Source organism: Abrus precatorius, unplaced genomic scaffold, assembly GCF_003935025.1.
Source record: "Abrus precatorius isolate BTA unplaced genomic scaffold, Abrus_2018 Scaffold2, whole genome shotgun sequence".
Classification (NCBI taxonomy): Eukaryota; Viridiplantae; Streptophyta; class Magnoliopsida; order Fabales; family Fabaceae; genus Abrus; species Abrus precatorius.
Window position 1 is genome coordinate 18127670 of NW_020874362.1, and position 72089 is coordinate 18199758.

Here is a 72089-nt window from a genome sequence, read left to right on the forward strand (position 1 = left end):
CTCAAAACTTTATTCTTCTCATTAATTATTGGCATGGGCTCGTGTCTAATAGATATTTTAGAGGATAAATCAAGTGAACAAAATTCAAATATGAAAAAGGATGCTCACAATTGCCACACAAACTATAACATCTGTTCGTTCACCATTAAATCTATATCGATGGAAATATCTGGTTGGGGTCCTCTTGATTTAAGTGTTTGTCATCCTACTTTTGAACAATTTATTAAGTACAACAGTTTTGGAAAAATCAGGGTAAAAACAGTGGCAGTGTGCAGTCTGAATGCTTACATTTTTTTATGATGTCCAACGTTAGCTTGAAATACTCTTTATAAAGTTTCAGCAAACCTCTTCGTTAGAGCTAACTTTTAGGAGTAAGTTAAAAAAAAAAAAAAAAAAGTCTAATACGGTATTAGAGATTTAGAGCCGATTCAATATGAAAGCTGGGCCACCCACAAATGTTTAGTTCTGCAAACTTTAGTACAAGATGTCCAGCCCTAGGCACAAGGAGTGTGAATTAAAATGTCTCATATCAGTTAGGAATAGTCATAATACTCCTTACAAGTCCCAATTTTCTAATAACCATTTAGCGCCACGCGAGATTGTTCATACTCTATAATCTCCATTCCAAGATTTTGTCAATAACTCAAACAGAGTCGCAGACAAATTCACACGAAAACGAGAAACTGATCCGAAACCATAAGTGTAATAAAAAATAATGGTGAATAGATTTTTGAAGTTTAATTAATCAATGGGATGGCATAAAAAATGGAGAGCCGACGGAGAATCCGTAAAGTTTGAAGTTTAAAATTTAATTAAAGGCAACGTTGAGAAGGAAGAAGAGGGAGAGAGAGAGCTCAAAAAATAGATTAGGAACATAACCTGAAGGAGTGTTTGCGGACAAGTGATGGCGGCCCTGTGACCGCAGCACGTGAAGGAGAGCAGCTCTTGCCATTGTTGCGCTTCCAAGTTACACTGTTGCACCAAGTTTAGGGCCACGTTGAGTTGATATATTAGTTGGGTTTCTTAAAATTAACTTATTTTATATTATATTTCACAAAAGCTATCGCCGTTGCTGATTGCTCCCGTGGTACAGCGACATTCATGTTTTGGTCAGGGTGGTCTCGGATTCAATCCTTGGTATGTGTGTTTCTTTTTCCAATAAGTTTTTCACTCTATTTTCAAGAGAAATTTATTTTTTTATATTTCAACTTTTTATTAATTCGTAAGGAAGATAGTCGATAATACAAATCACAAAAATTGAGATTTGATCAATTATGGTAGGTTAATAATAATTGTTAAACTAGTAAATATAGTTGTGAAATGCACGAATTTGTAAAAAATATATTTATATTTTTTTATTTTTTAATATAATTTAAATAATAATTATCTTTAATGTGATAGAAAAATAAAAAATGAAAAATGAAAATTTAAATTATTTTTTAAAATGAATTATATAAAAAATAAATTTAATAATTAAACTTAATTTATATATATTCTAAATATTTTAAATCTTAATTTATAATTGAAGAATGAATTATAAGTCTATTATATGATTGAATACTCTAAAAATAATTAAAAGCATTCAAAATTTAATTCTAATCTTAAAAAATTTGAATAATCATATAATTACAATATAAAATACTAATAGATAAATATAATTTAAAATATTAATATTAAAAAGATTAAAAAATATTTTTATAATATTTTAAAAATTAATTAATGTTTTTATTTAATTGTAGATTTTTTTCATAATTACAAAAGATATATTTAAAATGTGAAAGAAATATTAAAAAATTAAAAAGCTCTATTTCACTATTAAAACAAATAATATGTATATATATATATATAATAAATATAATATTTAAACTTAATTTATATTTAAAATATTATAATTTATTTATTTATTATAGTATAAAACTATTAAATATATAAATCCAATAATTATAATAAAATTTTAATAACAAATTTATATATTACTTTTTCATTATAATAATATTTAATACTATTTAAACTATTTTGATTATTATAATTAATTACTTTTAATCTAAAATTTAAAATTATAATCATCAATATAATATTTAAAAACAAACAACACCATTTTTAAAATTTAATTAATAAATAGCTTTAGTTAAAAAATAAATAAAAAATATAAAAAAATTTAAATTTTCATATCACTGTTTAATTTTGTCATAATCAAAATTTTATATAAATTTTTTGAAATTTTTATACTTAGAAAAGAATCATAAATCTTATATTATCAATATTTTTAATAGTATGTATATAATTTACATCTTAAATTTTCAATGTTAAAATGACAATGAATAAATAAAAATTTAGTTAAAAAATAAAAGTATTATCAATAATTATCATAATACGAAAATTTAATATAATTTATATATCAGAATGAATCTATAAAACATGTAATTTTTTATATGTCCATATTAACATAAAATTTTGTTAATCTAGATGTAAAAATAAAAATATCACATATAATATATACTTGACATAAATTTAATCAGATAAAAATAAAATATAATATATTATATCACTTTAAAATAATTTAATTTTATATTTATTTAATAAATAAAAAAAATACCTTTGTATGATTTATTGCAATATATATATATATATATATATATATATATATATATATATATATTTGTTTAAAACAAATGACTCTTGAAAATTTATAATATTGTAATACACAGATATAAAATAATATAATATAAAGAATTATTAGCAAGTTTTCAAAAGTTATGTAATAATTACTTATTATATAAGTAAAGATAAAAATATATTTAGTAATGTATAACAAGATGAAAAATTAATTTAATAAATATTATCTTTTTATCATAAAAATAATTTATAATATGTAATACAAAACTATAATTTTGTGAGTGTGTAATTTTTTATTTTAAATATATTTTAATTTTTAATATATATATTTAAATGCTAAATATATTAAACTAATTAATAAAATTATTTAAGTTAATACTATTTAAATTTAAATAAGACCTAAAACAATTTATATGATTTTATTTTCAATAAAATAGTAACTTAAGAGGTTCGTTAATTTTTCCTGAGATTATTTTGGTATGATTTTAAGTAATTTTTTTTTTATTTTTAAAATTTATGGTGAGCTTTTTCACTTTTTTATATAATCAAATTTAATGATTGTGTATTAAATGCAATTTATTGCTAATTTGTTATTTTCACTCTTAACATCATATAACTATCAATATAAAATTTTTATATATAATTAATTCTAATAATTTTTTTAAAATACGATTCAAATATAATAATTATGAATCAATTATAATTTAGATTCCTAAAATACGTGAAACATTGTAATTAATTTAAATATTTTTTTATTAAATGCAATTTATAGTTATTTTGTTGTTTTTTTTTTAATATGCACTGTAATGGCGACAAATACTAAGACCATTACCTGATAATCCTACTACTTTTAGATAATTTGATGTATAATGTATACAGATTTCTATTAAGAGTCTTAGACTAAATGAAATTTTTTTTTATCATGAGTGCATAGGATTATTCATCATAATTTATGGATATCACTAGCATTTTTAAGTATTGAATGACGCGCGGTTATGATATGGATCTTGATTCTTCATGTACTTGATAGGCAACAATTTATAAAGATTCATGTCATACTCTTACTACTAATAATTACTCATGAGATTTTGTTTTCTTCATTTACTCATAGTTTAGAAAATTATAATATTACTAAGTACAACTTGAATAATATAGTCATACCATGTATTGACATAACTCTATAAGTAGACTTCAATCTTTTTCACTTACTCATGAGCCAATTATTAATAATATGAAATACAACATGTGATTTATGACTTAGAACTCTCTTAGGGGAAAAATCATAGAGTTCACATTCATTACCTGCATACATTGAAGAACCAATTTCCTGCCTATTTAATTCCATAAAAAAAATCAGAAGATAACTAATAACATAAACTTGGTCATATAAATAATTTCGTAATCATCCAAAGTAACTGCAAATTATCCAAGAATCTTAAAACACAATCCATGACCATCAGAGTACCAAAACAAAGTACATTACACCCAAGCTACCAAAATAAAATATAAAGTATCAAATTCTCCACCCTACAGCAAGTGAAGTCCTCTAGCAGTAGACAACAAAAAAAAAATAGCTATTAGTAGTCATGATTCCTTGGAAGGGTCCTCTTCTATCTCCTTGGTATCCAAAGAATCCTCTTCAAATTAAGTTCAACGTGGAAAATAAGACAGAGAAAGGTCATCCTCAATATCTGTGACAACTAAAAGAAAATTTCCAACACCACAACATATTTCAAGTAAATAACCTTCAAAAAAGAAACGAAACAAACTACGAGCATACATCACATTAATACAACTGTAACTTTTACAATCTAACAAAATGCAAGTCTAATTACATGATGCATGATTAATGCAATTGATAACTCTTGGTTTGGCAAAATCTCATTTTCATGCTTATGTGACTCTAGATCTGGATCCATAACAATCCCATTGTTTGAAAGTTGTTGGGAGTTTCACTAGCCGACCTACATTTTGCAAGTATGGTGGGGACTCGAACCTCCATCGATCAATCTAGCTCGACCAACAAGATAAATCTCAGAAGAAGGTCAGGATAAAGGAGCATCTCGTGGAGACTCCCAGCTAGAGTTCCAGGGCCTAGGACACTCATAGGACTATTAGTAAGTCACCTAACTCCATTAAATCCCCTAGACGTCGAGGTCCTCCCTATCTTTCACCAACAGCAGTTATAAAATAACCTCGTGACTTTCTTCACAGGAGAATGAGAACTTGCACACATTTTCCTTCTGAATAGACATGCACACTTTTGGAGTTTCACTCCCTTAATCACTACACATAAGCGCTGGCCAAATTTAAGATTTCACATAATTTCATCAACTATTCAGAACCATATATATATATATATAGAGAGAGAGAGAGCATTGGCAAGTACTTATATTCATGCCTTAATGCACTTTCTCTAAGTGTTCCAAGCTCACTAGCTTCGTCTCTTTCCTTGAGTTCCAACCATTACTCGACTAGAGTTACACTACTTATTTATTTAAAAATAAAAAGAAAATAAAATTTTCATAAAGGTTTGTTTTTAGTCATTAGATTCAATTATTGAACTCAAGGTCAGAGCTGAAACCATGGCCAAACTCCTTAGAGCACATATACTTATATACCAATTTACTTTCAGTGTATCATCAAGCATGTTCCCACCCTTAAAGAACTCAAGTTCACAAAGGTGCCCACTCAACCTACATATGCCTATATGCATATTCTTAGTTCTTTACACAACATATGCGCCAAACCATATGTTTTCAAAGAGCACAATACACAATATATCTTGTTCAAATACACCAGGAATATTTCTCATATTGGACATTTCAATAAAGCATTCTATTTAATTGATCTTCAAATTTTGACAAGATTTGAGTAAATAGAAACTGAAGGTGCTCACATATCCTATGCAATTGAGGGGGGAAACGATGTCAGATTTGAACTCAAAATACACTGTTGGAAAGATAATTCTGCAAAGAGTACATAGGAATGTTGCATGTCAGGTTTTGGAGATCACATAAATGAGAAAAATAGTCTCCTTTATTGCTGAAACACTAAAAAAGCATAACAAGGAGTGATCTCACCATTTTCACTATAACTTGTGATTTTGATGTCCGTTTTGAGTGAAATCACTTGCGTTTGAAAGATTTTTCATTGCAAAATTCAAATATGCAGAGGTTAGGCCAAACAAAATACATTCAAATGGTCAAACTTGACTCACATAGTGGCTGGACGCATTAAGGTCCATAGTTTTTCATGGAGGAGGTGCAAAAACTTCATCTCCTTGCTTTGATTGGTGAAAACATTGAGAAAGAAAGATGAAAGAGTATTTTTACCTTATTTGGATGTTCAGAGAGCAATCAACACACTCCTTTCAATATGCAAGGGCGAAAATTGATTTTCCTGGGTACAATGGAGGTTGCAATTTCAAGTTTTGTAGAAAGGAAAAGTGGGAAAACCTTACTCAAAGCATGGAAGGGGATTGCTCAAGGTTTTTTGGCTATGGAGAATGGTGGTTTTTGGCCCTAAGCTTGCTGGAAAATGAGACAAAAGATGGGGGAAGGGGGGAAGTGAGAGAAAGACCGTGAGTGAGAGTTAAGGTGTCTCACAGTAAGGGAGACAGAGTGAATGTGTAATGAAATCTCATTGCCACATATGTTAAAATGATGCAGGGGCATCATGGACTTTTTACACTAAAAATCTAAAATAAAAATTAAACTTAATAGGACTTGAACCTAAGTTCCCTAAATCTAAAGTAAGGGACAACAATTCTACCACTATACAACCTTCATTGGTGTGTATGAAATTTGGAAATCAAATATAGTTAAGGGATACGTAAAAAATTCAAAGTATTTGAAATGTTCATCTTTCAAAAATAAATCAACATATATTTAAGGATAAATTATTTTAATGAAATAAAAATAAGTACTTTTATCTCAAAACTTATTTAATCAACATCGTAAAATTTTGTAAAATACATTGAATTACCTTTGAAAAAGATTAAATCGTGTTAACACACATGAACATGGAGAGAGTAAAAATTAGGATGTTACATACACCAACATCCATTTTTATGATATGTGTGACCAGAATTATATGTGACTTTAAGTATTCTAAAGTTTTCAATAAATTTTTATTAAATACAAAATTCATGATTAATTTGTTATTTTATATTTAACATATACAATCCTCCATACTGGTCATTCGTATTACCAATATTATATATGACTTTGAGTATTTTAAAGTTCAATAAGTATAAATTTTGTTATAAATATATATAATAAGTAGGTGTAGTAAATTTTATATAGATTGATTTATAAATTTTAATTAAATTTAATTATAAAAAATATTTTGAGTGCTATAAAGATAATCAATTTGGTTAAAAATCATCATTTTATATAGATTGATAATCAATTTCACTTCTTTAACGAAAGGACAATTCCGTATCTCGTTGATCCTAATACCTAATTAAATCTCCCTAATTTCTTAGGTGAAATTCAATCAAATATTGCATTAAGTTCTAGAAATTATAGGATTAATAGATTATGATCACTTATTCCTAAGGCTTTAATAACCTAGATATATGATTTAGATATAAGAAATAAACTCAATTTTCATTGATGAAGATTCCTCTAACTTCAATTGAATGAATAATTAGTTCACAATTGCATTAAGAACAGAATCACATACTCAATTCAATTAAAACTTCAAGGTCCAGATCCAAAATTACATCACAATATCAAATCTGAATCCATGGATCCCTAACCAAAAAGGTTTAGAACAACATTTCAATGGAAGAAGGAAAAGTTAGAGAATAAGAAGACAAGGAGCAGAAGAACATCTTTCAAGACTCAATCTTTAACGAAAGGATTCATCTAGTAATGAAGCTTGAAAGTTGCTCCCAATCCTTTTCTCTGACTTTCCTTAGAAGTTAAAACAGTTAGAAAGTGAAAAATGACAAAAAATTACAAAAGTCCCCAAATCTAGACTCCTAACTACTATTTATAATTTTTTTCTGCCTTTTTCCACTTTTACACTTTAATCACTGAGAGTTATAACATGAAAAGCCTTTTAGAAGCTTCTATGAATGAAGTAGTAACTCAAATTGTCCAAAGTTAACACTTAAAAGTAGTTTTCAGAATTATGTTATTTTGCGTGAACACTTTCAGTAGTAAGAGTGTTTAAGCTCAGCTATTCTGTGAAATTCTACCTTGCGCGTGGCTACTCTCAGTAGTGAAAGTGTTTACGCACAACTGTGTGTGGCTACTCTCAATAGTGAGAGTGTTTACGCGCAAGGTGTATGACCAAATTAGCCTTGAGTGTAGCTACTCTCAGCAGTAAGAGTGTTTATGCGCAGGCCCTTCATGAATTTTGTTGCTGAAGTATTCACTTTCAGTACTTAGAGTTGCTAAAAACTTGATCTTCATATATTTTCTTCTTCAAAGTGTTAACTTTATGCACCCAAAGTAGCTACGCCCAGCACTTATCACTTGATTCTTGATATTTTAAGCTCAATTTTTCTACTTTTTCACTTCAATATCAACTTCAAAGTCTCAACTCAAACTTCTGTACAAAAATTAATTTTTTTTAAGCTAAATTTCTCTAGAATTAGAATAAAATCCAAAATTTCAAACTAACTACACAATTATGAATATCAATGTAATTTTTATGGTATTTTCAAGTTTATTTAGTACTTTAGTACTTATTTATTAAAAAAAACTCTACTAAAAATATAGTAAAATGTGAATTTATCATAATCCATTAATTTCACTTTTATAAGTGAAAAACTAAATAATATTTGGAGAAAAAAATGGGCCTCTTAAATATTCTTGACTTTAATAATGATTTTTTCTTAATAAAGTTTGAAAAAAATAGAGGATTACAAACATGCACTGCTTAAAGGGACATGGTTGATCTTGAACCATTACGTTTTGGTTCAAAGGTAGACACCTTTGTTTAGGCCAAAAGACCATAACCTTAAAAAAAATAGTAGCTTGGCATCCATGACTTTCCTTTAGAGCTTTATAATGAAAAGTTCCTCTGGCAAGTGGGTGCTTGCTTGGGATCAATTTTTACTCACACTTCCCTAGTCTCTGGATATAAGTTTGCAAGAATTTGTGTTGAACTAGATTTAAGATAGAAGTTAGTTCCCTCATTTAAAGTTTTGGGTTAAGAGTTTAGGGTGGAATACGAGGGCTTGCATCTCATATGCTTCAGTTGTGGGAGGTATGGATATAGGATAGACACATGCACAGAGGTTCCTAAGATGAACTTAAATAAGTCTGTTTCTGTAGATTATCATAATAACCCTAGTATGGACTCAGAGTGCAAGTCTGTTCTTCCTTCAATATCCAAGGAGAGGGGACTCAGAAAGTGCAGGAGGATAAGTTAACTAGAGAGCAGGGAAAATTTTGCCCTTGGATGTTAGTTAAAAAGCCTATCAAGAAAAAGTAAGGGCAACCTAGGAATATAGGAAAGGATTCTCTAGTTTTAGGTTTGATGTCTTAGGAATGTCTGACAAAGATATGGATCAAGTGATGCAATCTAATTACCAAGCTAAAACCAAGAATCATGACACAGTTATTTCAGAAAGTCCACTTTTGTTAATATTTTTAAAAGGAAAAAGTGTATATTCAGTAAGGTTGAAGATATCTATTGTAAATTGGCCACTGAACATAACCCTTTCCTTTCTAAACTAATGTTATCCTTGTCGAAAGAGTATACGCAAATCCTTGACCAGGAAGAGTCCTTTCAGTTCCACAATTATAGGACCGATTGGGCCTATTTAGGTGACAAAAAAATAGGGTTTTTTTTTCTTCCATAGAGCTGTTATTATTCATAGAAATAGGAATTTGATTTAAGCCTTAAAAGATGATGAGGGAAATTAGGAATATAATTCTTCTAGAATTAAACTTATTGCTATAAATTATTTTAAATAAATCTATTATGATCCAACCCCTTTTAGTTTTGTTCTGCATGTTATAACTCTTTTCTTCCTCTTTGGGACTCTGATAGGCTTAGGATAGATTTGTATATAACTATAGAAGAGGTTAAAGCTTTGTTGTTTAGTATTTGAAACTTTAAATCTCCTTGCTATGATGGGTATCATGCCCTCTTTTTCAAATATCAAGGAACTTCCTAGGCCCTTTCATTCATAAGTTTGTCTTAGATATCTTTAATAATCATTCCAAAATTGTTGAGGTTAATGAAACTAAGATTACTCTAATCCCTAAATCTGATAACCTTGAGTTCATTAAAAATTTTAGGCCCATTTTCCTTTACAATATGAGCTATAAAATAGTCACTAAATTGATTGCTATTAGACTTAGAAAATCTTTGCCTCACTTAGTCTCTTCTAACCAAACTGGTTTTATCCCTAGAAGACAGGGAATTGATAATTCCCTAATTATCCAAGAGTTAGTGCACTTTTTGCATAAACTAAAAGGCAAAAATAGATACGTGGTTATTAAATTAGACTTGGAGAAAGCCTATGATAAATTAAGATGGAGTTTTTTCATAGATACCCTTCAGAAAGTGGGTCTGAATTCTAATCTTATGAATCTGATCCATCATTGTGTCACTTCTTCATCTATGTTTGTAAACTAAAATACCACTGTGGCTGAGTCCTTTAATCCTTTCAGAGCTATCTACCAAGGTAACCTTCTATCTCTTTATATCTTTGTCCTCTATATTGAGAGGTCTGCTCATCTCATTAATGACAAAATTTGTAGCAAAAAATGAGCTCCCTTTACCTTTAGTAATAATGGTCTAGTAATTTCTCACATCTTTTTTGCTAATGACATTATTCTTATAGCTAAAGCAAATTTACAACAAGTCACTGTTATTAAATATGTTGTTAATAATTTTTGTTTTGCTTCTGGTATGAAAATTAATTATAGCAAGTCTTCTTTATTCTTCTCTAATAACATTGATTCTACTTTAGTTTTTAGTATTAGTGATACTTTATGTATTACTCCTTCCAATCAATTAGGTAGGTACCTTGGTATTTCCATTAGTCACCATAAACCTAAGAAAACATTTTGCTTTCCTTATTGATAAGATTAAGAAGAAACTATCCCGCTGGAAAATGAATTCTCTTTCCCTAGCTGGTAAGTAAGGTGACTTTAGTCTAGTCTAGCTTAATGAGTATTCCTTTTTATGTTATGCAAATTATGATTATCCTTATCTCTGTGTGTAATGAAATTGATTATATACATTGGAGCTCTTTAGGGGTAGGAAGTGTCATTTAATTATATGGCAAAAAGATTGCAAGCCTAAATAAGAGGATGGCCTGAGGTTCAAAAAATATGTAAATGCTTAACAAGGCTTATTCTATGGAACTTTGCTGGAGGATGATCTCTTGTCCCTCTTCTCTTTGGGCCCAAGTTATTAGCGCAAAATATAAGTTTATGCCTAGTCAAATTCCTTGTGATAGGAATACGAGAGTGTCTCGTGTTTGGGATGGTGTAGTTTCTATTTGGCCCTTATTTTCTCACGGGCTATGTTGAACTATTAGAGATGACTGATCCATTAAATTTTGGATAGATAAATGGAATCCTCCTTATAATAAGATATATGATTATTCCTTTTTCCCTATTCCTAAGACTGATTTGGCCACCCATGTAGCTTTGTTTGCTTCTAATGATGCTTGGGATTGGGATAAGATGTCACACGTCCTATTGCAGCAAATGCTTGTCAAAAAGCATTTGTAACGAATCGTATATGAGATTTTTGTTTATTATTAGAAAATTAGGTTTTTATTGAATAACGGGTAGTTTAAAATTTTGAGATTTGTTTCAAATTGTTAGTAATTTAATTTATAAAATTGAAGTTAATATTTTTTTTCTTACTTTATTTGTCCTCTTGTTATTTTGTGGCTCAATCGCTAAATCTGTCAAATTTTCCCTTCATGTATGGTTACTAGGTGTTATGGAAGGACCTGCTCCCATTTCCGCTCTTATACATGTTACTACTATGGTAGTGGTGAGAATTTTTCTTGTAGCTTGACTTCTTCCTCTTTTCATAGTTTTACCTTACATAATGAATGGAATAACTTTTATAGGTATAATAACAGTAGTCTTAGGAGCTACTTTACCTATTACTCAAAAGAATATTAAGATTTGGCCTATTCTACAATGTCTTAATTGGATTATATGATATTAGCTCTAGGTATAAGATCTTATCGAGTTGCTTTATTTCATTTGATCACTCGTGCAAAAGCATTGTTATTTTTAGAATTTGGATCTAGCATTGCTTCCTGATCCTATCTGCAAGTCCATTGCCCAAATAAACCCTTTACCTTAACTAAGGGTTCTAATTTTATTTTTTTGAACTTGACAAATAATGACACTTTCTCAATTAAATCTATGTATTAGCTAGTTTACAAAGCTACCCATGGGAGTGATGGTACCTAAGAGGTTTTAGGTTAGTTTGGCAATGGGATGAACCCCTAAAATTCCGTTCCTCCTTTGAAAAATTGGACAAGGAAAGTTAATGACTAATGAGGAGTGGTATAATAGAGGCATGGCTGCATCCCCTTTATGTCCTAGATACGGGGATGCTCTTGAGTCTATTACGCATGTCTTTAAGGATTGTTTCTATGCTAGGGAAGTCTGGGAGCATTTTATTTTTCCTAATCAGTAGGTCCTTTTTTTTAGCAAAGGTATTACTGATTGGCTAACCTTAAATTTATCTAAATACAATTTCAGCAAGTTTTCTAATTGATAGAAACTTTTTAGAGTTATTGTCCGGCACTTATGGAAAGGCATGAATTTTTAATTTAAAAAAATTATTTAAATTAGCTTAACTAATTATAGACTTTTTTTTGTTGTGTAAAACTAAGTAATATATCATATATTAGATTACAAAGACAAACAAAGACATCACACATAAAATATACTTAAAAGCAATAATCAAATCTTAAATATATTCATAAATCTGTATTAAAATAGTTAAAAAATATTTAATATTTTTAGGACGGTATAATATTTTAATGTATTTATATTGAAATTATATTTATATATTTTTAAAATAATTAAGAATTTAATAAATAATATATATATTTTTACTTATTTCTAATTTAATCTATATGTTTCCTTTTATTTAGTATTTTAATTTTTTATTAAATTTTATTTAAATTAATATTTTTTATTTTAATATTTTTTTAAAAAGCATTATTATATCATTAAATTACTTTATTGATTCTTAATTAAAATATAAATGATTAACAAATCATATTAATTATTTTAAAAATTAAAAACAAATGCATAAGAAAAATTAATAAATTTATTATTTTAATTTTATAAACTACAGAACATAAATTTATTATAATTAATTATTTATTTAATAAAATTAATTAATTTATAATGTTAATTTGTAGTAATTCTATTATGTTATCATGTAATATAGAATAATTTAATTATTTTAAAAATTTAATTTTATATTTTATATTTTGTTAATCGACAAGTAAACTTATAAATTAAGAATGTATTTTGTATTATTATTAGTTTTTATTTATAATATTTTGTATGGTAATTTTATTTATATAATAAAAAAATTTAATATATTTTTTAAGTATTAACATATAATTTTATATATATCTATATTAAAATTATCTTTTTAAAATAAAATAATTTTTATTTTTATTTTCAACTTATTTACTATATTTTTTAATTTTATTTAAATTATTATTATTAATATTATTATTATTAGTTTGATGAGTTATATGATAAAAGTTTTACTAACAGTTTTAAATTATAATTACAAATGAATAATATATCATATAAATTCAGTTTAATAAACATATAAAAATGCATAAGTAAAAAATTATAGGATATTTTATTTAAAATTTATAATTTATATTAAAAAATTTTGTTCTATTTAATAAATTATTGTTATAATTGTTTATTTTTAAATTTTATAATAACAAATGATTTTATGAGATTATAAAATAACATAAATTTTATTTTTAGATTTTAATAATAAAAATTTGATGCTATTTAAGATTAATTTTTAAAATTTATCATAAATAATTTTTTATAATTTATCAAACATTATAAGTTAATTTAATTAACTTTAAAAAAAATACTAAATTTTATAAATTTTTTCTTCATAATACTGTTCCAATATGTATGATAATTTTTTAAAATAAATTTATGTATATAACAATAAAAATAATGTATTTTATTTTGCATATCTATATAAATTTTTTACATATTTATAATGAAATTATTATTATTATTCTAAATAAAATCATGACAATAATAAAAAATATATTTTCTTTATTTATATATTTAATTAACATATTTTTTTTACTCTAGCATTTTAAATTTATTTATTTCTATAAATCAATAAATAACTGAAATTAAAAATATTTAAAAAATATATTAATTATTATTAATTTATTATGTATCATAATAAATTTATTAATTTATTCTCATAATCATAAAAAAATAATATAATTTTTAGATAGTAATAAAATATTTGTTAATGTCATCATTAAATTTTTTTAATTAATTTATAGAATTTTTAAAAAAATTTCATGTAATAATGTTAATATTTTAGTATGCTGATATTTATTTATTTATTTTTTAAATTTATTATAATTATTTCTATATGCTATTTATTTGTTATAATTTATTTAAAATAATTATGAATATGTATCATAAAAAAATAAAAATTTAATTATTTATTTATTAGTATTTTTTAAAATGCAACATATTATTAGTTTTATTATTATCTTAATTAATTGTTTTTAAAGTTTTAAAATATTATCTTAATTCTATTATTATTAAATTAATAAATAGTCATTTAAAGTTATTTCATATTTTAAAATTAACTTACTTTTTTATTTCAATTATAACATGTTAACTAAGTAATATAAAATAGCCCTTACCAGATGACAAAATGAAAAATACCCTCAATTAAAAGTTCAGAAAATATTACTTGTATGATGCCAATTTCGTTAACACCGACTATCTTATTATTGCTGGTATTTACAATGAGGACCCTTATGCTAATCCTGCCAGCAAACGACGTCGTATAGGTAGGTTCTGCTGCTGCCATAGCGTTAGAGTCGAACCACTATTCGTACGCTAACTTAAACCAAGCAGCTCCTTGCAACTCCAATTTCTCTTCTTACGGTCTGAACCATCTCCGTCTTGTTTTCATCGTTAGTACTCACTGTTGTCTTTAAATGGTACTAATCTCTCTCTCTCTCTCTCTCTCTCTCTCTCTATATATATATATATATATATATATGTAATGTATGTATCTATGTATGTATGTCTGCTTTACCATTCTCGATTCCCACACATGGGGCATGTAGCTCGCAGTGTTTGTAGAATTTGCACCAATAAGAAGGAAAGTAAACAGAAAGAAAGAAAAGCTTCACTCTGGTTATTTTTTTTTTCCTTTGTCAGTTATTAATTGTTAAAAGATGGAACGGAACCCATGTCGTTGTTTGCAATTCTGTGTTGTTCCTTAATTTTATAAACCTCACCAGTGACTGAGGTAAGGAAGCACGTCTTCAATTTCTGCTTGGGATTTTTTTTTTGGGGTTCATATAAAGTATTGGGGGTTGTTGGATTTTATCAAGTGGAAAAATAAATGTGGCTTTCCTTGAAGGACCAGCATCAATGAATCATGTCGAAATGAAACAGCGACCCATGTTTTGATTTGTAAAATTAAATGATTCTGCTGTTGTGAATTTTGGTTTCGTTGCTGTTTCCGTGGTAGAAATTTGTTATGTGGAACTTAAATGGTGCTTACCAGTTCTTTCGTTGTTTCAACTCGCTCTCTCAGCATGCTAGTAGGCATTGTCTTATACATATTGCTCGTTTACAATACCATCTATTACTTGCTATAAAATATAATGTAATATGTTTGTATTGTTTCTATTGTTATGTCAGATGGGTACATTTGGTACATTGATTTCAGAGATGAGGAGTGTTACAACTGGAGATTCTAACGGTGGTTCAGTTGAAATGGAGGGTTTCAAGCAACGTGTTGGTGAGATAATTTCAAAGGTTGATAAGGCAAGTGTTTTTAGTGAAAATTATCATGCAATTCACTAATTTTGTGCTTGGTAAAATTATAATCTTTTCAACAGATTATTTGATTTGTATTGAAGGTTATATTTTATCATTCCCCGTTGAGCTTTTTTACATTTTTTACTCCTAAATTGGAATCCAATCCTGTACTAGTTGCCTGTTTGTGACAAGTGTACATGATTTTGATGGCTTATACTCCCTCTAATCCTTTTTATATGGCACCTTTAACTAAATTACACAAATCAATAAAGAAGTTGAAGTTGGTTGATTGTCTTGATCTTTTAAAAAATATTATAACATGACAATTTTACCCTGATTTAATACCATTGAACCTAATACCACTATCAATATTTTCTTATTTTAATTTGGGTTCCTGCCAACTTTATTTAATAAGGGAGAATGGAAAAACATAATAAATGCTTCATAGAAACTCTAAATTGCCTTATAAAAAAGAGACCATCAAAAGCTTTTAGAATGTGTTTTATAAAAAGGACTAGTGGGAGTATACAACAACAATAGCCAAGCCTTATCCCACTAGAGGGAGTATATGGGTTGCAATGAGATTAGACTTGAGTTTTGTTTTTAATATTTGCCTCTCCTTCAGTTCATGAAAATAATATTATTTGTGTGGCTTGAATTTTAATTGAGGGTGCTTTATCCAACATGCACATTTATCACACATTAGTTAAGCCTTTGAGAAGGAGGCATTGTAGCTATGGTAAGACAATAAGGCATGCTGCTTCCTTTGTAAAGATCTATCAAGTAAAATGTTAGGGCCCAAACCAATGAAAGTGGGACTTGGAGGGTCTATGTAAGAATGGGGAAAAGAGAAAAAAAACAGTTAGGGTGCAGTTAGCCAAGTTACTTGGGCAGATAGTGGGGCATGTAGATAAATAGTCAGGAATGGACATGAAGGGAGGTGCGTGGAGATTTTCATTGTTGTAATAGGGGAGATACTCTTGGAGGTGGCTTTGCACCTTGAATTCTTGAGATCAATAACAGAAATTTATTCCTTTCATCATGATATTTCCTTTTCTCTCTCAATCTTTTTTGGGATTCATAACAAGTGGTCCTACCTGTCTGTTCCAAATCAACAAAGAGATGGAACAACAAATTGAGTCCTTGAAGATTTTGATCGAACTCTGGCTGGAATCTTTTGATCAATGCCTTCACAAATATTTGGTTTGACTACGGTGACACTTTCTCCCCTGTTCTCAAAATGACATTTGTCTAGCTACTCATATTTATGGCTGTTATTTGTCATTGGCTCCTTTTTTAGCTTGATATCAAGAATGCCTTCCTTCATGGTGATCTTGAAGAAGTCTATATGGAGTAACCTCTTGGATTTGTTTTCAGAGGGAGTCTTGAGGACTTGTTTGTCGTCTTCAGAAATCCTTTTATGCTCTCAAACAATCTTCAAGGGCATGGTTTGGTAGATTTAGCATTGGGAGTTCAATAGTTTGGCATAACTCAAAGTGTAGTAGATCACTCCATTTTTTATCGTCATTCAACCTCAGGTTGTATTTACTTAATTGTGTATGTAGATGATATTGTCGTTATAGGAAGTGAGCACCATGGCTTTGAACTGGTAAAGCAACACCTTGTTTGTACTTTCAAACAGAAGATCTGGGCAAACTTTGATACTTTTTGATGGGGACCACACCTCTTGATACTCCTATGGATCCTAATACCAAACTTCTACTAAGCAGAGGGAGCCACTTTCAGATCAAGAAAGGTATAGAAGACTTGTTGGAAAATTTTATCCGATAGTTACTCACCCAAAATTCTCTTTTGCAGTTAGTGTGGTGAGTTAGTTCCTTAACTCTTCTTGTGATGGATGTTGGGATGCAGTAATCTGTATTCTGAAATATGTTAAAGGAATTCTAGGAATAGGTCTTACATGAAGACAAAGGACACACTTAGGTTATGAGATATTCAGATGCAAATTGGGCAGGATCACCTAGTGATAGGAGGTTTACATATGGCTATTGCATCCTTATTGATAGAAATCTAGTTTCTTGGAAAAGCAAGAAGTAAGGTGTAGTTACAAGGTCTAGTGTAGAAGGAGAATATCGAGCCATGACTTTAGTCACTTGTGAACTTATATGGCTTAAACAACTACTTAAAGAATTAAGATTTGGAGAAGTTAGACAACTGACACTTATTTGTGATGATCAGAAAGCTTTACATATTGTCTCAAATCCAATTTTTCATGAGAGGACTAAACAACATGTCGAGAGAGATAGACTCTTACTTCACTAGAGTGAAGATTTTATCTAGAGACATCATTGCTAGTTTTGGAAATTCTCATGATCAATTGGCAAATGTCTATCAAGTCTTTAACTGGTCTTCAAATTAGTTATATATCCAACCAACTTGGTGCATATGATTTATATGCCCCTGCTTGAGAGAGAGCATTGGAATTATGTAATTATAATAATACTGTAAAGACTTAAATATGTGATTGGTCCTTGTAAATATAGCACATTTTGCGATAAGTTTTTAAAATTTTTTTTGTTACGATATACTCCTTAAAAAGTTAACAAGTTAGGATTTAGTCCCAGTTGCCAACTCAACACTCCCACGTGACATGCAACGTCATTTAATTTTACAATATTTTATTATTTAAAATTAATATTTACAAATATGTCTCTGAACATATTTTTAATATTTTTGTGACTGAAACCACCAATGTAAACATCCTGTACATGTATATTTATGTTTATACTAATTATAAGTTGAAAATATATGCTTTATACCAAGTAACGAAGCAGGGGGAAGGGGGTGGGGGTGGGGTAGCGGAGAAAGGGAAGGGGGAAGGAACTTTTCTGCAAATATTAATAATATGTTTATGTACTTATTTGCAAATATTTTTATATAATAAAATATTATAAAATTTAATGATGTAGCATGCCAAGAGTGAGTGGTTAGCTGACTCTGTCAACTAGCTCAACATTTAATAGAAAAGAGTTGACGGCAGAGACTAAATCTTAACTTCTTAACTTTTTAAGGATTAAAACTTAACAAAATTTTTTTATAAGAACTTATCATAAAATGTGTTATATTTATAGGAACCAATTACATATTTAAACCTACTGTAAATAAGAAAATTAGTATTTTTGTAATTACAGTAATTCCGTAATTGTATGTTCTATGTCAATAATTCTTACTCTAAATACATGTTCGGCTGTGTAATGAATACATGTATTCATCCTATGTTTCTCATTCTCTTTTTCGCAATAACAACAATTGGAGTTTAATCCTCTAACTTCATTTGCTACTCCTATTGCCTCTTTGTTTTCGTCTCTTGAACAAGAACTTCCCATTGCTTTGCACAAAGGTGTCAAGTCCCCTCGTAATCCTAATCCTATTTATGTTTGTCAATTGAATTATAATCACATATCTCTTACTCTACTTTTGGTTCTTCATTAGATTCTGTCTATACATCAAAATACAGATGAGGCTCTGTCTAATCCAAGATGGTGATAAGCAATGGTGGATGAAATGGCTACCTTACACTCCAATGGCACTTGGGATTTAGTTCCACCCTCTAGGTAAGAGTACTGTTGGTTTTCTGTGGATATATGTTGTCAAGCTTGGACTTGATGGAAAGGTAGGCTGCTTAAAAGCAAGATTAGTGGTTGTTGAAGTCCCACATCCACTATAGTTATGGTTAAACAAGAGCTTATAAAGGCAAAAACAATCTTCAACTTACGAGCTAATTTTTGGGGTTGAGTTAGGCTTAAAGGCCAAATTTAATAGTGGCCAATAGCTACACTTCGATATTTGGTCTTGGCTATGGTGATACTTTCTTTCCTATAGCCAATATTGCTTCTGCTCGTCTCTTTTTAGCTCTTGCTGCCATTCATCAATGGCCTCTTCATCAATTAGACATTAAGAATGCTTTTTTCACGGAGAAGTACTCTAGTCTATGTGGATCAGCCTCCAGGTTTCTCACCACACATGAAGCGTCACCTTTGGTGTGTCACCTATCATTCTCCCTTTATGGCCTAAAGTAATCCCCACGTGCTTAGTTTGGATGTTTTAGCACTGTCTTACTGCAATATGAAATGACTCACTAGAGCCCAATCTCAAGCTTCTTCCAGGTTAGGGGGAGGCTTTGAAAGACACAGAAAGATACTGACGCCTAGTTGGTAAACTTAGCTACCTCATAATCACTAGACTTCACATCACCTTTAAATACTCCTTGTGATAGTCATTGGAAAACAGTTATTCGCATTCTCAGATACATCAGATAGAAGATACAAGGGAAACAATACAATTGTTGGCTACTTTGATGCTGATTGGGCTAGGTCACCATCAGATAGAAGATCTATGTTTGGATATTGTATTTTTATTGGAGGAAACTTAATCTCAAGGAGGAGCAAGAAACAATACACTATTACCAGATTCAGTGCAGATGCTGAATATCGTGCTATGGGCGTGACTACATGTGAATATTTAGTTGAAACAATTACTCCTATAACTTAAAATATGAGAGATTGATAAGATGAAGTTGATTTGTGATGATCAGGCTGCATTACATATAGCATGTAATCCATTTTTTCATGGATGAATTATGTACAGAGATTAATTGTCATTTTGTTAGAGAAAGGTTTCTCTCATGAGAAATTAAACAAGTTTTGTACGCTCCAATGACCAGTTGACCGATTTGTTCACTAAGTCGTTGAGTGGATACTTCAAGTAGAATATATTTGTAACAAGTTTAGTACATATGACATGTAGCTTTAATTTGAGGGGGACTGTTGATATGTATATACGGTAATTATGAGCATAGTATCGGGATTGTGTATCTGTAAATATGGTAAGTAGGAATATAATATCAGGATTCCATTTATAGATCCTTGTACACTTGTATAAATTTAGGCTTTTGGGTCAAATGCAAAACACACAAAAATATTCAAAACACGTCTTCTCTTTTCTATAATACAATTAATTGATATTGGTTGCAGTAAATTGCTCAAAACTAACATGCAGGCAGGCTTTATATTGGTCACAGTCCTTTCTGCTATTTAAGTCTCTTTTATCCAAATAATGCTTGCTTAAAGTTATGTCTGAAATGATAAAATATAGATTTCTGGTATGCCCTATAACAAAATGTTTAACATAGATTTTAATATTTGAAGAGTAATAAGTTGCTCTTGTGCTCTTAGCTATTGGTAGGCTCTTAGGATGGTTTTAATTTGCATGTCAATCATGCTGCCTTTTATGTGTTTGATTGCTCTTTTCTAATTTTACACTTCAAGAAGTTTTCTGTGTTATGTTTTTGTTTTTTTCCTACAGCTTGAGCAGAAAGTAAATGATATAGAGGATTTTTACTTGAGTGTAAATAAAAAGCAAACAAATATGCCTAAAGTTAATTCAGCTGCAAAGGATAAAGAGAAGGAGAAGCATGTTCCAAGTATTAAAAAGCAACAGCAGGATGCCTCACGTAGAGAAGTGGTTTCTACAAAAAGAATGCAAGATCTCATGCGCCAGTTTGGCACAATATTACGCCAGGCAACTGTTTTATATATACTGTAGATGTTTGTGTCGGTGTTCTGTGGTTTTTGAACATGTTATCTTTGTGCACATGCCTTAAGAGATGTTAATTGTCTATTTGTTTAGTTATTGTTTTCATTTCTTCACGATATTTTTGCTGTCATTTTGTACCTTGTTATTTCCACTTATGATCATATAATTTTGAATTTCTATCGCATCAACTGAATCAATTCATGATTACTATACTAAGTGAGTTACAACATAAAATTATAATTTTTACATGTTTTTTTTATGTTTAAACTATTGATCTTTTTCCTCTCTTAAATAAAAGTATGGTGTTCTTTGTGTTTTGTTTACCTATAGTGTTCTTTCAATGGGCTTTTATTGTAGACAACAATTTACTTTGATGTGTAGGTCATGCAAAATTAGTCCCTCAGATTGTAGCGGTTGTGTATGTTAGTCCCTTACTTTTTAAAATTTCTCTGTTAGTCCCTGACGTAGCAGTTTGTCATGCATTTAAGTCCCTAACATTCAAGGTAGTTAAATTGGGATTCAAATTGTGAATCTTAAGTCCTATTTTTTGATTCGTGAATTGAATCGTATCTTGAATTGTAAATAACATAAATATAAGTGCACTGTAACATAAAGAAACATCAAAACATCTATATATTAATATTTTGAAGTTAAATAGTATATAGCTAATAATGTGACATACATTTGTCAGCAAACTAGGATTCAAATCATAAGAGTCACATTACCAAAGAAAAGTGATTGCTCACAGTCACATTACCAAAAAAAAGTGATTGCTCAAATTCAACATATAGTCTTTCAAAAAGATAAATAAAAAATAACAGCAAGTCACTATAGCAAAAGTTCAAATGGATAATGTATGAGCATTCGTAATCTTCAAGATCTTTGTCACTTAGTTCATCCTCTTCATCTTTCAAAATAAAAAATTCTTCCTCTTCCACCCCATGTCTAATAATGCCTTGAATTTTATCTTCATCTTCTATTATATATATATATATATATATATATATATATATATATATGTATGTATTTCAAAATAAAATAAAATTTTAAGGTTTTTTTGCCCCCAATATCAACTTATGTTTTTCAAAGGTGAATTGGGCATTTTGCCTTGAATGGGTTGCTGATTTGTTTCTAGATTTTTACCAATAAAATGGAGAAATACACTTTATTGTGTCTCTATTTTGGATCAGTTGTTAAAACCAGCTTTCATCTTTGAGAGGCTTTTATTTATGAAGATTCTATTCCCAGAACAGTCTACACAAATTATTATTATATTCATCTGGTGATGTCATCTAGTTTGATTACTTGCATTTTCCTTGCTGTTTTTGTGGTATTTTTTTTATGCAATGGTTGTAAATTGAGCAGTTTAGACTTTAGACAATGCCATTGGGTGGAGGTGTTTTGAGGGGCAGACGTGATTAGGTTAGGTTGCGGCATGACTTTTTCTATTTCCAAATTACGAATAGTTCTTTATGAATGAATTGGTGTTTTTCTGCTAGATCACACAACACAAGTGGGCTTGGCCTTTTATGCACCCTGTGGATGTAGAGGGTCTTGGTTTACATGATTATTATGAGGTATGATTCATATATGCATACAAGTTTCACTATCTTACATTTGCATTAGTAAGGTCAATGGTGTATTTTACTACTGATATTCATAGATTTAGAGTTTCTTTACATTCTTTTTTCCTTTGAGGTTTTCTTCTATTTTGTTGTGTAATGTAATTCTTCCTTTTTCTCTTAAATAAATTCTATGCAAAGAAATGGAAGTTATTTTGAAATACACAACGTAATTTTGTGGTTGTGAATTAATAATAGAAACTTAATTAGCTGATTGAATCTTTCATTCAGCAGTGCGTTTCAGAAAACTGACTTTCCATAAAATTCTTGTTTCATGCTTTTGATTGATCTGTAGTATATGGTATTTGCTAGGTCATTGACAAACCCATGGATTTCAGTACCATTAAGAATCAAATGGAAGCAAAGGATGGTACTGGGTATAAGCATGTTCGGGAAATATGTGCTGATGTGAGGTTGGTTTTCAAGAATGCTATGAAATATAATGACGAAAGAAGTGATGTTCATGTGATGGCAAAAACTTTATTGGCCAAGTTTGAGGAAAAATGGTTGCAACTTCTGCCTAAAGTTACCGAAGAGGTAACTTAATTCCAATGAATTGTTTCTAGACCAATTGCTGAGTAGGATAGAAGATTACTAACTCAGATATTTTGTGATCCTATTTCATTACAGAGAAGATTCTTTCTCATGAAATTTTCTTGATACCTCTTATCATTTGTAGGAAACTAGACGAGAAGAGGAGGAAGCTGAAGCACAATTAGCCATCCAAGTTGCTCGAGAAGCAGCTCATGCTAAAATGGCTAGAGACTTAAGTAATGAGGTATTCATAAGAGGTTTACATCTTTATTAAATGACATAATATGGGCCCATGAGAATCTAATCAAACAATTTATAGACCTTTTCTTCAAGCATCTTCAATATGCATTTGATATGAGAAAATAAGAGTCATATGTAATTGTGCTTAAGATGTGTGCTGTATTTTTTCAGCTGTATGAAGTTGATGTGCTTTTAGAAGAGCTACGGGAGATGGTTGTTAAAAGATGCAGGTTAGCTTCGTTACACCATATGTTTCCTGAAAAGCTGGCCCAAAAAATACTTGATATATTTGGGCCTAAATTTTTGTATGCTTTCTCAAATTATGTGCTTACTTGGTAACATAATATTTCCATTTCTTCATTCAATTTTTTATAATTTTTCTTGACTTTTTTTTTCTTGGGTCTGAGCTGTTTTATCCTCTGATGTCAGAAATAACATGAAATTATTAAGAACAAAGGTGTTAGTGTATGTTAGTAAAGCTGTAACTTGCTGTAGTAATTAACTTGGTGTTATGACAATTGTAGTGATTAGGATTAGTGAACACTATATGCATAAGTCTCTTTCTGTATCAGATTCAATAATATTCAGAAAAATTAATCTCTCTCTCTATCCTCTGTTAATTAACATGGTATCACGAGCTTGACGATCTGAGCAATCCATTCATTTCTGCTGATATTGGTTCTCCACCATTGGCGTGTTCCAATGCTCTTATTACTTTCTGGCACACTATCTTTATGGGTCTTGATGAGAAGAATTTCCTTCTCTAGAAGCAGCAAGTTGAGGTGGTGATTAAAGTTCATCTTCATCAATAATTTGAGATTCTGCTATGATTTCTCAATGATGAAGATTCAAAACATCAGGAAACTTAAGGGAGACCTTTCACTTGAAACAGAAACACTGATTGATTAGGGTAAAAATTGAATGAATAATTATTTTCAGTGGCCATGGCATTTGCAGTATAATTCTCTACAAATTGAATCCCCTTGATATGGTGATTGCGTGAGTAATTACAGCTGCTCCTAATTAACTTAATTACAAATCAAATTAGTCAGATTTCTATATACAAGGAAAGTGCTAACATTGATAATGGAACAAAAAAGATTTCTACACTTCCAACCATGGGAGCGACAGGATTAGTTGCTTTTCTTGTGCCTTCTTTCGTCTTTGCCTGAAGCCATTCTGATAGGTCACTCCATTGATAGCTTGTCTAAATAAACAAATTACTTAGTTAATCTCCATTAGTTGGTTAGTTAGGTGAGTTAGTTGAACAAGGCATGTTGCCTATAATAAGTGTGGAGATTAAAGAGGGAGGGGGATTGGTTAAAGGAAATTGGGGCCTCTATGGCATTGGGAGGTGCCGGCCCTTGAAGTTCTGCAATGTGAGTTTTGTAATTGGGATTCATCCCTTGTTCTTCTTAATAAAATACCTAGTTCCTATCACATTCTCACTTGAGTGGTTGGCATAGTTGTTAATCTCAGATAGCGGCAAATAGCAGCTAACCCCTAAAACACTATAGCGGAATAGTGTATAGCGGGATGATTGATATTTAAAAATTTATAATATACATATATAAGAGGAACAGAGGAGACGCCGGAAAAGATGGCTTTTCCAGTTAACAGGAATAGATGAGATGACGGGAAAGTTGATTTCTCCGGTGAAATAGAATGGGTGAGCCAGTGAAGAGGGGAGAAACCGCTATGTTGAAGCCCCGACTTTTTGTGTAAAGAGGCAGATTGTGGGATGAAATTGATATGTGTTTTATAATGGGTAAATGACCTTTTTTACCCTTAAAAATAATTAAAATGCTGCGTTTTAGCAAAAATCAGAATAGGGTTTTGATGGGCCTGGACAAAAAGGGCCTCCACTGAAGACATATCAGCGGAGGAAGGGCAAAATAGGGAATGCTGGAATGAAAACAGTTAAGCAGGGTCTTAACAAACTGCATACGTGTTAAGAAAAGAGAGAGGAGAGAGATACGGGAATGGATATTAGAGGGGCTGAAAGGAGGAGATGAGGGGGAGGGGGGATTTTTGGGGGTAATCAGGGTGGCTGCTGTCACAGGATAGGATCATCATTTGTGTTGATTGCTTGCTATTGTTTTCTTTTTGCTACTTGTACTTAGGGATCATCCTTGTAATTTGCTTAATTCTAATAACAAGAGAAAGTTCTATCAGGTTTCTTGCTTTCCCAATTTTGCGCAATTGCACACTCAAACTTCTCCCTTGTCTGGCCCGAACCCCGCAAATTGCTGTGACATGACAAACACCCTGCAACGTGCGGCTGCCATTGCTGCCACATTGGCACGATAGTGCCGCTATAGTGTGCTATTAACAACTATGGTTGTTGGGTTGCCCACATTCATGGCAACTATAGGATGAGATGCATGAGTTTTGTCATTCTCATACCCATGCTAAGGCACATGCGATCTGAATTCTGCACTACAAAGAAAGGTATTCAATCCTTTTTGGAATATCTGTTAATGTAAGAATATTCTGTAATTATTATTTCCTATTATACATTGTATCTGGACATCAATTTATTTATATACAGTTAGGAAATAGAATATTCTGCAGTTAATTGTTGTAAATGACTTTGTATTATTTATTTGGGAAAATAGAATGAAAAAGGCACGGAAGCCAAAATTATTTGACATGGTATCATGAGTCACTTGCCCCAAATTGTGATTGCTTCAGCGACATTCTTGTTAGTCTCTCTTGTTTCTGATTCGTGCGTGCAATTTTGCTGGCCCCTGTTTCTGGTTCTGTGATGTAGCTCACTCGTTTCTAGTTTGTTTCCCAGTTTCTAGTTCTTGTTAGTGACTGCTTGCTCTTGGTTCATGACTTTGCTTGCCTCTGTTTGTGGGTTCGCAATTTCTGGTCTCAGTGTTCCGATTGTTGGTTTGAGACATTCTTCCTCTTGCAATTCTTTGTTTCTCAATCTTAAATTCATGGTATGGAAAATTTGTGTTTGCTTCACGACTGCCAAAGACGTGTGGGATTAATTAAAGAAAATTTACAATTAGGACAATGCCACAAAATGCTTTCAGCAAGAGCTTGATATTGCAAGCTATAAACTGGGTAATCTTTCTATTAAGGATTATTACTCTGGTTTTCTTAATCATTGGGCTGAATATTCATCCATCTTGCATGCTAATGTCCATAAGGAGTCATTGGCTGCTATTTAAGCAGTTTATGAGACCAGCTAACTTCGACTCTTACGAGTGCCTTTTAGAAAGCATAGCCTCATTGTTCACTCACTAGCTATGCTATACCATAAATACATAAATATAAAAGAATGACTGAATTCAGTCTAAACAAGTACTGATGTTGCGACACTCAGTCCAGTCCGGATTTTTGGTTTGGTACTGGCTTGGCCATGAGATTCATCTGTAACCAATTTCTCATGAAATTTAACCAGTATTTGAAATTGCCCGGGCTGGTCTACTGAACTGAGATCCGCCTCCTTCTTTGGATGTTTGTGTTGGTGAACTACTTCGAGAAGAGCAGCATCTATTCACCCAAGGGTTAATTCCTGTGACATGGCTGATTCTAACTCTGTTATAGTTGCCTATTCTGCTCAAAGTAAAGGCGAGGGTTGTGATATGTGGCAGGTCCAATGCTTCTCATGCAAACAATTTGGTCATATTGCTCACAACTGTTGCAATTAATTTTGCAACTACTGCAAGACTGGTCACATCATCATTGAGTGTCCTATGAGACCAGACCAATGTTCATTCCAAGCTTTGAATGCCACTACCGGTTCAGCAAGCCATTCTACTACTACTGCAATTTCTAAGAATAATGTTCTGTCTTCGGACGCAATGCAACAAATGGTACTATCAGCTCTCTGTGCCTTGAGCATTATGGGCAAGTCTACTACTGCTCCTTCCTCTTGGTTTGTTGATTTTGGTAACACCCTTTCCATATCTGCTATTATTGATCTTAATTCTATCTTTCGAGATGTATTTGTCTCCAGATTGGCTTCCAATTTGATTTCAATTGGTCAATTGGTCGATAATAACTGTAATGTTAATTTTTCTTGGGCGGTTGTTCTGCACAGGGTCAGGTGTCGGGAAACGTGATTGCAAAGGGCCCTAAAGTGGGTCGATTGTTTCCACTCCAGTTTACTCTTCAGTTTCTTGTCATTTGCTTGTAGTAATGTCCCAACCACATTTAAGACATGGCATAAAAAGTTAGGGCACCCAAATTCTGTCATTTTGTCACATTTAATAAAAAATGGTTTGTTAGGCAATAAAAATATTTCTACATGTCTTGTTCTATGTGAAAACTTGCCAAAAGTAAAACTCTTCCTTTTCCTTCTCTTGCCATTGACAAATGCTTTGATATTATTCATAGTGATGTTTGGAGTTTGTCTCGATTTATCTCATGCTCAATATAAATATTGTGACATTTATTGATGATTATAGTTGTTCTACTTGGATTTACTTTCTTCGCTCCAAATTAGAGGCGTTTATCCTATTTAAAAAATTTTCAGCTTATGTTGAAACCCAATTTCATGCCAAAATTAAAACTTTACAAACTGATTTTGGTGGGAAGTATCTTTCTCATGAATTTCAGGAGTACTTGCAACATGGCATCATTTCTCAATGCTCATGCCCCTATACACCTCAACAAAATGACATTGCGGAACGGAAAAATCATCATTTGCTTGATGTCTCATGGTCCTTACTCCTTGAAGCTTCTGTTCCACCTAAATTCCAGTTTGAAGCCTCATCAACGACTGTCTTTTTGATTAACTGTCTTCCTTCTCAGGTTCTTGGGCTTGAGTCCCCTTTCTTTTGTTTGTTTAATTCTCATCCTGGTTATCATGATCTTCACCCATTTGGTTGTGTTTGTTTTGTTCATTTACCTCCTAATCCTCACAAGCTAGGGGCACAATTTGTCTAGTGTGCTTTTTTGGGTTTTAGTATAGTACTACTAACAAGAGATTCTTGTGTTATGATCATGGTAGTTAAAATTGTGATTTAACCACATAAGATCTTATGATTTTACGATTTTCTCATGCCTCAGTGATCCCAATCACACTCTCTAATTTGTTTTGCTAGGATCATAAGATCTTACTCGTAAGATTGTAGGATCTAACGGTTTTTCCGATCCTTGCTCAAACTCATTTCTTTTGAAAAATCCAACAAATCTGACCCAATTTTCATTGGCCTATTAGATTAAAGACTTCAACTTATTCATTTTGGCACTTTTCTTCTTTTTTTTTTCTCTTATGGACACAAAAGTTCTAAACCCCTTGGTTTTTCTACTTCTGGGTTTGGCCCTATCCACTTCAGTTCTTTTGCTTCTGGGTTGAACTCCTAGTTCATTTTCTTGTGGGTTCAACTACTCCTTGCTTTGGTTCGGTTGCTACTCTTTGGGACCCTGGATTCAAGTTTCTGATATCTGCTAGGTTAAATTTTTTTAATTTGTTTATTTATTTACAAAGTCTTTTAAGTGGGAAAGAAGCTGCTAGGGAGGGTAATGGGAGTTCAGGTGCTGCTAGAGTTGGAAGCAGCTAGTATAATGCTGCCGGTGGGGGTTTCAGAATTTGGAATTGTTGTGACTTAGTAATTTAAGGTTACTTTTTCTTATTTTTATTAATTTTATGCATGTATATGAATTCAAAATCATTTTGCATTCTTAGTAGGATCTTATGATTTGTGTTACGATTATACAATCTATGTGTTTCCCTAACCTTTCCGATCTTAGGTAGGATCTCGATTTTGACTACCGTGATAAGTTATAGTTGAAATTTGGTACCCACAAATTATTGAATGAATATTTCTCATTTATTTTATAGTATACAATGGTTCCCATTTATACAACTATGGTAATTAATTCTATGCTAAAATCATGGGTATCAATCATACCCTGCTAATTACATAAATAAGGAAAGAGAAAAAATAGGGAAGGAAATCAAAATATTTTACAACACTCTTCCTCAAGCGGGTTGAATTCCCAACTTGCCAATAAGATCTTGAAACTGTTTTATGGATAGTCCCTTAGTAAGAACATTTGCCAACTGACTTCTAGATGGAACATATGTCGTCTCTATGAGTCCGCTATCTAATTTCTCTTTAATGAAGTTTTGATCCACCTTTATGTGTTTTGTTCTGTCATGTTGAACTGGATTATGAGCAATGCCTATAGCAGATTTGTTATCACAAAACAGTCTCTTAGGAGCTTTATATTGTATCTTGAGATCATTCAGTATGTTTCTCATCCACAACAACTCACATATCCCTTGGGCCGTGGATCTGTATTTAGCCTCTGCACTTGATCTTGCTTTTTGCTCCTCCATGTCATCAGGTTTTCTCCTAGGAACATACAATACTCTGAAGTGGATCTCCTATCAACAACCGGTCCAGCATAATCTGCATTTGTGTATGCTTCCAATAATAACTCACCTTTTCTCTTAAATAGCAATCCCTTTCCTAGGTTTCCTTTCAAATATTGAAGAATTCTATTTACAGCTTGTAGGTGTCTCTCTCGAGAATCATGCATGAATTGACTGACTACACTGACAACATAGGCTATGCCAGGTTGAGTGTGGGATAAATAAACGAGTTTTCCAACAAGTTTCTGATACTAAGCTTTATCAACTACTAAACTCTCTTCTTTGCTTCCAATTCGGTGGTTTTGCTCAATGGGAGTTTTAACGTTTTTGTACCCTAACTTGCCTGTTTCTTTTAGGAGATCAAGGACATATTTCCTTTGAGATATGAAGATGCCTAGTTTTGAATAAGCAACTTCAATCCCTAGAAAATATTTCAATCTTTTGAGATCTTTTAACTCAAATTGAGCTGCTAATTTTTTCTTTAACACTTGTTTTTCACCATCATCATTACCTGTAATAATCATATCGTCTACATGGACCGAAAGTAGTGTTAGTTTACCCATAGTAGTCAATCCCGGATAGCGGCGCGGAGCGGCCGACCTCAAAAACGCTATAGCGGCATAGCGGATAGCGGGATGGCCGCTATTTTAGGTATTATAAATATACTCATAAACTCATAAATTAAATTACACACATATATATATATATGCTTAGATGTCAATAACAAGTAACAACAAAATATAAAAATAAATTTAACTAACTAAATTTAAGTCTCTAATGCTTAGATGTTTAAAAATACTAAGTGTTCAATTCAAATACAAATATTTTAATAATTATCATCATCTTCATCTCCAAGATTTGCAATGTCCTCTTCATTTTCACTTTCATCACTATTTTTGTAAAGAACCTCCTCCTCCTCCTCCTCCTCCTCATCCTCTTCTTCAGAGTCTTCATCATCACATTCTTCTTCTTCTTCTTCTTCTTGTACAATTTCTTTCCCTTTTCCCTTAGATTTAGATGAAGAAGCAACTGTAGTTGTCTTGGATTTTGATTTAGCTTGTTGCCTAGTGTAGGTTATAGGCTCACTAGCCCCAATTGCATTAGCAACAGCTCCCCAAGTCAAGTTATCATCATCAAACACTAATTCATCTATAGCATCTTCATCATCTCCAGCTATTCCTTCTAGCAACCAATTATTACTATCATCAACATCCTTTAAGATAATAGGATCCACCACGTCAGAACACTCAAAACGTTCATTAAGAGCTTGGTTATATTTAATAAAAACCAAGTCTTGTAACCTTTGATGCTCAAGTCTGCTTCTCTTTTTAGAATGAATCTATTTTACCATAAAAAAAATATATTAGATTTTCACTTTTCATAAAAGAACTTTAAATTGAGGATTCAGATATTTACTTACGTGCTCAAAAGTACTCCAATTTCGTTCACATCCAGATGAACTACAAGTCAAACTCAACACTCTAATAGCAATATTTTGTAAATGTGGTGTACGTACTCCATAATTCTTCCACCATTCAGCTGCAAGTTATGCATCAACTTATTAACCTTTTGTGTTATATCTACATAATTACATTACAATAAAAAAATTAAACAAATCTCTTACCAGGAGCCATTGTAGCCCTGTCTTTTTGCTCCACTTAAACCAAAGAGACCTTCAGCTCTTCTATATGTTGACAATTGAACTGTAGCATTGTCTACATCATCTTCACTTGTACATAGCCTCTCAATACATTTATACAAGCCTTCCACAACTTCAGGATCATTCTCAATTTGTTTATTGCTATAAAAAAATTGAGGATTCAGATAATAACCTGCAGCATGTAATGGATGATGAAGTTGACACTCCCATCTTCTATCAATTATAGCAAAAATCTCCTTATATTTGTCTACATTTCCTTTGAATGCATTTTGAATGCTTTCTTTAGCTCTATCAATTGCCTCATATATATAACCCATTGCAGGCTTTCTTTCATTATCAACAAGTCTCAAAACTTGCACAAGTGGCCCCATAGCCTTAAGACAAAAAACCACATCATTCCAAAAAGAAGGCATAAGTACAGTGTCTGTTGCCCTTTTTCCTTTAGCTTCTTTGGTTGTTTTGGACTTTAACCACTCATCGGAAGTGAACATTTTTCTAAGGTTGTTTTTTTTATTATGCAACCTTTGTAATGTGAGGAATGTTGTGGCAAACCTTGTCACTCCATATCTAACCAATTCAGCTTTATTGGTGAACTTCCTCATAATATTCAAAGTCAATGAATGATTATAAATAAAACCCACAAGAATAACTCCCCTTTGGATTGTTCTCTTGACTCTAGGTATTTTTCCAATGTCTTCTAATATCAAGTCAATACAGTGTGCAGCGCATGGAGTCCAAAACAAATGTGGTCTTTTAGCTTGCAACAACTTACCTAAAATTAAATTGCATAGTCTAAAATTAGAAACTAATAAAATAATTAGTAACTGAAATTAATATAGGGAGTTAAGAATAATTCTTACCGGCTAATAATTACTTCCATTATCAGTAACTACTTGCACAACATTTTTCTCTCCAATCTCTTCAACAAAGCTATCTAAGAGCTCAAACAACTTTTCTCCAGTTTTCATATAATCAGATGCATCAATGCTCTTTACAAACATAGAACCAGTTGGACAATTTACTAAGAAATTTATCAATGTTCTATTTTTTTTATCCGTCCACGCATCTGACATAATTGAACATCCACATTTTTCTCTTTCTTCTTCACGACTTTTCAACATTTCCTTTGTATACTCTAACTCCTTTTTAAGAAGAGGAACTCTACACTCATGATAACTAGGAGGCTTTAGATGTGGACCATAGTTTCCAATAGCTTCAACCATTAATTTGAAACTTTTTGAGCGCACAACGTTGAAAGCAATTCCATTCCTACAAAGGAATCGCTCTATGTATTGAACTGTTCTTGCTCTTGCCTCTTTGACACAAGCATCATTTATACTTGTTTGTCTTTTTGATTTTGCTAATTTGATGCTTGTTTCTGGACTCTTTAACCATAATAAATCCAATGGGCCCTTGACATTTTTTCCTTTTTTGGTGGCATTACAACCACTAACATAAACTGATGCAACACTTGAGGTTGCAGGTCGTTTTCCACTACGAATATTTTGAATTTCTTGCACCTCTTCTTCATCATCATCATCTTCATCATGCTGAAGTAAATATACCTCTTTTTCAATTCTCTTCTTCTCATGAGCTGCTATTAGTGTTTCTTTTATTTCTTTGGGAATCCTTGGACACTTATCAACATCTCCCTTCACTCTCATTTGGTGCCTCTTTGCTCGGGTAATACCGCCTGTAGTCGTTTTTCCACAAAAGTCACAAGTAACAGACTTTTTATTATTTATGTCTTTCAAACTATTCCATTGCCAACCTATATCCAAATTATTTCCTGAAGGCTTCACTAATGCACAGGATGAAATTGAAACAGAGCCGGTTCCTTGTGACAGATTGGGAGGAGTAGCCATTACTTCTTTAAGCTTTGAAATTTCGAACAGAAAATAATAGAAGAATCAAAACAGAGAAGAGAAAAAAAAAATAGAGAAAAATATAGGAAAAAAAAATGTTCAGTACCGGAAAGTTCGCCGGAAGTTCGCCGGAAGTCTGCCGGAGTTGGAGAAGATGACCGAAAAGTTGTGCTGACCTTGAAGAAGATGAGAAGAGATGAAGAAAATGACTCAAAATAATTTGGGTCACCTTAGAAGCTTGCCGGAGACGAAGAAGATGACCGGAAAATCAAGTGGAAGTCTCGCCGGAAAAACAGAGCACAGCGAACAGAGGATGACCAGAAAACCGAGAACAGAGGAGAGAGAAACGAGAACAGAGGAGAGAGAACCGAGAACAAAGGAGAGAGAACCGACGGGAGAAGAGAGGAGAGCAGACTGATGGAGGCTAGGGTTGAAGAAGATGATTCAGAAAAATAAGGGGGGGTCGAAATTCCAAAATTGCCCCCCCTTAAAGGGCCCTAACGGTAAAAGATGAGGGGCAAAAAGGGGAAACGCGCGAGAATGAGATAGTGGCCGCTCCAGCCGCTATTTTCGGTGTTTTCCGCCGCGAATCGCGGCGCCGCTACTGTGAAACGCGACGCGACAGCGTCGCCGTTGCGGGAAAGGGCCGCTCCGCCCTGCTCCGCCGCGATTGCGGCTGCTATTTCCGCTATTGACTACTATGAGTTTACCACCATGTGAATGTTTTATGAAGAGAATATAATCACCTTGGCTTTGCATATATGCCATGAAAATCATAGCTTGAGAGAACCTTCCAAACCAGGTACGAGGAGATTGTTTGAGTCCGTGTAATGCCTTCCTTAATCTGCACACCTTGTCTCCTTTGGAATCATATCCAAGTGGTATTTCCATGTATACTTTTTCTAATTGTCCATGTTAAAAGGCATTTTTTACATCAAATTGATTTAACTCCCATCCGAAGTAGGCTGCCAAAGAAAGGATAACTTTGACTTGTGTTCATCTTTGCCATCAGAGCGTAAGTCTCCTAATAATCAACCCCATACGTCTAAGTATATCTTTTAGCAACAAGTCTTGCCTTGTACCGTTCAATGGAGCCATCAGATCTATATTTCAGAGTATAGACCCATTTGCACCCTACTACCTTTTCGTTTTTGGGCCTTTCAACAATCTGCCAAGTCTCAATTTTTTCCAGAGCATGCATCTCTTCATTCATGGCTTGAATCCAGTTCTCATCTTTTAATGCTTCATGTATTGATGTGGGGATTTGGATCGAGTTAACAGTTGAAAGAAAACTCAAGTGCTGCATGGGAAGGTGTTTAGTAGACACAAATTGGGAAATAGAGTACTTGGCACAAGACCTGTTTTCTTTTCTCAAGGCAATGGGTAAATCATTAGAACTACCTATACTTTCCTTTGGTTTGGACGGTTGGACTTGTTGTAGGGCTAGGTTGGGTTTCCTTCTCTTTGGTAAACCAATATTGGAGCTGATGTTGGTTTCTCAATAGGAGCATATGTTGATGTCTAGTGTAGGTGCCAAATCCTGCACAGGTAAAGCGATAAAAGGACGACCATTTGAAAACTCAAGACACTCAGACTTTGACTCAAGTTCCAACACATTCTCCCCCTAAAGCTGAGGACTAGAGAAGTATAGACACGACGACTAGAAGGATGATAACACTTGTAACCTTTTTTGTCAGGTGGGTAACCAATGAAGACGCACTTAAGAGTTCTAGGATCTAATTTTCCACGATGTTACTGGTGGATATAAACAAAGACAGTGCATCCAAAAACACGACACTCTAGACTACTCATAATAGGAACAAAAGGGAAGAAAGAGGACAACTTGAATAGGATTGACTTCATCAAGAACACGAGTGGGTAACCTGTTGATCAAATATACAGCTGTTAAGACTGCTTCTCCCCAATAAAATTAAGGAATGGGCATCTGAAAAAAAAAGAGCTCTGGCAACTTCTAGCAAATGACTGTTTAAAAATCAGAGAAGGATTGGCTCACATATTCTCTTCCATTATTAGAACGTAATTGTTTTATTGTTTTTCAAACTGAGTTTGAACCATATGGAATTTTTTTTTGAAAAAGGTGTACAACATCAGTTTTATCCTTCATCAAATATATCCATGTTACTCGAGAGCAATCATGAATAAAAGAAACAAACCACTTTGCACTAGAAATATTAGACACATAAACAGGTCCCCACACATCAAAATGAACAAGGTCAAATGGCTCAACACTTTTGTTATTATTACTCGGAAAGGTTGCACGATGATGTTGTGCAAATTGACAAATATCACAATTAAAAGACTCAATAGATTGTTTTAAAAATAAAGAGGGATACATAGACTTGAGAATATTAAATGGCGGATGACCTATACGCTTGTGTTGAAGCCAAATTTGAGATGATGTAGAATTTGAACTTGTTTGAAGGCAAGATTGTGGCACCATTTGTCTCCCATTTTCCTTTATTCCCATGCTCTGTAGATAATATAACCCGCCCTGTTCTTAGCAGTTCCAATCGTCCTTCCCGTGGTAAGATCCTGAAAGACATAATGGTAAGGGAAAAATATTATTTTACACTTCGAATCTCAGGTGAGTTTTTGGATAGAAATTAGATTATTAGATAGTTGAGGAACATGTAACACATTATGAAGAGGTAAATAGGGATTGAGGGAAATGGTACCACTCCCAACAACTGGGGTATGAGACCTATTAGCATAGTAATATGTTGGTTGGTAAATGAGCTAGAGTAGGTGAAGAAACAGGAATGATGGGGTGTCATATGGTCAATAGCACTAGAGTCAACTATCCAGAGATCCTTAGGCATAGTACCATAAACATTAAAAGAAAAGATCCTAGAATTCTTACCAGTCATTGCAAGAGAGCAAGTACTAGATTGCTTACTGAAAGACTCCATGAGGTTTTTCAGGCGCTCCACCTCAGCTTTTAATGCAGGTATCTCCTCTGCAGCAGGCTGAGTTGATTGATTTTTGTTTGCATCCTCCACATCATATACTACTCGATTAACCTGTCTTTATGCATGACCTTTAAATCCACCTAAGCGATTGAGCACCTTCTCCTTCCCATGAAGTTTGAAACATGTATCCTTGGTGTGGCCACTTTTTTTGCAATAAGAGCACCAACAGTCCTCCCTCTTGTTGGCTGTAAAATTTCCAGTTTTAGAAATCTTGCTGGACGTCAAAGCACAGCTTTCAGCGGGTCTCTCGTTCATCATAACCATCCTCCTATTCTCCTCGCCTCGAACAATGAACAATGTCTCAGAAAGTGATGGAAGTTTTTCCTTTCCGAGAATCTGAGCCCGGATTGGATCATATTTATGATTAAGTCTGGATAAAAACTTGAAAATCCGAGACCTTTGAGTAGACTGTGACACGGTGGCAACATCCTTGCTTGTTCTCCAATTTCAAATTTGTGTTGATCTAATTCCACCCACAAACCATTTAGGTGCTAATAGTAATCAGTTACCGAGAGAGAATCTTGTTTAGCACTAAAGATTCTACTTTTCAACTCATAACAAGTGGAGATGTCCTGCTTCATCGAGTATGTTTGACGAAGACTATCCCATATCTCGAGTTGTGGAAAAGAACACAATTTCTGCTGATCTCTGGCACCATAGTACCCCACAACCATGTTATAATGAGAGAGTCTTCATCATCCCATGCCTGTGGGTCCTTTGCACTAGGAGCATCCCCTTCAATATGGTTCAACCTTTTTCGACCCTTTAATGTCCTTCGAATAAATTGTGCCCACATAAGATAGTTCCGACCATTGAGTTGGTTAGCTGAAGGTAATGCTGGAAGATCATTCGAGGTGCCAAATTAGCAGGTTTGGGCAGTTGGGTGACCTCTGAAGTTTCTATTGCAGCCATCACGATGAAGCAAACTGCCAAAAAACACAAAACACAGAACATGAAATTCGTAGGGTGTAGCCTCAACAATGGCAGTTGCGGCAAAAAAAAAGAAGAAAGAAAATCAGCAAGACAGGAAGTGCAATATCTGGTGAGTCAACAATGTTAAATTTTGATTTTGATTATGAACAATGTTTCTGATGGTGAACAATATTTCTGACAATGAACATTATTTCTGATGATAAACAGTGTCAAGATCAGAGAAAAGGCACAGCAAAGGTGTGATGACCGCAATGAAGGTGGCTAAATAATTTTAGGACGGGGAAGCAGAGCCCCCAAAATTAGAAGCTCTGATACCAAGTTAAAATTTGGTACCCACAGATTATTGAATGAATATTTCTCATTTATTTTACAGTGTACAATGGTTCCCATTTATACAATTAGGGTAATTAATTCTATGTTAAAATCATGGGTATCAATAATACCCAATTATGCTAATTACATATGTTGATATGTAAATGTAGTAATTAGACATGATTGTTGATATGTAAATATAGTAATTAGGCATGATTGTTGATATGTAAATATAGTAATTAGGCCAGTAAAATAGCGTAATTACAGCAGGATATCAAGATTACCTTTATTAAAGTAATAATATGTAATTAATATAGATTTCCTTGTACATGTATAAATTCAGACCCTTGGGTCATATGCAATACACATAAAACACATTAAGGTTTTAGACTTGATATGGTATCAGATTTAGGTTTCGATCCAACACCTCTTCCTCGGTTGCTACAGTAACATCGCTACAGTACTTGTGCTACAGTAACGGAGCCCTTTTATGGCCCAAATCTCTGCCGCATTTGACTTTTCCAGCCATCTAAGGCTGCAAGCAGGACGGTCTTTCTGCCGGCGACCACTGTTGACTTTTCTCCGTTGCCACCGGTCGCCGCACGCGTCCTAACGCGCTGCCACCGTCCTGTGCGTCAGTTTCACACGCTGCCATATTTTTGCCTGCACATCTCTTTTTTTTTATGCGACTTCCCTGATACGTTATTATAGCCTTTTTCCGCTCTTCTCCTTCCTCCCACAATGTCCACCTCTGACAGTGCTGCTGGGACCTTCACCACTGTGCCTTTGATACCTTGTGAGAAACTCCTCGGGGCTCCCAATTATTACTCTTGGGCAGCGGCTGTTGAACTTTGGTTCCAAGGACAAGGCCGCTCAGACCATCTCACAACACAGGCTAAAGACATTGCTGCGGACAAACGAGACCATTGGAAACAAGTTGATGCCTCCCTTTGCAGTGTTCTCTGGTTCTCCATTGATACCAAACTGCACTAACAGTACCGTTCATTTAAAACCTACTATGAGGTTTGGGATAAAGCCAAACGAGTTTATCCCAATCAAGTTCACCGTCTCTATACAGTCATTGCCAATCTTATCGCTATTAAGAAACAGGACATGGATATGCAAACTTACTTAGGTAACCTTGACAGCTTAATGGTTGAATTTAATGCTCTTATGCCATTTACTAGTGATGCAGAAAAACATGCCCAATAACGAAGCGAATTCTTTATGGTGCTTGCTCTTCACGGCCTTCCTCCAGAACTTGACTCTGTTCGCAATCAGGTTCTTTCTAGCCCTACAGTATCATCATTTGATTCTATCTCTGAGCAGTTACTACGCATGTCCACTCCTCAATCATTTGCGGCAACCCCACTTCCCACATCTCCTCTTAATTCTACTGCACTCTTGCTGAACTCCTTTCTTCCTGGCGATCGTGGGAGGGGACGTGGTAACACCTATTCTCGTCTGTGTCCTCGCTGTGCCTACTGCAAACGTTTTGACCATTTTGAGGCTTAGTGTTGCACCAAGGCCAGAGCCCAGAATCCTAGTGTGAATCTTGCTCACATGCTATCTCCAGCCCCTGCCATACCCTCTCATATTCCTGTGCCTACATTGGAATACCAGGACTATCTCCGATACAAAGCCGCCATACAATCAGATCTACCTACCAACCCCCAACCTGCTCCACCAGTTGCCTCTATAGCACGAATAGGTACTCCTGTTACCTGCATTTCCCAGTCTCCATCCCTTGGGCCTTGGGTTCTTGACTCTAGCGCCTCTGATCACATGTCTGATAATGTTTTCCTTTTCTCACACCTCACTCATCTCGATTCTCTTCTTCCTGTCACTTTAGCTAATGGTTCTCAAACCAACGTCTCTAGCATTAATAATACTACCCCTATCCCAGGTCTCTTCTTAGAGTTAGTATTATTTGTTCCAAATTGCCCTTTCGATCTCATTTCTGTCAGTAAACTTACTCGGTCGTCCAATTATTCAGTTCTTTTCACTAATAACTCTGTTCTTGTGCAGGATCGGACTACCGGACAGACGATTGGAGTAGGATATGAATCTCGAGGATTGTATTATCTTACTGCACCGGCTCCGATTGCTTGTTCAACTATCGAATCCCCTGCTCTTTTTCATCAACGATTGGGTCATCCGAACCTTCAAAAACTGCAGATCATGGTTCCACACTTACCTAAAGCATCCACCATAGACTGCGAGTCCTGTCAGTTAGGCAAACATATTCGAGCTTCTTTTCCGAGTCGTGTTAATAACAGAACTGTGTCTCCTTTTTATTTAGTCCATTCGGATATTTAGGGTCCGAGTCGTATTACTTCTTCTTTAGGATATCAATATTTTGTCACTTTTATAGACGATTTTTCTCGTTGCACTTGGTTATTTCACCGATGTTTTCTCTGCTTTTCGTTCTTTTGCTTCTGAAATACAAACCAAATTTAATAGTAAAATTAAAATCTTACGAACTGACAATGCTCGCAAATGCTTGTCTACTGCTTTTCAATCTTTCTTGTCTGACTAGGGTATTTTGCATCAGTCCTCCTGTGCCCATATACCACAACAAAATGGTGTTGTTGAACGAAAAAATCGTCACTTAGTTGAAACAGCCTGCACTCTCCTCATCCACTACAAAGTACCACTCCGTTTCTGGAGAGATGCTGTCCTTACTGCTTGTTTTTTAATCAACCGCATGCCATCTTCTGTCCTCAACAATCAGGTACCTCGTTCTATTTTGTTTCCTATACAACCTCTTTACTCTCTTCCTCCTCGGATTTTTGGGTGTACCTGCTTTGTCCATGACCTTTCTTCAGGACGTGACAAACTCACTGCCAAATCACTAAAATGTCTCTTCTTGGGATACTCTCATCTTCAGAAAGGTTATCGATGCTATTCTCCCGACCTTCGCCGTTACCTAGTCTCTGCCTATGTCAGTTTCTTCGAAAGTTGTCTCTTCTTCTCCGCCTCCTCTGACACTACCTCTCCTTTAGACATCGTTTCGTCAGGTACTACTTCTTTTCCTTCACCTATTCCTGCCCTTATACTCTCTCCTCCTCCACTTCTCACCTACCATAGAAGGCCTCACCAAATTCCTGAACAACTGCAATTGGAGCACATTCCTCCCGATTCATCTACTACTCCAACCGCCTCTCTGCCTCCGACTCTTGCACAGGAACTCCCTATTGCTTTGTGCAAAGGTGTTAGGTCTTCTCGTAATCCTAATCCTATTTATGCTTGTCATTTGAATTATAATCGTATATCTCCTTTCTACTCTGGTTTTGTGTCCTCCTTGGATTCTGTGTCTATCCCACAGACTACAGCTGAGGCATTGTCTGATCTTGGCTGGCAAAATGCAATGAGAGATGAGATAGCTACCTTATACTCCACTGGTACATGGGACCTTGTTCCTCTCTCCCAGGCAAGACCACCGTTGGCTGTCGTTGGATTTATGCTGTTAAGGTTGGCCCTGATGGAACTATTGACCACTTAAAGGCCAGATTAGTAGCTAAAGGCTACACCCAGATCTTTGGACTCGACTATGGCGATACCTTTTCACCAGTAGCCAAGATTGCCTCTGTCCGTCTCTTCTTCGCTCTTGCTGCCATACATCAATGGCCCCTACATCAGCTCGACATAAAAAATGCCTTTCTCCACGGTGAATTACAGGAAGAAGTTTATATGGACCAGCCCCCTGGCTTTACTACCCCTGGCCCCTCTCCCTTAATTTGTCGTCTCCGGCGCTCCTTGTATGGTTTAAAACAATCCCCACGTGCTTAGTTTAGCCGCTTTAGTACTGTTTTACAACAGTTTGACATGACTCGATGTGAGGTTGATCATTCTGTTTTCTTTCTCCACTCTTTCGCACATACGTGTATCTATTTGGTGGTATATGTGGATGATATTGTTATCATCGGCATTGATCGTATGGGCATCCAGCGCCTTAAACATCACTTGTCCGTACATTTTCAGACCAAAGATCTCAGTCCTCTCAAATATTTTCTTGGCATTGAAGTTGCCCAATCCAGCCATGGGATTTCTCTCAATCAGCGCAAATACGCCCTTGATATTCTTACTGAAACTGGCATGCTTGACTGATGTCCGACTGATTCCCCTATGGAGCCCAATATCAAGCTCCTTCCGGGTCAGGGGGAGCCTTTGAAAGATCCAGAAAGGTATCGACGCTTGGTTGGTAAACTCAACTATCTCACCATCACAAGACCAGACATGACCTTTGCCGTAAGTGTAGTCAGTCAGTTCTTAAACGCTCCCTATACCAGCCGTTGGGATGCTGTTGTTCGCATTCTCAGGTACATCAAACATGCACCAGGCAAAGGGCTACTTTATCAGAATAAGGGAAATTCTGCTATTGTTGGCTACTCTGATGCTGATTGGGCTGGATCACCATCAGATAGACGGTCTACTTCGGGATACTGTATTTTTATTGAGGGGAACTTAATCTCATGGAAAAGCAAGAAGCAGCACATTATTGCTAGATCCAGCGCAGAAGCAGAATATCGTGCTATGGCTGTGACCACGTGTGAACTTACCTGGCTAAAACAATTACTTCTACAACTTAAAGTAGGAGAGGTCGATAAGATGAAGTTAATTTGTGACAATCAGGCAGCACTACACATAACATCTAATCCGATTTTTCATGAACGAACCAAGCACGTAGAAATTGATTGCCATTTTATTAGAGAAAAGATTCTCGTAGGAGAAATCAAGACAAGCTCTGTTGGCTCTAATGATCAGTTGGCAGACTTGTTTACAAAATCCTTAAGGAGGCCTCAAGTGGAATATATTTGTAACAAGCTTGGTACATATGATTTGTATGCCCCAGCTTGAGGGGAAGTGTTGATATGTAAATGTAGTAATTAGGCATGATTGTTGATATGTAAATATAGTAATTAGGCATGATGTGTAATTATAGTAATTAGGCCAGTAAAATAGCGTAATTACAGCAGGATATCAAAATTACCTTTATTAAGGTAATAATATGTAATTAATATAGATTCTCTTGTATATGTATAAATTCAGACCATTGGGTCATATGCAATACACAGAAAACACATTAAGGTTTCAGACTTGATAACATAAATAAGGAAAGAGAGAAAATAGGGAAGGAAATCAGAATATTTTACAACAGTTATGATAAAATGACTTATTGTTTTTGTATTTGTTGTAGGATGAAACTTCTTGCGTAATTCACGTGTCAAACAAGATAATATCTTCTCTTTCTTTTTAATACATTTGAGATTGAGAGTCCTATCAATTTGCATCATAAAATATATCAAGGGATCTCTAGGAATAATTTGTTTGTGTGAAGAAAAAGGACACACTCGAATTGTAGGATATTTTGATGCAGATTTGTTAAATGTAACAAGCTTGGTGCAAATGATTTGTACGTTTCAGCTTAAAGAGGAGCTTTTAGATTACTATAAATTGGGTAATAGGTAATCTTGTAAGGTAACTATGTAATTAGCATGATTTTAGATAATTGTAGATCATGTATTTATTTTATCATATTATTCTCCAATGTGTATTCAAACATAAATTCATCTTATGCCTTCTCATTTCTCTCGCTTTCAACTTCCTTTAACTATGTTTAACTATATCAATAAAATAGGAGGGCGAGGAAGCAGGCGAAGAACATGATGATGAAGATGACAATAATTAATGAAAAAAGAGAGAATAATTAATAGTTAAATATCGTTAATAGAAAAGAACTTATTTGATTGACGTTTAAAAGTTAGAGTTAAAATGAAAGAACAAAGAGTTAAAATAACTTATTTCTCAAATAACTTAGTCCTTCATATCATCCCTAACCTTTGCATTGCCATTGCCTTATCTGTTACAACTAATTTTTTCCCTTTTGTGAAATAACTTTACATAGTCCCTTCACAGAGCTAATTTGAGAAAGGTGGTTGCAGAAAAATGTCAACTGAAGAAAAGAGAAAACTTGGAGAAGCTCTCACCCGATTGTCTCCTGAATATCTAAGCAAAGCATTACAAATTGTTGCTCAAAACAATCCAGGCTTCCAAGCAACTGCAGAAGAGGTGGATCTTGACATGGACGCTCAGGTCATTATGTATATATTTTGTTTATAAAGTAACTAAAAAGAAAGCGGACAAATACAGAGAAAGAGGATTGTTTGTTTTTGTTTGATTGAATCACAGTTGTTTGTCGCAAGTTGATGTAATAGGCATGTGTGTTAATGAGTATATTTTATTCCTTGAGCAGAGTGAAGCTACCTTGTGGAGGTTAAGATATTTTGTTAAGGAGGCTTTAGTAGTCCAGGGCAAGAAGAATTCAGGAAGCATAGGTAGCAATGAAAACCAGAACAACAAACGAAAAAGAGAATTATATGATGCTATTGCAAAAACAAAGAAGAGCAAGAAGCCTACTTGAAGTTCAGTTGTTGATAATATGCTGTTTTTAGATCGTCAAGAGTGACTGCTCATACTGAAGAAGTAAATTCAAGAAACAAATATATGAACTCGAAGGTTTCTTGGAAAATGGCCAAAGTTGTGTTGCTCACATTAGTCTCTCATGCTAACCACAGCCTTTTCATGTGGCTCCTTTCAGCCAAAGAAATCCTTGAGATGTAACCCAGTTTTGAAGGTTTTTTTTTTTTTTTGGTTCTCCGAGACCCTCTTTGGTGGTGGTTTGCCAGTTATAGAGGGATCCATCTACTCTCATTTTCAGTGGTTAAATAGAATAGTAAGTTTTGTAGTTTCTCAGATTATGCTAATTTGTTTGGTTTTAATATTTTTTGATATTGTTTGGTTTTAATTTTTTATTTGTAACCAATGGCTATGTCCTGGGAATTATGTATGTTATCTTTAAATAATTTTTTTCTATGTTTGGAACCATGGTGAATATGTTGAAAACCTGTTCACCTCCTGTGTCAAACTCAAAATTCAACGCAGATAAACACATTTAGTTTTTGACAGGGTGATGTTAACGCGTCTTTTGCATAGTAGTTTCCGTTTGAAGTTAGGATTCTCTCGACATGTGTATTCGTTAGAATTCTTTCCATGTTTGTTTTAGAATTTGTTACACTAGAATCTGATAGTTAATACATCAAACAATCTTAATATTACTGAGCAGTATGTCACAGATTTTGTACAAGTAATCTACCTTTCGTTTTTATATGCTGCACAGCAGGAAACGTTCGACATAATTTTGCTACATTCGATTCAAGGCTGGCTGTAGGCGAGATAATTTGGTGGGTTTAATTTATCCACTGTAGTTAATAAATATGCTAACTATATCTATCAAGTTTGGGCATATTTTTTTTATAGCTATCTAAAAAATCTTGTCTATATTTTGTTCAGACTTCATAATATATATATATATATATATATATATACAGGGAAAGAATTTTTTTTTATCAGTGTAAGTTTAAAAATTTTTACACTTAATTTAAACCTTTCATTTAACTTACATTTAATGGCCAGTAAAGTAATAAATTATAATCCATTAGATGTAAGTTAAATGAAAAGCTTAAATTGAGTGTAAGAGTTCTTAAACTTACATTGGTGTAAAAAGATCAGGTCCTGTATATAGATGAGGTTAAGGATAAATTACATTACACTTGTGTAAATTATGCTAAATTTTACACTATTTAATTACTTTCATAGGATATTGTGTGTGTGAGAACTTCTCGAGGTGTATCTAAGGATTTCACAATAGGAATAAGATTATATCAAGACTTTGCTTTGAGTCATTATTTGTTTGATCTAGTCTTAGATGTATAGATTATCCATAAATGCATGCTTTTTATGGACGATATAGTGTTATAGTTTGAGAAATGAAAAAAATTATTGTTAAACTTGAGTTATGGAAGGAGAGTTTAAAATCCAAGTGTTTTCACTTAAGTATAAGTAAAACAAAATATATGTACTATAAGTTTAGTATAAAATATATTAAAAATTAAGCGTTAGAGGTTAAAATTGGAGATGTTATTATTGGAGTAATACCTATAATGACAAAAATGATTGAAAACGTTTAAGGTGGTTTGGTAATGAGTAAAGAAGATCTTTGGAAGTAGTAATAAGAAGAGGGGATTATATGACTTATAGTCTAGTAAAAAAAGGTTGAATGAGAGTCAAAATAACCTTAGACAAAGTTATTGAAAGAGATCTATTGATTAATGAGATTTCTAAAAATTTGTTTTTTTGATCGAGTTCAATGACATTATATAATCCATATAGTGGACCTCAGCTAATGGGATAAAACTTGTTTATTGTTGTTGTTGTAATTGTTAGATTAAAAATTTCAATTATAAAAATTGTGCTTGTATGAAATCTCCTAAATTTGGATAAATAAAATTTGTAATGATAATTTTTGATGATTAAAATGTCCCATTTTACTATATTTTTAGTATAGTTTTTGTTGATAAATAAGTAGTAAAGTGTTAAATAAACTTGAAAAAATCATAAAAATTGCATCAATATTCATAATTGTGTAAATAGTTGAGAATTTTAGATTTTATTCTAATTTTGAACAATTTAACTTGAAAAGATTTAATTCCTGTGCAGAAGAAGAAATTCATGAAGAGTAAGTGAGTAGCAACTCTAGGTAGTGAAAGTGAACACTCTAGTAGCAGAAAATATGATAGAACTTTGCGTATGTTCACTCCAAGCATTCAGAGTAGCTATGCCCAAGGCTAATTTTCCTAGGAACCTTGCGTGTTGACACCCTATCCGCTAAGAGTAGCCACACGCAGAAGTGCGTTAACACTCTAACCATTCACAGTGAACACGTGCAAGGCAAAAGCTCAAAAAACACATGCGTGTTAACACTCTAACCACTTAGAGTATCCATGCAAAAGTAACAGAATTTTGAAAATCACTTCTAAGTGTCGACTTTGAACGATTTGAGTTCCTAATTTAGTTATAGAAGCTTCTAGAAGACATTTCATGTTATAATCTTCAAAGATTAATGTGTGGAAGTGGAAAAGGCGGGAAAAATACTATAAATAGAAGTTGAAAGTTTAGATTTGAAACTTTTGTCCATTTTTTGTTATTTTTTACTTTGTAATTGTTTTAACTTCCAAGGGAAGTCAGAGAGAGAGAGAGATTGGGAGCGACTTTCAAACTTCGTTGCTAGAGGAATCAAGGTAAAGATTGGGTCTTGAAATATGTTCTTCTGCTTATTGTCTTCTTCTTCTCTTGTTTCTCCTTCTTCCATTATAATGTTATTATAAACCTTTTTGGTTAGGGATCTATAGATCCAGATTTGATATTGTGGTGTAGTTTTGGATCTGGACCTTAAGATTTTAATTGAAATGAGTATGTGATTTTGTTCTTAATGCAATTGTGAACTAATCCTTCATTCAATTGAACTTAGAGGAGTTTTCATCAATGAAAATTGAGTTTATTTCTCAGATCTGAATCATGTGCTTAGGTTATTGAGATCTTAGGAATAAGTATCATAATTTAGTAATCCTATAATTTTCAGAACTTAATGCAATATTTGATTGAATTTCACTTAAAAAATTAGAAAGATTTAATTAGATATTAGGATCAATGAGGTAAGGAATTGTCCTTTAATTAAAGAAGTGAAATTGATTATCAATTAATTAGAATCGTTAAGAGTCCAGAACATTATTACATTGTAATTGAAAATCTCGTGAAGTGATTCCTAACTATTTTCCATAAAGCCTTTTTAATACAAATTTTGTATTCTGTTTTTACAGTACAATTGTTTGTTTTTATCCTTTACTTTTACATGTTTACAAATCTTCTAAATGAATTGTGTGGCTCAAATAATTGTTGAATTGTGAATTGGTAATTGAAAATAAGATCCTTGTGGACGATACTTTAGACTCGTATCAATTTCCAAATTTTATTACTTGCTACAACTACTTAGTATACTTGCAAGTTAGGAATTTTATGCAAAGAATACTGCTGTAAGTTAAATCCAATTTGCGTGTATCAAGGAACGCATGCTGATAAGTCTGTAATTAGGTCCTCTTTTACAGTCCATATATTCATATTTGATCTTTATTTTATTTGGGTTTTACACTAATTTATATATTAATTGTCCAGTTTGGTATAAAGAGACCGCAAGTGGATTTTAGGTGCATTCTGGATCTAAATTGATAAAAGATTAGAGCTTTGCAGCAGTCAGCACGCCCAGACCCATTCAATAAGCACGGGAGTACTTTGAGCCCATGCACGGTCGTGCTTAAGGCCTTGTACGGCCGTGCTCATTTGTGGGAAGCCCAACTATGAAGAGTTTTTAGGGTTTTCAAATTCTATTAAAGGAAAGACTTGAGGCACCATTGGGGACACCGTTTTTACATCTTAGCTTTGGCTTTAGAATACTTCTCATCTCATCTCTCTTGCACGGGATCCTTGGCACATGCTTGGCGAAACTTGGAGCTTCAAGCGATCGTACTTGAAGACCAGGAACACATCTTATACTCTAGTTTGCTATTTCTTTTGATTATGACTTTGTTTATGATTATTTTAGTTCTTTTCTTTAGTATGAGTAACTAAGTCCATAGCTAGGGCTATGAGAACTATTGTTCATGAATTTATGGAATTTTGATGCTTGAATCTAAATTTGATTTCCATTTTGTGATTAAATTTTATCCTATTGCGCTTCTTTCTTAATCCTAATTAATTATATCATCAGACAACTGTACCTCGGTTAATTACTAGATCTATATGGTAAAACGAGACAAAGAATTATGTGGACCAAACCAATCTTTCTCTTCTAATCGTTATTAAATTAACAAATTCATAGATTCCTTAAGCTTTCATAAATTGATGTCTTGCATGACCATAATTTAGAGAAAAGAATATTAATATTACATGACCATTGGATATTAATAGTATTCGTATGAATGATTGGTAATCACAAGGAAATCGGGTTGAGTTAAACCAAAAAATAACATAAAGGATTGAATGAGAAAACCCATATGCCTTAGGTTCCTCTTTGATAAGTTTAACCAAGACGTGTATTGTATTCTTTGCTCTTAGTTTTTGATGAATCCATATTTTGACTCATATTTTAGTGTAATTCTAACCCATTTGATAAGGAAAACATGTAAGAAACAACAAAAAAACTAGAAAAATAGAATGATTGAAGGTTTTCTTTTATTATGTAGTTAGCTTAACATTTGTGAAATTTATGCTTGTTTTTGTAGGAATAATCTGAGCAAGGTTCATGAAAATGGAATATCAATGGAATGGAAGAGGAAAAATGTCAGTTCTGGACTCCAAAACATAAGAACAATGGAATGCAGGCTGGGCGTGATCACTATTGTCAATGAAAGTGATCACTTCAGAGCTCAAGGAAGAAGTGAAGCCTGGGCGTAACCACTTTTATTAGCGAAAGTGAGCATTCTAGAGAAGGCAAAATTTCAGAGTATTCTGCGTAACCACTTTTATCATTGAAAGTGGATGTTATAGAGAGCCCTCAACTTGACAAGTTGTGTGTGACCACTTTTACTCATAAAAGTGATTACGCACAACATCTTGACCTCCTGTGTTGCTACTCTTAGTAGCGAAAGTGATAGTTCCAGTTTTCAGAAACCACATAAGCGTCTGCGTGGCCACTCTTATTAGCAAGAGTGACAACGCACGGAATCGAGATTTCTATAAATACATGTTGTAAGCTCAGAACTCGAGGTCTTTGGTTCATTTTCCATTTTTTCTGTTAGATTCTCGTTGGGAGAGAGTGAGTGAGAGGAGTGGGGTCGAACCTCGAAGCTTCAAGAAGAGGGATTGGATTGGAGCTCGTGGCTATGGCTTTTCTGAGTTTTTTCTCTTCTTCTGCTTCTTTCTCTTTCCCTGTCACAATGTCTGTGTAATTCTCCATAGTTAGGAGTTTATGGAACTCAAATTGATATATTGATTTGATTCTTGCTTCTGAATTTTGAGTTTTTGGATTAATTGAGTTGTCAATTCTGCACCTTACGTAATCTTTGAATGAGAATTCATTTAATTAATCAAAGAGGAACATTTGCCAATGGGAATTGGATTGGATTCTCTGATCTGAATTAACAACCAGAATTAGGGGTTTCTTAGGGATAAGTACACTTAATTCTGCAATCCTACGATTCTAAGTCTTAATGCAACATGAAATTGAACTTCACCTAAGGGATTAGGGGGGATTAGTGGATTGTTAGGGTCAATGAGTTAAGGGATTAACCTTTGACTAGTTATATGTGAAACTGATTGTCAATTAACTAATTGCTTGAATATTCAGAAGTATAATTGAATTAATATTGACATTCTTGTGAAGTAAATTCCTAACTATTCTTCATTCCCATCTCATTCCATCACATCTTTCTTATTCTGTTGTTACTGCAAGTTTAATTCTTTGTATTGTTCTGGTTCATTGCTTTCCTATGTTACATACTTTCCAAATTCGTATGGCTCAAATGATGATTGTTATGTGAATTGGTAATTGAATTCCTAATTCCCTGTGGAGACGATATCCTGATCTTAAATTTACTTATTACTTGCTGCAATTCTTAGTGCACTTGCTAGTGTTTAGAGAATTTTAACAAGTTTTTGGCGCCGTTGCCGGGGAATTTGAGTTTCAATGTCATTAGTAACAGAAAAATTGCTAGATTGAGTTTTTGTTTTCTTAATTTTTCTCTATAGTTAGTATTATATTCAAGTACTCTGTTCTGATTTTTAAAGATAAGTGTAGGATATAGTAGATAATTTCTGCATGATTCTGCAATTCTGCATAATTCTGTAGTTGTTAGACTTGAATTTTATATGCTTTTGTTGATATTTTTCTACATAATCTTTGTGCGTGTATATCTTACTATTGAATTTTAGTTTAACTTGTTAGTTTTGATTTGTATATGCGAGAGAAAAACAAAAATAAAGCCACTTTGGTATTTGATCTAGACATAGACCAAACTCTAAGGAGGTTAAGAAGTGAAGCAAGATTTAAGCAAATTCAAAGAGAGAAACACGAAAGTTCTACACCTTCACCTCAACCCAGTCAGATTCCAAGACAACTAAAGATAGGAGAACAACCAAGACTGAGAACATTAGGGGGCTATGTAGTTCCTAATTTACAAGGATTCAGTTCTTCTATTTTGAGACCTATAATTCAGGCAAACCACTTTGAGATAAAAACTACACTTCTAAATCTGGTACAACAAGACCAATTTGCTGTACACCATTCAGAAGATCCAAATCTGCACATCTCCAATTTCTTTCAACTTTGTGACACAATCAGAATCAATGGGGTAAGTGAGGATGCAATCAGACTTAGATTATTCCCATTCTCATTGAGGGATAAAGCCAAGTGCTGGCTTCAAGACCAGCTATAAGGGAGTATATCAACATGGACTGATTTGGTGAACAAGTTTCTAATAAAGTAATTCCCCCCTTCAATAGCTGCAAAAATCGGAGGGGAGATTACATCTTTTGTTTAGCAAGATGGAGAGCCTTTGTATGAGGCATGGGAAAGATACAAGGAGTTATTAAGCAAATGTCCTCATCATTGCATGCCTGAATGGATGCAACTTGAAACATTCTATAATGGAATGACTGCTGCAACTAAAACTGTCAGGCTTGTGATTTATTATTGAGTAATCTATAATATTTTATACTTGTTAAATGTCAATTGAAGGACTATTTGGTATTGGAATAGATTTAGATGGAGTTTGAAATTATTTAAAAAAAAAAAGTGAATAGTACCGTATGAACAATTTTAATGAACAGTAAAACCGTCAATGAACAGTAAAACCGCGTACAAACTGCGTATGAACAGTAAAAACTGCGTATGTACAGTGACCGCTGACGTCATTAGTGACATCATGGATGACGTCATGGCTGACGTCATATACACGTACAGTGCGCGTACAGTACGTGTGCACAGTGTTTACGGCGTGAATAGTGTCCTGAACAGTGTTTCCGGCGTGAACAGTAAGGCGGTGAACAGTAAATTTTGAAAATTTTCTATAAAAAGGGGGCTTCACATGAAATTTTCATTTCTTTACTCCTCTACAAGGTTTTCAAAGGTTCCAAGGCCATATACCATCATTTTCACTCATATTAAACCCTCATAAACTTAGATTTTTCACCAGATCTGAGATTGTACCTCTATTCTGAGGAATTTGAAGTAAGTTTCTTTAAGTTTGAAGCTAGATTTATTGTTCATTTCTCTTCTCCTTCTCTTTCTCATAGAAGTTCATGGTGTTCTTAGGAGAAACTCCGTTCTAAAGTCAAATTTTTGGTGAATCTTGTTATAAAACAAGTAATGTTCGGTAGATCTAGTGTGAATCATCGTTTTGAGGTAAGGGGAGCTTACTTTAACCTATGAACTACGTTTTGAACAGTTTAATATGCTATTTCAAGATGTGTTGATATGATTTTGTTAGATCTATTGAATAAAAGCTATTTTTTAAGCTGTAATTGCTGTTAATTGATTTAAAACGCTGAGATTTTGGCTGATCTATTATAAACTTGCCTTAGTTCAGCTATTAAAATAATTTTGGCGGTGTGCATCATGTTGAGATATATGTTTTGCATTATTATAGAGCCGAGTTACATGTTTAGGTGGGTAGACGTGTAACGGTAAGTTCATGCTGAGCTGCTGTGTTGTGCTGTTTGGATCTAGACACAGGAATGGGTCGCTCCCAGACCGGCTCGGTTCCTTCTGAATTACTTAGGCTGTGAAACTAGTTGGAAACCATTTTCATGCTGTGCATTAGATGGGCTAGAAATGCATGAGGCTATTGTTGTGAGAAATATTTTGCTTTATATATATGATTTTATTTTATTTTTTTAGTAAGCTCACCCTTGCATTTCTTTCTATGTCGTTATATGCGTGTGTACTGCGATGATCGTACGGTGGTACGTGAGCAGATGTAGCAGGTGTTGCATCTACTTCACAGGCTATGGGGCCAGTGGAGAAGTGTTAGAAGCTAGAGTCGAGTAATATTGCATCAAAGTCCTTTTTTTTTATATTTTGAGACATCATGTAGAGGGAGCTACATAGTATAATTTTGGGTATTTTGAATATTATGAACTAAATGTAATATTATATTGTTCTATTAGATATTTGTTGTAAGGAAACTTTATTTTATTTTGAATGAGAAGTGAATTTTATACTTATATTCTCTATTATTTATTTATCTTAAATAAGTATGTGATGTAAAAATAATGTTCTCGGTTCCTTATAAAAAAGGGGTAGTGACATTTTAGTGGTATCAGAGCATGGTCTAGATAAACCTACGGGGTGAGGTTGTTAGGCGTCAATTGTGCATATTAGACACGTGAGTTTTAGCTATGAATCATATATCATGATTTCTAATCATCAGGTTGTGAGGGAACGAGCTTGATCACCTCGATTCTCAGACATGACTGATGTTGGAAACTTGATATATGATACTGGGGTGAGCTATAGGTGAGTCGTACTATGTGAATAAGAGGCTGTTAAGCTAAGTTGTAAATGATTGCTGAGATAAGTATGTTTGCTGTGTTGTGTGAAATGCTGATATGATGTTGTGCTCAGTGCTAAATTGATTAAATTGTTATGATATACTAAATATGAATATATCACTATAAGCTGAATCTGTGCATATAGCTATGTGGTGGTATTGCTGAATGTGTTAAACGTTAGTAATCTAAGCTAGTCTATATATTAGGATGGCTAGACCAAGAAGATCTGCTGTAAACCCTCTTCCTACTGCCGTGAACCAAATGGCTTACGCCATGGAGGCTATGGCAGCTACTGTGAGGCAGAGTCTTGATATGATTCAGTAGCAGCAAGCTGCAAACCAAGCTGCTACTGCAGCACAGGCAGTAGCAGCTACTGCCTCAGCTGCACCTTCTCTTGAATACCAAGGGTTGTCAGAGTTCAGGAAGAACGACCCTCCTCAATTCACGGGGGTGGATGGACTAGATGCTGCTGAACTCTAGATTAGGGAGATTAAGAAGATCTTCCTAACCATGGGTTGCGCCAAGGAGAGGAAGGTGTTATATGCTACGTATATGCTAACAGGGGACGCAGAGATGTGGTGGCACGGAGCTCGTGCTATGCTGGAGGCCCGAGGTGAAGTCATCACTTGGGCTGTATTTAGAAGTAGTTTTTTGGGAAAGTTTTTCCCTTCTCATGTTCGTGCTGCCAAAGAGCGGGAGTTTCTAAACTTGGTGCAAGGAAACTCATCAGTCTATGAGTATGCAATACAGTTTGAGTTGCTCTACAGATTTTATTCTCACCCGACCTCGGAGGAGTGGAGATGTCAGAGGTTTTCAGACGGGCTGAGAACTGACATAAAGAGGATTTTGATCCCACTCAGGATCACAGAATTTGCTGACTTGGTGGATCAAGCCACCATTATAGAGAGTCTTAATGCAGAGGATGTTGGTGGAGTTAGGAAGGCTCCATCTATTAGAGCTGCTAGTAGCTATGGTAATGGAAGTAAGGGTGCTAAGAAGGGTCCCTACAGTCGGTCGCTACGCCAACAACAGTCTCAACCATCCCAGTCGAGGGAATTGGTAGCATCAGCCCCGGTGCCAGTAGGGACTGCTACTTCTGCATTTCAGCCTAGGGGAGTAACTTTTTCCGCTCCTAGAGCCTCAGTGCCACAAATTGTCAGATGTTTCAGGTGTGGTGGGCCACACTACCTGAGCCAGTGCCCACAGGCTGATGTCAGAGTCTGCTACTTGTGCCAGCAGCCAGGGCACCTTGCAAGGGACTGTCCTACGCCTAGTGGGGCAGTTTCGTCTTCTGCTAGCGCCTTGCACGCTATGAGGCCTAAAGCGGCTAGAGCTCCGCCGACAACTAGATCGAGAGCGAAAGGAAGTGTATTCACTACTTCTGCATTATAGGCAGCTCAGGCGACGGATCTCGTTCAGGGGACAACGGTAGTGGCAGGTACTTCTCTTTCTGTATTGTTTGATTCTGGAGCCATACACTCTTTTATTGCGGACATTTGTGTGAGAACCTTAGGGTTACCGGTGAGCGATCTAGTATGTGAATTGGTAGTATCGACACCTACTTTAAGTTCGATTAAGACTTCGACGGTTTGTGTTAGGTGCCCTATAGTAATTGAGGGATGAAGTACAAAGTAAATCTTATTTGTATCCTGATGTCAAGGTTAGATGTAATCCTGGGTATGGATTGGCTAACTGCCAATCGTGTGCTAATTGATTGTGGCCGGAGGTGTTTAATCTTTCTTGAGCAGCAAGGCTGTGTGGAATTGATTTCTACTCACCAAGTAAAAACATCCTTAGGTGAGGGAGTATCTTGTTTTGTTTTGTTGGGAGTTATGAATGCAGAAGTGGAGCAAAGCCTTTAGTCAATACTAGTAGTACAAGAATTCCCTGAGATTTTCCCAGAGGATATTCCTGGAATACCTCCACGTAGAGAGGTGGAGTTTGCTATAGATTTGATTCCTAGAGCTGAGCGAGTGTCTATAGCACCATATAGAATGACGCCGAAGGAGTTGATGGAGCTTAAGGAGCAGATCGAGGATCTAATGCGGAAACAGATGATTAGGCCGAGCGTATCGCCTTGGGGAGCACCAGTTCTCTTGGTGAAAAAGAAGGACGGAAGTTCTAGATTATGTGTTGATTATCGCAAATTGAATAAGTTGACAATTAAGAATAAGTACCCGTTGCCGCGGATCGATGATTTGATGGACCAGCTGAGAGGTGCTAAGGTATTCTCTAAGATTGATTTGAAGTCTGGGTATCATCAGATCTGAGTGAAGGATGAAGATATTCCTAAGATTGCTTTTCGCACTAGATATGGCCACTATGAGTATATAGTGATGCCCTTTGGAGTCACAAATGCTCCAGCTGTGTTTATGGACTACATGAATCGGATCTTTAGACCTTTCCTGGATCGATTTGTGGTAGTCTTTGTTGATGATATTTTGATTTATTCTAGTTCGTCAGAGGAACATGCAAGCATTTGATGACTGTACTTAGTGTTTTGAGGGAGAAACAGTTGTATGCTAAATTGTCTAAATGTGAGTTTTGGCTAGAGGAAGTGAAGTTCCTTGGTCACGTTATTTCAGCTAAGGGAATTGCAGTTGATCCTTCCAAAGTTGAAGCGGTGTTGCAGTGGGAAAGGCCTAAGACAGCCACAGAGATTCGTAGTTTTGTGGGCCTAGCAGGTTACTACCGGAGATTTATAGAGGGATTTGCGAAGATAGCTGCACCAATAACACGGTTAACTCGCCGTGATCAACCCTTTGTATGGACTGAGGAATGTGAGCAAAGCTTTAATAAGTTAAAGCAGAGACTAACTTCCTCACCAGTGTTGATTCTTCCTGATACTAGTCGACCATTTGAGGTGTACTGTGATGCTTCCCATCAGGGATTGGGATGTGTGTTGATGCAAGATAAGAGAGTGGTAGCTTATGCATCTCGCCAATTGCAAACTCATGAGCGAAATTACCCGATTCATTACCTTGAATTAGCTGTTGTAGTCTTTGCTTTGAAGGTATGTGATAACCACGTCGCAATGGTATCAAACAAACTAGATTTTCTTAAAAATTTTGCAATAGAAGGAGTAAACCTAGGTCATCTCACAAGGACATAAAATACATTCTGTTTTTGGTTCCATCATGTAATTTCAGATTAGCTTAGGGATGGATTGTTTTGAATTAAATTGTAAACAACAGAAAAGACAAGAACAAAGAATAATTTTAACTAAACGAAATATGAAGTTCAACCAAATCAAGATCTCAATCACTATAACGTAATTCTCATTGTTAGATGAATACAATTCCAACGAATTTCCAATCAACACTAATTCAATACGACATTAATAACCCGAAATCTAAATCTAGATTATGAATTCCATCAAAACAAGAACTGCAATTGCAAATCCAATGCTCTAACGAAATTCAAAAAATTGATTTATTAAATTAGGTGAATTCATTTATTTCAAATATGAAATTCTCATTCTCTGTTTAGAATGCAAATGAAAATTTAATATCATGAAAAACGTAATTATCCTAGTCAGAAAAGAGGAGGAAGAGCGAGAATTCGATAGAACCTAACCTGAAACTCAAATACAATGTAGTTCTTGAAACCTTGAACTGATTGATGAATTAGCCTTGCTTCATGATCATGCTTGCTTCGGCCAAAATCAGAAAATACGAAAAGATGGAAGGTAGAGAGACAAAAATAAAGGAAAGATTTTAAAATAAAGACTTTTTGAATTTTGAAAAATTGAGGGAAAAGAAAAACAAGGATTCGTACATGGAGTCATAACCTCTCTTTAAAGACAAAATAATCGGGCTTAATTAAGGCCCAACTCCCTAATGAGGTTCCTAAACACCTAACTAAGTAAAAGACAAAATAATTAGGCTTAATTAAGGCCCAACTCCCTAATGAGGTTCCTAAACACCTAACTAAGTAAAATCAACAATACAATCAAATTCTGAAAATTTCAGTGCAGGGCCGCAACATTGTGACGCAATGTTGGACCTGAAGATGCTCGAACTGGGATTTTATCCCAACAGAGAAGTTGTATATCTCTGTCTTATCTTTCCAGGGACACCAATTTTGTCCAATTCCGAGTAGTGTAGCTCCAGATATGGTCTTTGCAAGAAACTGTGTCAAAATAAGAAATTATGGCGAGAATTAAGAAAGATTTATATTTAAATCTTAAATTACTTACTAACACAAATCTAAACTAACACATCAAAATAATGCACTAATGCGGCTTAATTAAACCAAAAACATGGAGAGAAAGATGTACTAAAATATAACAATCAGTATGGCGGCACTATCTTTATGAAGCTCAGTTTGATGCGTATAGTGATCACAAGAGTCTGAAGTATTTATTTGATCAGCGAGAGTTAAATATGAGGCAGAGACGTTGGGTGAAATTTCTTAAGGATTATGATTTTCAGCTCCAATACCATCCAGGAAAAGCTAACGTGGTGGCCGATGCATTAAGTAGGAATGTGGTTCAGGCATTCTCCTTAAGAGTTAGTGAAACCCTTTTGGTAGAACAATTCCGAGACCTGAACATACATGTGGACTTATCACCTGAAAAGATTAGTTGTAGCTGAATTGTGGTGACTAATAATTTCTTACAGGAAATTAAAGACAAACAACTGTAGGATCTGATGTTATGTCGGATTGTATTTCTCTTAGGGACAGATAAGACAAAGGGTTTTAGTAAAGGTGCTGATGGTATTCTCAGATACCAAGGTCGAGTTTGTGTCCCTAGAGATACTGAATTAAAGAGAGTAATTCCAGAAGAAGGACATAAGGGTAGTCTCAACATTCATCCTGGTGTTACCAAGATGTATCAAGATTTAAAGCAAATGTTTTGGTGGCCAGGCATGAAGCGAGAGATAGCTAAGTTTGTTAAAGCCTGTTTGACTTGCCAGAAGGCAAAAGCGGAGCACCAGAGCCCTCCAGGAGAGTTGCAGAAGATGGAAATTCCAGAGTGGAAGTGGGACCATGTGACTATGGATTTTGTGTCCCATCTACCTAGAACAGTTAAAAATCATGATGCCGTGTGGGTCATAGTTGATAGGCTAACCAAGAGTGCGCATTTCTTGCCAGTTAACATGACCTTTAGCTTGGAGAAATTAGCAGAATTGTACATCAGAGAGGTTGTCAGTTACATGGAGTACCTTCTAGTATTATCTCTGATAGGGATCCTCGATTCACTTCCTAGTTTTGGCAGAGTTTCCAAGAAGCTATGAGCACACAGTTGAGGTTGAGTTCTGCATATCATCCGTAGACAGATGGTCAATCTGAGCGTACTATTCAAACCTTAGAAGACTTATTGCGGACTTGTATTGTAGAGCAGAGGAGTAATTGGGAGGATATGCTTCCTTTGGTAGAATTCACTTATAATAATAGCTATCATTCGAGTATAGATATGGCACCATTTGAGGCTCTGTATGGTAGAAGGTGTAGAACCCCTATCTGTTGGTTCCAAGATGGAGTACATTTGATGGTTGGATCTGAAATGCTGCAAGAAACTAAGGAGAAAGTTGAACTTATTAGAGAAAGGCTGAGAGCTACCCAGAGTCGACAGAAATCTTATGCTGACCGACGCAGAAAATCCCTAGAATTTGAGGTTGGTGATCACCTATTCTTGAGAGTATCACGCATTACAAGTGTGGGGCGAGCATTAAGAGCTAAGAAGTTAACACCTAAGTTCATAGGACCATATCAGATATTACATCGTAGAGGACCAGTAGCCTATTAATTAGCGCTACCACCTCAGTTGTCTGGACTACATAATGTTTTCCATGTGTCGCAGCTAAGGAAATATGTTCCAGATTTGTCTCATGTAATCAAGCCTGATGTTATGGAGTTACGAGATGATTTGTCTGTGGAGGTCCCAGCTGCTCGTATCGAGGAAAATAAAGTTAAGGAACTTAGAGGCAAATCTATTCGGTTAGTAAAGGTTGTTTGGGATCCAGTAACTGGTGATGCCACATGGGAGTTAGAGGAAAGAATGAGAGAGTTGTACCCTTATCTTTTTTCTGAGGGATGAAATTTTCGAGGACAAAAATTTATTTTCGGGGGGAGAATTGTCAGGCTTGTGATTTATTATTGAGTAATCTATAATATTTTATACTTGTTAAATGTCAATTGAAGGATTATTTGGTATTGGAATAGATTTAGATGGAGTTTGAAATTATTTAACAAAAAAAAGTAAACAGTACTTATGAATAGTGCAAAATAAACAGTAAAACCGCGTACAAACAGTAAAAACCGCATATGGACAGTGATCGCTGACGTCATCAGTGACATCATCCTGATGTCATGGCTGACGTCACATACGCGTACAGTGCACGTACAAACGTATGCACAGTGTTTCTGGCGTGAATAGTGTCCTGAACAGTGTTTCCGGCGTGAACAGTAAGGCGGTGAACAGTAAATTTTGAAAATTTTCTATAAAAAGGGGGCTTCACACGAAATTTTCATTTCTTTACTCCTCTACAAGGTTTTCAAAGGTTCCAAGGCCATATACCATCATTTTCTCTCATATTAAACCCTCCTAAACTTAGATTTTTCGCTAGATCTGAGATTGTACCTCTATTCTGAGGGATTTGAAGTAAGTTTCTTTAAGTTTGAAGTTAGATTTACCGTTCATTTCTCTTCTCCTTCTTTTTCTCATAGAAGTTCATGGTGTTCTTAGGAGAAACTCCATTCTAAAGTCAAATCTTCGGTGAATCTTGTTATAAAACAAGTAATATTTGGTAGATCTAGTGTGAATCATCGTTCTAAGGTAAGGAGAGCTTACTTTAACCTATGAACTACGTTTTGAACAGTTTAATATGCTATTTCAAGATGTTTTGATATGATTTTGTTAGATCTGTTGAATAAAAGCTATTTTCTAAGCTGTAACTGCTATTAATTGATTTAAAACGCTGAGATTTTGGCTGATCTATTATAAACTTGCCTTAGTTGAGCTGTTAAAATAATTTTGGCGGTGTGCATCATGCTGAAATATATGTTTTGCATCATTATAGAGCCGAGTTACATGTTTAGGTGGGTAGACATGTAACGGTAAGTTCATGCTGAGCTGCTGTGCTGTGCTGTCTGGATCCAGACACCGGAATGGGTTGCTCCCAGACCAGCTCGGTTCCTTCTGGATTACTTAGGCTGTGAAACCAGTTGGAAACCATTTTCATGTTGTGCATTAGATGGGCTGGAAATGCTATTGCTGTGAGAAATATTTTTCTCTATATATGATTTTATTTATTTAGTAAGCTCACCCTTGCATTTCTTTCTATGTCGTTGTGTGCGTGTGTACTGCGATGATGGTACGGTGGTACGTGAGTAGATGTAGCTGGTGTTGCACCTACTTTACAGGCTGAAGGGCCAGTGGAGAAGTGTTAGAAGATGGAGTTGAGTAATATTGCATCAAAGTCCTTTTCTTTATATTTTGAGACCTCATGTAGAGGGAGCTATGTAGTATAATTTTGGGTATTTTGAATATTATGAACTAAATGTAATATTATATTGTTCTATTGTATATTTGTTGTAAGGAAACTTGATTTTATTTTGAATGAGAAGTGAATTTTATACTTATATTCTCTATTATTTATTTATCTTAAATAAGTATATGATGTAAAAACAATGTTCTCAGTTCCTTATAAAAAAGGGGTCGTGACAAAAACCATGGTAGATGCAGTAGCTGGTGGTTCATTAAGTTGAAAGACTTTGGAAGAAGCCTAGCAAATCATAGAAATGATGACATCTTCGATGTATCAGAATATGAATGAAAGGCAAGTTTCAAGGAGAGGAGGATATGATGTAAAATCCATAGAAGCCATGTTTGCTCAAAATCAACTTCAGAATCAACAATTTTCTGAACAACTTGCTGCCTTGACTCAACAAATAAGTAACATGCATACTGGTATGGTTCAAAACTCACAGTTGAGTTGTGATTTCTGTGGTGGCAACCGTGTGAATGGAGCTTGTGATCCCACAAATATGGAACAACTTGATCAAGTTAACTATATGGGTAATTAACAAAGGCCATAACAACCATATCCACCTGGTTTCCAGCTAAATAACAATAGAGGACAACAATTTTCTAAGTGGAATCCACAGAATTCTACTGCAAGAGGAAATACAGCTACTGCACCTGTCCAAAGTGCAGCTCCTCAAGTTCAGCAACAATATTTTCAAGAAAGTTTTTCTGCACAATTTCAGAAAAACCAAGGGTATTCAAATTCAAGACCCTTGAGTGAGGAAGTGAATGGAATTGAAGAGACACTACTGCAGTTTATGAAGGTGACATAAACTAATTTCAAAAATTAAGAAAGTTCTATAAAGAAGCTAGAAACACAAATTGGGCAGTTGGTTGAGCAACTTGCAAATAGAAATGAAGGAAGGTTCCCTAGTAGCACAATAATGAATCCAAAGGAGCAATGCCAAGCTATAACCACTAGAAGTGGAGCAGTAGTTTCCAGCCCAAGAAAGAAAGATGAAGCCACCAATTTGAAGGAAGAAAGTGAGCTGAAACAAGAAGATTTTGAAAGTGGGAAATATACTATGTTAAAGAGAGGAGATGATGAAGAAAATTGCAAAAATAAGCAAGAAAAAAGGGTAAAAAGCAGAGATTTGAGCAGGCCTGCAACCCTATTAATGAAGAGCAGTACAAGAGATTACCTTTTCCAAAAATAGTACAAGATCCTAGACAAGAAAAGCAATTTGAAAAATTCATTGATGTGTTCAAGAAGCTCCAAATTAATATACCATTTGCAGAGGCATTAGAACAAATGCCTTCATATGCAAAGTTTATGAAAGAGCTCTTGTCTAAAAAGAGGAAGCTGGACATGGAAAAATTGGTACCACTCATTGAATAGTGCAGTGCCATTTTGCAGAGAAAACTGCCTCAAAAGTTGAAGGATCCAGGGCCATTTAGCATACCTTGCTCTATTGGAAACTGCATAATAGGAAAAACTCTTTGTGACTTGGGAGCAAGCATAAATTTAATGCCTTTAGCCATTATGAAGAAGCTGAGAATTGAAGAGGTAAAGCCAACAGGGATAACACTTCAACTAGCAGACAGATCTTATACAGATCTCGGAGTAGTGGAAGACCTCTTTGTCAAGGTAGACAAGTTTATATTCCTTACAGATTTTGTTATACTTGATATGGAGGTAGATGCGGATGTCCCTCTCATATTAGGAAGGCCATTCTTAGCCACAGGGAAAGCCTTGATTGATGAGCAAAAAGGTGAATTAATGCTAAGAGTACAAGAGGAGAAAGTCATTTTTAATGTATTTGAGGCCATTAAACATCCAAGTGATGATATGAGCTGCATGAACATTGATGTAATAAATGCTGTGATACCACATTCCTTGGAGAAATTTGATGAAAGTGCAGTCTTGGAAAGCACATTAGCTGCAACAAAATGTTGTATTCATGAAGAGCAAGATGAGGAAGTGAAAGACTGCATTCTACAATTAGATTCCCTTCCCTATATGAACAATGAAATAAACCAACTCAAGGAAGAACTACATCAAGAAGAGAAGAAGAAAGAAGAGCCCAAAGTGGAGCTCAAGCAATTACCCTCTCATTTGAGGTATGTGTTTCTTGAAGAAGGCCACAACAAACCCGTAATAATAGACAACAATCTATAGAAAGCCCATGAAGAAAAGCTCTTGAGAGTGTTAAGAGAGCACAAATCTGCACTAGGATGGCATATCTCAGATTTGAAAGGTATAGATCCTTCTTTTTGCATGCATAGAATTTTATTTGAAGAAGACTTAATCCAACTATGAAGGAGGTAGTGAGGCAAGAGGTGATGAAACTATTAGATGTAGGAGTTATTTATCCAATTTCAGATGGTTCATGGGTAAGTCCAGTTCATGTGGTGCCTAAGAAAGGAGGTATAACCATTGTTCCAAATGAAAAAAATGAATTAATACCCACCAGGACAGTAACTGGATGGCGAATATGCATAGATTATAGGAAGTTGAATGATGCATCAAGAAAAGATAATTTTCCTCTTCCATTTGCTGACCAAATGCTGGAGAGATTAGTTGGGTTTGACTACTATTGTTTCCTAGATGGATATTCTGGTTACAACCAGATTGTAGTTGACCCAAGAGACCAAGAAAAGACAACATTCACTTGTCCTTTTGGAGTTTTTGCATATAGAAGGATGCCATTTGGGCTGTGCAATGCTCCAGCCACTTTTCAAAGGTGTATGCTGTCCATTTTTTCTGATATGATTGAAAGAATTATAGAAGTTTTTATGGATGACTTTTCTGTATTTGGTAATTCTTTTGATCAGTGTCTACCTAATTTATCTCTTGTTTTGCAGCGTTGCTAAGACTCAAACCTTGTGCTCAATTGGGAAAAATGTCATTTTATGGTACAAGAAGGGATAGTCTTATGACATAAGATTTCAGCAAGGGGAATGAAATGGATCCTACAAAAGTAGAAGTAATTGAGAAGCTGCCTCCACTTGTAAATGTTAGAGGAGTAAGAAGCGTTTTGGGACATGCTGGATTCTATCGCAGGTTCATTAAAGACTTTTCTCAAATTGCAAAGCCATTAAGTGAGTTGCTGGGTAAGGATGCAGAATTTGTTTTTGATGATAAGTGCGTAGTAGCTTTTAAAATGTTGAGAGAGAAATTGATTTTTGCACCTGTACTTGTTAAGCCAGATTGGGAATTACCTTTTGAGCTGATGTGTGATGCTAGTGATGTAGTTATAGGAGCAGTTTTACGCCAAAGAAAAGACAAAAAACTGTATGTTATTCATTATGCTAGTAGAGTTCTTAACCCTGCACAAATTAATTACACTACTACTGAAAAAGAACTCTTAGCTATAGTTTTTGCATTTGACAAGTTTTGGTCTTATTTGATAGGGTCCAAGGTTATAGTTTACACTGACCATGCTGCTCTTAAGCATCTTTTGTCAAAGCAGGATGCTAAACCCAGATTATTAAGGTGGATTTTACTCCTTCAAGAATTCGAGCTAGAGATCAAAGACAAGAAAGGAAAGGAGAATGGAGTTGCTGACCACTTGTCAAGATTACCACTTGAGGTAATACCATTTGAAGTAGAGGAAATAAAATAAGAGTTTCCAGATGAGAGCTTATTCAAGATTGAATCCCAGCCTTGGTTTGTTGATATGGCCAACTTTAAAGCTACAAATCATGTTCCAAATTGGAAGAGTTGGCAGTAGAGAAAGAAATGCTTCCATGACAGCAAATATTATGTGTGGGAAGATCCATTACTGTTCAAAATTGGAATAGATGGGCTACTAAGAAGGTGTATACCAAAGGAAAAGCAGGAAGATGTTTTGTGGCATTGTCATAGTTCAGAATATGGAGGACACCATGGTAGTTCAAGGACAGTAGCCAAGGTCCTGCAATCTGGTCTTTTCTGGCCCACATTGTTTAAGGATGCTAAGCACTATGTGGAAAGATGTGACAGATGCCAGAGAATGGGGAATATTTCTAGAAAAAATGAGATGCCACTGCAAAACATACTTGAGGTAGAGCTATTTGACATGTGGGGAATAGACTTCATGGGTCTTTTCCCTACTTCATTCTCGAATGAGTACATGCTAGTAGCAGTGGACTATGTGTCCAAATGGGTGGAAGCAATTCCTACCAGATCCAATGATGCAAGGACTGTTATTTCATTCATCAAAAAGAATATTTTCTCAAGATTTGGAATTCCCAGAATTCTAATAAGTGATGGAGGAAGCCATTTCTGCAACAAATATCTAGAATCAGTCCTAGAGAAGTATGGAGTCAAGCATAGAATAGCTACACCCTATGATGAATCCATATTTTTACTGATATTTTAGCATAATTCTAACACATTTGATAAGAAAAATATATGAAGAAAGCAGAAAAACTCAGACAAAGAGAAGGAATTGAAGTTTTGTTTAAATTTGTAGTTATCTTAGCAATTATGGAATTTTTGCTTAGAAATTAAGTTTTTAATCTTGTTTTTGAAGGAATAAATTTAGTAAGGATCATGGAATGAAGGCTTGAAGACAAGGAAGAAGAAAGAAGAAAGTCTGGACTCCAAAAACACAAGACCAAGAAAGTGCAGACTGGGCGTGATCATTATTGTCAGTAAAAGTGATCACTCCAGAGTTCAAAGAAGAAGAAAGCTTGGACGTTATCACTTCTGCTAGGAAAAGTGAGAGATCCTGTGAAGTCTCAGACTCAACATGTTGGGCGTTATCACTTTTATCAGTAAAAGTGAGCGTTCCAGAGAGGCAAATATCAGGAAAAGCTCTGCGTGATCACTATTATCAGCGAAAGTGAACGTTCCAGAGAGCCTTCAACCTGGCAAGTTGCGCGTAATCACTTTTATTCATAAAGTGATCACGCGCAACCACTTGAGCTCTGCGTAGTCACTTTTATCAACAAGAGTGATAGTTCTAGAGAGACCTCAATATCAGAAAAGTTGCGTGCGATCACTTTTTCTCATTAAAGTGTTAACGCGCAACCATAAACCTTTTGCATGGCTACTATTTCTCATAAAAGTGATAACGCGCAAATCTGGGAAATTCTATAAATAACAGAAACATGCAGATTTTTTGGAGTTTAGTTTTATTTTTCCATTTTTTCTGTTAGATCTCGTTGAGAGAGCTTGGGAGAGAAGATTGGGGTTAAGTCTTGAAGCTTCCACAAAGAGGAATCGGATTGGAGCTTCCGGCTATGGCTTCTTGGAGTTTTTCTTCTTCTTCTTCTTCTTCTTTCTCTTTCTCTTCTCCCATGTCTGAGTAGTTTTCTTGTAGTTAGGGGTTTATGAAACTCGAATTGATGTATTGATTTGATTCTTGCTTCTGAAATTTGAGTTCTTGGATTAATTGAATTGTGAATTCTGTTTTTCTTGCAATCTATGAATGGAAATTCGTTTGATTCATCTTAGAGGAACAATTACCAATGGAAGTTGGATTTGCTTCTCTGATCTGAGTTAGCAATCAGAATTTAGGGATTTCTTAGGGATAAGGAGACCTAATTCTGCAATCTTAAGGTTCTAAGTCTTAATGCAACTTGGAATTGAACTTCACCTAAGGGATTAGGGTGGTTTAGTTGCTTGTTAGGGTCAATAAGTTAAGGAATTAACCTTTGGCTATTGCTATGCGAAACTAATTGTCAATTAACCAAGTTCTTGAATGTTCAGAGGCATAATTGAATTAATATTGATATTCTTGTGAAGTAAATTCCTAACTATTCTTCATTCCTATCTCATTTCATTACATACTCTGTTTTGTTGCAAGTTCTTTGCTTTAATTGCTTTGGTTTGCTACTGTTATATGTTACAAATCTCATTCCAAAATTTGTATAGCTCAAATGGTTATAATTCTGTGAAGTGGTACTTGAAACCTAAATTCCCTGTGGAGACGATATTTTGATCTTAAATTTACTCATCACTTGCTGCAATCTTAGTGCACTTGCTAGTGTTAGATTGCGAACAACACCCTATCACCCTCAAACAAGTGGTCAAGTAGAGATTTTCAACAGAGAAATAAAACAGATTTTGAAGAAGGTGGTGAGTAATTCAAGGAAGGACTGGTCCAAGAAAGTGGATGATGCTCTGTGGGCATACAAGACAACCTTCAAGACACCAATTGGCATGTCTCCTTATCAGCTAGTGTATGGAAAGGCCTGCCACTTACCAGTGGAGCTAGAACATAAAGCCTTTTGGGCTGTAAAATGGTTGAATTTTGACCAAGCTAGTGTAGAAAACAAAAGACTGCTATAGATGCGTGAATTGGATGAGTTCAGACTCAATGCATATGAAAATGCCAAAATATACAAGGAAAGGACCAAAAAGTTGCATGACAGATTTATTCTGAAAAGGGATATCAAACTTGGCCAGTCTGTGTTACTTTTTAATTCAAGGTTGAGATTGTTTCCAGGGAAGTTAAAATCTAAGTGGTCTGGACCTTTTGTGGTGAAAGAAGTCTCACCATATGGTGCTGTACTGATAGCAGATCCCAAGGAGGGCAGACAATTCAAGGTGAATGGGCAAAGACTGAAAATCTACCTTGGAGGAGAAAGCCCAAGTGTGTTTGAAATTGGTTCCTCTTAAGTGAGGAACAACTAATGTCAAGCTAGTGATATTAAAGAAGGACTTTGTGAGAGGCAACTCACAATTCTAACTCATTTCAAGCTTTCTGTATTGTTTTAGAATTTTAATTACTCATGTTCTTCATTTTCTGAAATTTCTGCAATTTGATTCTGTTGCATATCTCTGCTGAGGTGAATTTGGTACTTGATTTGAGAGCTAATGTTTAGAGTGTGTATTGAAAGGATTAGAGTGTGATAAGTAAGCTATTTGAGGGTTGAGAGGCAATTAACTAATGAGAGGAGTCACTGTTTTGCAGGAAAGGAGCTACGCAGAGAAGCAATTTGATGTTCCCCTCTGGAACAATCACTTTTGCTGATAAAAGTGATCACGCAGAGGCAGGAAGGTTAACACGCTCCTTTAGAACACTCACTCTCACTGATGAGAGTGATCACGCAGAGATAGATGGAAAAACTAACTCTCTGGAACTCTTCCTTTTTCTGGCAAAAGTGGCTACGCACAGGTAAGTAGACTTTCAATCTTTGTGCGTTACTTCTTTTATTCAAAAAAGTAGTCACGAGGCTGGGCATTATCACTTTGCCCAGCAAAAGTGATAACGCAGCCCTCACCCTGAAAAATCAACTCTCTGTAACACTCACTCTGATTAAGAATAGTGATAACGCTGGGACCATTTAATGATGCAACGTCCACTTTTAATTTTAAAAGAGCTCACGTGCCAAGCTTAACTATAAATATTCCCTAAGCGTGAACACACACACACACACACACACACATTCACTTTTAAAATCCAATTTCTCTTTGAACGTCCTCTGCATTGTCAAACTCTCTGTGGGTTGGCAAGTGACAACAAGCTTTTTCTCACTCATTTCTGCATTTCCCTGCAAGGTACGAACACTTTCATTTCTCTAAAACTGTGGATTATTGTGCTTAATGTTTTTGGGTAACCATGTTGCGTAACACCTTAATTTTTAAAATTTCTGAATAATTATGTTTTTGCAAAGTTTAGAGTAGTGAAAATTATCCATTCAGATAATTGTTCAAGCACAATTTCATAAAATGTCCCAAATAAGAAATTAGAGTACAATTTGCATCATTACTTGCTACAGGACTTAAATATACACCAAATCTTTAGAATAAAGTTCTAAGTCCTACAGCATTTTCATCCTTCATTCCTTCAGGGCTCCCGGTGCTGATCGTCTTGGTTACCTGAAAAATAAATGTAAGGGTGAGTCCTTTACACTAGTATAAACATACAGATAAGCATTAGACTCACCTGAACCATTATACATAAATTCTAATCATATTAGGAGCATACATCAATGATCATCATGCATCCAAATTCTCAATTACAATAGGTACACTCACTGTACCAATTACAAATCCATGCATTTACACAAACACAAGTACGCTCACTGCACGTAGCCACGCTCACTGTGGCACTGTGATCACAGATTCCTGATGCCCTCAACCTCAGGGACTTACTCAGTTATGCTATGGATGGTCGCCTGAAGAAACAATTTTTCGTTTGCAAAAAGATTCATCGTCAATCTTCATCAAAATATGCAGAAAAATTTATGTAGTCTAGGATGCAAGCCTAGGTCGTCTCCCATGAATCATTGGACGAGTGACCAAATATCAAACATGTAGTGTGCAATGTATTTAGAAAGCAAGTAAAATGGGGGGTTTTGTGATTTTAAGTTCAATCAACTTAAGCAAAAAAATTAAATTGCAAAGTTCAATCGATAAAATGTAGTAACCCCTAGTTCATTCATATAAACTCTATCCCTATTCCTCTCAAGATTTAATACTCTTCCTCTCCTCCCAGAATTATGTTGATTTAACAAGCGAAAATCAACCTTATGTTTTCATATGAATTAAGCAATCCAATGAACTCAAATATCTTATTCCTTGATTACGCAATCTTGGAATTAAACAAGAATTAAGCAATTCAAATTTAGAATTTTCTTAAAACGAATTAGGGTTCATTACGCAACGCTCCCCTCATTCAACCATTAATTCAATTCAAGAGTTTGGGAGGAAGAAATTCATAAAAGAAAAAGATTTGCTTTAACATTCAAAAACCCAAGAATTCAAGAATCCATATGAACTCACTAGAGATTACAAGAAAATTAACCCTCCATGAGGATGAGTCTCACAATTACAAAATGAAAGTAAAGAGAAATCAATAACATCAATACAAAAATCAAAGATAAGTAAGGAGAAAATGGAAATCAAACCCTAGGTTGGACCCTTGGCTGTCACCCAAGGCCACCCTAGGCTCTCCAAGAGTATCCTAAAATTTGTGGTATTTCTGAGAGAAAAGGTTCTGCAAAAGTTCCTTTACCCTAAATGGTTAAAATCCATATATAGAAAAGTTGACGCCTTCAGAGTAGTTACTCTCGTTCACGACAGTGAACACTCTCGATCATAGTAATTACTATCATTTACAAGAGTAAACACGCGCGAGCATAGTGATTACTATCAGTCACAAGAGTAAACACGCGCAGGGTGTTGAACTCTGGGGCTCTCTAGAGTGTTTACTATCGTTTCTGAGAGTAAACATGCATAGGTCTAGGTGCTTCCTTTGGTTCTAGAGTGATCACTATTGCTTCTGAAAGTGGTTACTCTAGCCTGCTGATGAATCCACTTTTTATTATATTTTTACTTGCCTTTTTGGTGCTCTTTGATAGAAAAAATAGACTTAGATAGTGAAAATAATATAGAAATCACATTTTGAGTAAATATCATAGGTTTATTAATTTTTGGTTAATTTGCATTTAATTACTGATGAATCCATATTTTGACTGATATTTTAGCATAATTCTAACACAAATGATAAGAAAAATGTATAAAGGAAGCAGAAAAACTTAGAAAAAGAGAAGGAGTTGAATTTTGTTTACATATGTAGTTATTTTAGCAATTGTAAAATTTTTGCTTAGGAATTAAGTTTTTAATCTTGTTTTTGTAGGAATAAATTGAGCAAGGATCATATTCATGGAGGTTTGATGACAAGGAAGAGGAAAGAAGCAAGTCTGGACTCCAAAAACTCAAGAATAAGAAATTGCAGACTGGGAGTGATCACTATTGTCAGTGAAAGTGATCACTTCAGAGCTCAAAGAAGAAGTGAAACCTGGGCGTTACCACTTTTATCATTAAAAGTGATAGTTCCAGAGAGGCAAAATATCAGGAAAGCTCTGCGTAACCACTATTGTCATCAAAAGTGATCGTTCCAGAGAGTCTTCAACTTGGCGAGCTGCGCGTAGTCACTTTTATCAGAAAAAGTGATAACGCGCAACTACCTTGGCTCTGCGTTGTCACTTTTATCATCAAGAGTGATAGTTCCAGAGAGCTCTTAATATCAGGAAAATGCGCGTGGCCACTATTTCTGGGAAAAGTGTTAACGCGCAACCAAAAACTCTCTGCGTAACTACTATTTCTCATAAAAGTGATGACGTGAAGATCTGGAAAATTTTATAAATACTAGAAGCGATCCGGAAAAGGGGGAATCTGTTCATTTTCAGTTTTTTTAGTTAGTTTCTGGTTAGAGGAAGTGAGAGAGAGGAGTGGGGATTCAGATCTTGGAGCTTCACGAAGAGGAATTGGAGTGGAGCAAGCTTCCATGGCGTTTTTGAGTTTCTTCTTCTCTTCTTCTCTTTCTTTTTCTTCTTCTGCTGCCATGGCTGTGTAATTCGTTCATAGTTAGGGATTGTAGATCTGAAATGAACATGTTGAATTGATTTGGATCTGGATTTCAAGCTTTGGAATAGATTGAGTGATTGATTCTGAACTTCACGTGGAAATTGAATGGAAATTTGATTAACTAAATTCAGAAGAACCTTTGTCAATGGAAATTGAATTTGTTCTTCAGATCTGAACCAATCACCGAGATTTTAGTTTTCTTAGGGATAAGGAACTTTGATCTTGCAATCTTTTGGTTTCTTACACTTAAAGCAACATTGAATTGAATTAGATCTAAGGAATTAGAATGGTTTAATTGAATGTTAGGTTCATTGAGTTAAGGAATTAACCTCTGAATAGTATAATGTGAAACTGATTGTCATTCTTTCCAATTGCTTGTTAATTCAGAACTTTATTGATTAAACATTGGAGTTTTGGTGAAGCAATTCCCTAGCTATGGTTTCTCCCTCTGTTATCACATAACTGTGTGTTCATTGTTTTGTTTTCTGCAAGTTCATTTTACTTTTAATTGTTCCAGTTTGCTGTTATTAGATGTTACCACTCTCCTTACAATTTCGAAAAAGCTTAAATGGTTATAATTCTATGAAGTGATACTTGATTCTAAATTCCCTGTGGAGACGATATTTGGATCTTAAATTTACTCATCACTTGCTGCAATCCTAGTGCACTTGCTAGTGTAGATTGCTAACAACAGTCACCTTATCCAAGCAGAGACTTGAAGACTAGTGTTTCCCTAACAGGAACAACAAGCTTTCAAAGGGATTACCTCATTCAAACATAAAACTGAAAACTTAGAGGTAATAAAAGTGAAAAACCAAGGGGAAACTCAATATGCAAGTGGTAGAATCGTCTTATCCAAGAACATTGAAGGTAAAAATGAAATCTTTCTAAGGATTTTTCACAAGTTCAACCAAAGGAAAGCAAGGTAAGGATGAAAGGTGAGAACTCCCCCTTGCTTTTGAGTTTGGAGGTGAAATGAAGTAGAGAGGGCTGGAAATCGTAGATCTCCAAGGAATGCTTGCTGGACCGAGAAAATAGCACCAAGGATCTTCAAGTTCCTCCTCCAAAGTGAGCTTCTTCAACACGAAATTTGGAGAAAAGGTGGAGGAAGATGTTGGTGAGGTAAAGGTGAAGTGTTTGTATGGTTTGGATAAGGGATTTGTGAGTTT

The 72089-nt window shown here is 34.6% G+C and overlaps 3 protein-coding genes and 1 non-coding gene across 12 annotated transcripts in view; 2 read left to right on the forward strand and 2 right to left on the reverse strand.

Annotated features, from left to right (window-relative positions):
- LOC113858804 overlaps positions 1–982 on the reverse strand; it is a 4526-nt gene extending 3544 nt beyond the window's left edge. The window contains exon 1 of the mRNA XM_027491559.1: positions 880–982. Coding sequence (XP_027347360.1) covers positions 880–952 — 73 coding nt within the window. The 5' untranslated portion in view covers positions 953–982. The remainder of the gene's footprint in view (positions 1–879) is intronic.
- Positions 983–14709: 13727 nt separating this feature from the next.
- On the forward strand, positions 14710–44475 carry LOC113857555 (transcription factor GTE6-like). Of its 9 annotated transcripts, none has more exons than XM_027489571.1 (10): positions 14717–14812; positions 15036–15126; positions 15525–15650; positions 20970–21185; positions 22700–22777; positions 23135–23359; positions 23502–23600; positions 23768–23826; positions 43645–43795; positions 43956–44123. In XM_027489571.1, exons 3-10 carry the CDS (start codon positions 15525–15527, stop codon positions 44121–44123), a joined length of 1122 nt encoding a protein of 373 aa, XP_027345372.1. In that variant the 5' UTR covers positions 14717–14812; positions 15036–15126. The 9 variants fall into 9 exon arrangements, with proteins under 9 accessions (XP_027345375.1, XP_027345370.1, XP_027345372.1 ...); XM_027489575.1 differs by having other exon boundaries at positions 14718–14812; positions 15553–15650; XM_027489574.1 differs by lacking the exon at positions 15036–15126 and having other exon boundaries at positions 14710–14812; positions 15553–15650.
- A 6624-nt stretch (positions 44476–51099) lies between these two features.
- On the reverse strand, positions 51100–51206 carry LOC113860476. Its single transcript, XR_003503927.1, has one exon. It is a non-coding gene; the product is annotated as a small nucleolar RNA R71 (small nucleolar RNA).
- A 2447-nt stretch (positions 51207–53653) lies between these two features.
- Positions 53654–54535, forward strand: LOC113859553. The gene has a single exon (XM_027492296.1). The coding sequence runs from the start codon at positions 53654–53656 to the stop codon at positions 54533–54535; it is 882 nt and encodes a 293-aa protein (XP_027348097.1).
- The last annotated feature ends 17554 nt before the right edge of the window (positions 54536–72089 follow it).

Excerpts from the sequence above, each read along its gene's own strand:
- LOC113857555 (XM_027489567.1), top strand. The coding sequence starts at position 15,495 with ATGTTTGTATTGTTTCTATTGTTATGTCAGATGGGTACATTTGGTACA. Across the intron at positions 22,778-23,134 it reads GTTTACATGATTATTATGAG|GTCATTGACAAACCCATGGA; the intron begins GTATGATTCATA and ends GGTATTTGCTAG. Across the intron at positions 23,601-23,767 it reads CTAGAGACTTAAGTAATGAG|CTGTATGAAGTTGATGTGCT; the intron begins GTATTCATAAGA and ends GTATTTTTTCAG.
- LOC113859553 (XM_027492296.1), top strand. The coding sequence starts at position 53,654 with ATGGGTTGCGCCAAGGAGAGGAAGGTGTTATATGCTACGTATATGCTA.